Consider the following 72089-nt stretch of genomic DNA (forward strand, 5'->3'; position numbering starts at 1 on the left):
GCCCAGGCAGAGAAAGAAGTTTGAGGGGCAAGATCTTCAATTAAACAGCATAATGCCAAGTGGGAGGCATGCATTAAGTACTGGAATGTCAGCCATGAGCAAGAAAGCAAAGCAAGAGCTTGAGGTCCCATTACACATCTCTCTCTCTCTCTCTCTCTCTCTCTCTCTCTCTCTCTCTCTCTCTCTCTCTCTCTCTCTCTCTCTCTCTCTAACACACACACACACACACACAAACACACACACACTGGGCTGAAAATAAGAACTTAATGTTCATACTTTATTGTTACTATAAAATTTTGCATGTGCACAATGAAGTACATATAATCTTTATTCCTGTGTTCACTGGCACTTCATTCATTGGCATAGGAAATGTAGAAATGACAGAGGACAAGGCAGAGGAGACATCAGAGATGTGAGTGCCACTTTTGAGCAGCTCTAGGCTCAGCCCACAGGGAACCCTGGAGCATGAGCCACACCTCACAAAGATCTAACTTTGTGGTCATCAGACCTATTTCTTTGGATATTATTGCTTTTTTACAATTTTCTTGTCAAGTTGATGTTCAGAGAGGTTACAGTTACATAAAGTAAGGTAGTGTGTACATTTCTTGTTAAACTTATCTCCTCCCTCATTTTTCTCCCACTTTCTTTCCCCCCAACCCCCCCCCCCCCAACTCAAGTTGTACAGACCATTTCCCACATATTGCTTTGTGAGTACCGCTGTTGAATTGGTTAAGTCATTATAAGATTCAGTTTCTGACCAGGAGCCACATGTAGCATAGTAACATTCACTCCCAGGTATTTCTAGTCAATCCTGTTCATTCAGCTAGGAGAAATTCTCCATTTTGTCTGTGAAAGTTATCAGCTTTCAAAGAAGCTGGACAATGTGTTTCTTTCTTGGGTAGACAAATCCAGGAAAGGCTCTAACAGTTCTGCATAGTTTGAAAAAGTCCTAATTCATTATTATTATTTTTTGGGGGGGTCCGGTCATGGGGCCTGAACTCTGGGCCTGGGCGCTGTCCCTCAGCTCTTCAGCTCAAAGCTAGTGCTCTACCACTTGAGCCACAGCGCCACTTCCGGCTTTTTATTTTTTGCTTATGTGGTGCTGAGGAATCGAACCCAGGGCCTCCAGCATGCAAGTCAAGCGCTCTACCACTGAGCCACCTTCCCAGCCCCCTAATTCATTATTATACATACACAATTACCTAGTCATTTATGTTGTGCTCATTGGAAAGGTATCTGTAGTGCTCCTCCCAATAGACTTCCTTCTTAATGATACTGCTTTTGTTTCTTGTTGTTACAATGGCTTCTTAAATGAGGTGTCATTTGTTCTGAATGGACAAGATTTTGGATAGATGGAATCAACAAAAAGCTGGAAGAACTGTGACTCAAGTGGTAGAATACCAGCCTTGAGTAAAAAAGCTCAGGGACAGTGTTCAGGCCTGAGTTCAAGCCCTAGTACTGGCACACATGCACACACACACACACACACACACACACACACACACACACAACCATGCATGCACATGCACATGTACACACACACACAGAAGAGCTGAATTTAGTTGGCTCATTTAAAGAAAGCAGATACTGGAGATACAATTTGATAGAAAGCTAGGTGAAAGATTGTGTAGGTGGTGAAAAGTTGGTGGGTCAAATGGAAGAGAAATCAACGAGGGGCTACTTGAGGTTATTACAGATGGAGCCACTGGGAATTTGAATAAAAGTTGAGCTCACTGCTTTTCAATAGGGCCATCTACAGCAGGAGCTTGGGTTTACTTTCTTCCTATTCTTTTTTTCTTTTTCCAGGCAATTGCTTCTCCTGATGCTCCATTCCCTTATCCTATAGATGGGATAGGCAGTACATCTGAGAGCCTTTACATATTTTTAAAATTTTATTTAATTTAAAATTTTTATTTCATTGTGAAGATGCTGTACAGAGGGGTTGCATTTACATGAGTAAGGTACATTTTTTGTTGAACATTGTTACCCACTCCGTTGTTGTTTTTTCACTATCCATTCCCTCCCCTCAGTCCTCCTCCCACCCCCAATGAAGTTGTAAAGCTCATTTCTGGCATAGTGTCCTGTGCATATCATTGTTGCAATGGGGCATCTTTTGTACTTCTTTTAGCATTTTGTTATTTCGTTTCCCTTCCCCAATCAGATAAATGCATATACAAGATGGAGGGTACCAGAACCAAAGACAGAGAATGCCAGGAATAAAACAGTGGAAAAAGATAAATGACATAAAATAAAAAGAAAGAACTTGATATAGTACATTGGTGACAACAAGGTTGACAACTAAAAAAAAACCTGTTGTTTCCATATCTTGGAGTTCATGTCAATTAGCATCATTTTGTATGGTCATATGTTCATAGCTCTTGAGCTATTATGATTCTCTGTCAGGACTGACTTAGGCTTATTCTAATTATTACAAATGAGGGAAACCTGTTTCTTTGGGTCTGCCTTACTTCACTTTATATGATTTTTTTCCCAAGTTTTCCCATTTCCTTATGAAAGGGGCTATGTCATTCTTTCTGATAGAAGCATAAAATTCCATTGTGTAAATATACCACATTTTCTTGATCCATTCATCTATTGAGGGGCATCTGGTTGGTTCCATATCTTATCTATGGTAAATAATGTTGCAATGAACATAGCTGTGCTGGTAGATTTAGTGTGGCCTAGTTTGAGATCATTTGAATAAATGCACAGGCGTGGGATTGCTGGATCATAGGGGAGATCTACGTGTAGTCTTTTGTGGAACCTCCATACTGCCTTTAAGAGTGGTTGAACCAGCTTACATTCCCACCAACAGTGTAGTAGTGTTTCCTTTTGTCCACATTCCCACCAGCATCTGTTATTATTTGTTTTCTTGATAATAGCCATTCTAACGGGGCGGGGGCAGGGGAGGTGGAATCTCAATGTGGTTTTGATTTGCATTTCTTTTTTTGGCCAGAAAAGTTGAGCATTTCTTCATGTGTCTATTGGCCATTCTTATTTCCTCTCCAGAGGAGTCTCTTTTTAATTCTTTAGCCCACTTATTAATGGGTAGCTGTTTCTCTGGGGATTTGTCATTGGGTGGTTTAAATTTTTTATTTTTTGCCAGTTATGGGAGCTGAACTCTGGGCCTGGGCACTGTCCCTCAGCTCTTCAGCTCAAGGCTAGTGCCCTACCACTTGAACTACAGCACTACTTCTGGCTTTTTTCTGCTTATGTGGTGCTGAGGACTCGAATCCAGGGCCTCATGCATGCAAGGCAAGCACTCTACCACTGAGCCACCTTCCCAGCCCCTGGGTGGTTTAATTTTTTGAATTCTAGGTATATTTTTGATATGAGACCCTTTTCTATTGTATAGCTACTGATGATCTTCTAATCTGTGGGCTTTCTATTTATCTTGCTAGCTATATCCTCTGCCATGCAGAAGCTCTACAGTTTAATGTGATCCCATTTATCCAGACTTTCTTTGATTTGTTGTATTTCTGGATCTTTATTTAGGGAGTTTCAACCTGTGCCAAGGAGCCCTAGGAATAAACTTAACCAAAGAGATTAAAGGTCTCTATGATGAAAACTATAAAAACTTAAAAAGGAAATTAAAGCATATTTAAAGACATGGATAAACGTCCCATGCTCCTGGATTGGGAGAATTAACGTCGTGAAAATGGCAATATAGTCCAAAGCTATCTACAAATTCAATGCAATGTCTATCAATATCCCAACGTTCTTTAATGAAATAGAAGAAGCAACACAAAAATTCATATGGAAAAATAGAAGACCCCAAATAGCAAAAACAATCCTTAGCAGAAAGAACAGTCCTGGAAGAATATCAATACCAAACGTCAAACTCTATTATAAAGCTGTAGTTATAAAAACAGCTTGGTACTGGCACATGAACAGGCAAGAGGACCAATGGAATAGAATTGAAGACCTAGACATTGAAGACCTATGGCCACCTAATCTTTGATAAGGGAGCCCAATTTATCAGATGGAAGAAAGAAAATGGTGGTGGCAGAATTGGCTACACACATATAGAAAATTGAAATTAGATCCTTATATATCACCTTGCACCAAAATCAACTCCAAATGGATCCAAGACCTGGAGGTAAAAGCAGAGACACTGAAAATATTACAGGAAGGGATAGGGGAAGTGCCTAGAGAGCCTCGGCACAGGTCAAAACTTCGTTTTTTATTTTATTTTTATTTTTATTTTGGTCCAGTCATGGGGCCTGAACTCTGGGCCTGACCGCTGTCCTTCAGCTCTTCAGCTCAACGCTAGCGCTCTACCATTTGAGCCACAGCGCCACTTCTGGCTTTTTTCTTTTTGCTTATGTGGTGCTGAGGAATTGAACCCAGGGCCCCAGGCATGCAAAGCAAGCACTCTACTACTGAGCTACTTCCCAGCACAGGTCAAAACTTTCTAAATAAAGATTCAGAAACATATTTTTTTAGATTTGTAAAATAAATGATATTGCATATGTTTTAAAACATGCTTGTGGGAATCGTCTGCTTTTCAAGATATATTTTAATAAGTTGAATTCCAATCATTTCTATTGTTATTCAAATGAACAAACAGCTCTGAAAAGTCCACATGGTAATGAAGATTAAAAGAAATTTTTTTTTGGTATATCAGATTTTGTGATGCAGAGCTAAACACTCTTTGTTTCTATAAAAAAGAATCTCAAGATTATGGTCCCCAGTGATCCCAGGACTCATTATAATAGTTCATGGTCCTGAGCGCTCTCTACCAGAAATGTTTTAAGAGACTGAATTCATAAGGGACTCACAGCAGACATTTAACAGGAAAAATTACTTCTTATATATGATCCTATCCTGAATGAAGAGATATATGTAGTCACAGAAAAGGCTACAGAAAGACACATATGAGTAAGGAGCCTAAATTCTTACTGGAATTTTTAAGAGACTGATGATTTTGGGGGGAGGAATTTTGGAGTGATTTTGCTCTTCACAATGAACTTCATTCTATAGCTTTGGATAAACAAGCACTGCTGGGTATTTGCATTCTGTTCAAAGTTATCAAAAATATGGATGAAGATAAGCTGGAAAATAATAATGTTGTCCACCAATCTCTTATTTTTGATGGAAAGGGAACCCAGGGTGGAAGTTTTGCAGGTATGTACACAGAGAGCAGAATGCCAAAATCAAGGCAAAAAGCAGACATTACAAGAGGACGAGGTTTGGTCTAAGCATGTAGAAGATTTCATCTAATGTTTCCAGGCCTCTTGTTTTCCAGAGCCTGCCTGGATGATCTGGAAAAATCATATGTCACACTGATGTATCTTCTATGGTGGCTGTTCTGAATTGTATGAGGAAATCATAATTTACCATTGACATACATGAAAATTGTCATAACCAAACTCATCAACTGAGAGTATGAACACAAAACACAGAAAGATTTTCAAAATCCGCATATCCTGAGTTGAAAGAGAACAATTTTGGCAAAATCTTGTGGTAGGTAGAGGGGTACGAAGTGTTGTTTTATTTGAGAACAGCCCTTCAGCATTTCTGGAATTTCTTTAAGTAGAAGAATTGGAGTATGAATTAGTATTGTAGTAAATAGCATAATCTCTAATATGTAAAATGGGTAGCTTCCTTCTCCCAGGCTTCATGAAAGATGTTCTTCCAGAGAATAGACAGGGAAGCCTTCAGGGAAGTAGTCTGTGAAGGGGTCTCAAAGGAGCCATAAAGAAGATTGGTTGAGTAGGTTTACTGCCTAGCTTAAGGTCCCTGTACCAGACACATCCTTGCCTGTGATGTTTTCCTCCCTGATCATTAGCCATTGTTTGAAGAGTGTCAGTCTATTTTCTACTTAAGGATGTTACCTTCACACAGAGGGCTCCCCTGACTGCATGCACAGAGTCATATACTCCAACACCACAGCTCCTACAGACCTATTTTCACATTGCATTTACAATCCAATGACTTGTCTGGCACATCATGACATTCAGTCAGCATATATTGAATGAATTTGTGACCTCTCACAGTTGTTCAATGCCTCTGTGCTGAATATTATTCATCTTTTGTAAAGTTTGAATAATTCCTTCCACACAAGCTTAGAAAGGTTTTAACCTTTTTGAATCCTACAGAATAATTTCTATCCAGAATCTGTTTTTACATCTCCCCACATCTTCATTTTCCACTCCTGTTCTCTTACTAGTTTTCTTTCAATTCACAGTGACTGAATTGAAAAAAATAATAAAAATTCAAGCCCTAGTCCGAGGGGTTGAACTCAAGGCCTAGGCACTGTCTCTGAGCTTTTTTTGTTTGCTCACATTCTACTGCTTGAGCCACAGCTCCGCTTCTGGCTTTTTTTTTGATGGTTAATTGGAGATAAGAGTCTCATGAATTTTCCTGTCCAGGCTGACTTCAAACTGCTGTCTTCAGATCTCAGCCTCCTAAGTAGCTAGGAATATAGGGATGAGCCACTGGTACCTGGCTAAAAGTCAAAATGTTATGAAGAGCCTTCTTATCATTTTACTTCCTTATGTCATCTGTGGATTGTATGTTTCATGAACAATCAAAATGGAAGTATAACTTGTAAGATTGGCATGAGTTACTGAAGTCATTTTTTTTAGGTCTGTACTGCAAAACAAACGACTAAGTATATCAGCTAGAAAACATCTTGGAGGTTCTATTAAAAACTCAAAGGTGGATCAGAACATCATGATGAAAATTTGCTATTCTGAAATGAAATGGTATCTTCAAGGGTTACAATTACATGGGAAAGGTGATGAGTACATTTCTTATCAAGCATTGTTGCCTCCTTCTTTGTTTCCCCGTCCCATCCCCCCCTTCCGACCCCCCAAACCCCTGCCCAAAATTGTAAAGTTTGTTTTTTGACATAACGACTTGTACATCTCATTGTTGCAATGGGTCCACCTGTATCCCTATTTAAACAATTGTTTTTTTCCCTTCCCCTCTACAAATTATACCAACATCAAATACAGTGAAAACAGGGGTTATACTGTGGGGGAGAGACATACAAAGCAACAAAGAAATCATCTTATAAATATGTTAGAAACAATTGCAAGAAAGAAAAACCATTTGAGTCCTTATCTTGGGGTTCATTTCACATAACATCAACTTATCTGACCGTATCTGCTTGTCTCAGACATATATTAGTAATTGCAAATAGGGGAAACCATGGGACCTATGTTCCTATGTTTCTTTGGGCCTGGTTTACTTCACTTAAATTAATAAAATTATATTAAGTGGATTCTATTAATTTAAATCTGATTTGATTTTAATTTTGATTTTAATTATTTGTTTCTGTATCCTGGATTGAGGATTGGCTTGTTGCTCTTTTCTCAAGGAACTTTAGGTGCATCATTAAATTGTTAGCTTGAGATCGCTCCAATTTGTTGATGTAACAACTCAGAGCTATGACTGTTCCTCTGAGTACTGCCTTTGCTGTGTCCAAGAGGAGCTGGTAATTTGTATGTTCATTTTTGTTAAATATCATGAACATTTGAATTTCCTTTCTAATCTTTTCCATGACCCATTTGTGGTTCAACAGTGTGTTGTTCAGCCTCCATGTGTTATAGGATTTTCTTTGGTGTCATTTTTATTGAGTTCTGATTTTATTCTTTTGTGGTCTGAGAGAATGCAGGGCATAATTTCAATTTTTCTGAATTTGGACAGATTTGCTTTGTGACATAAGATGTCTATTTTGGAGAATGTTCCATATGCTGCTGAGAGGAATGTGTAATCTGTTGCTGTTGGGTGAAATATTCTAGAGTTCTGTTAAGTCTAGTTGGTTTATGTAGTTGTTTAGATTTGCTATTTCTCTATTGAGTTTTTACTGAGTTGATTTATCCAGTGGGTAAGGTGTGTGTAAATGTCACCAACAATTAATGTCTTTGGATCTATGTGTGATTTTGTGGAAAGTAGTATTTATTGGATAAATTTGGGTGCTCCTGTATTCAGCAAATAGATATTTAGAATTGTTAGATCCTTCTGTATAACATATTAGTATGTAGTGTCCATCTTTATCTCTTCTCACTACTTTTAATTTGAAGTCTATTTTATCTGATATTAGAATTTCTACTCCAGCCTGTTTGTAGGGGCTGTGTGCTTGGTAGATTTTAGTACAGCCTTTCACTTTCAGAATGTTTGTTTTTGTGGTGAAGGTGCATCTCTTTAAGACAGCAGATAGACAGGTCCTGTTTTTTGATTCAACTAGAGATTCTATGTCATTTGACTGGATAGTTAAGTCCATTAATATTGAGAATTAGGATTGAGAGGTATTTGGAAGTTCCTGTCATGTTATCTACCTTCTTAGGGGCTGTGTCACCTAGGTTCTGAATCTTTTCCTTTGTTTTAGGGCTGTTTCTCTGCCTTCATCATGTTCTAGTTGGTTCTTTATGTGTAGGACATCTTTAGTATCTTTTGTAGTGCTAGTTTGGGGGAGATATATTGTTTCAGTTTTTCTTTGCTGTGGAAAGTTTTTATTTTTCCCTCAGTTATGAAGGAGAGTTTAGCAGGGTACACTATTCTTGTTTGATAATTGTTTATCTTTAGAGCTTGGCATACTTCATTCCTGGCTCTTCTTGCTTTCACAGTCTCTGCTGAGAAACCTGTAGTTAACCTGATTGGTTTTCCTTTATAGGTGATTGATCTTTTCTCCCTGACAGCTTTAAGGATCCTTTCCTTGGTTTCTATTGATCCTGTGCAGATTACAATGTGGTGGTATGATATCCTGTTCTGGTCTGGTCTATTTGGTGCTCTAAAGGCTTCTTGTATCTAAATAGGCCTATCTTTTTGCATGTTTGGGAAATTCTCTGCTAAGTTTCTGTTAAATAAATTTCCTAGACCTTTGGCTTCTGTTTCTAGGCCCTCTTCTACACCCATTAGCCTTAAATTAGGCCTTCTGATGGTATCTTCTATATGCTGAATAGATCTATCATATTTTTTGGATTTGTTTTGTATCCTTGTCTGTTTTTTCTCTATAATGTCTAGGCTGTCTTCTATCCCAGAGATAGTCTTCTGCATGGTCCAGGCTTCTACTTTGTTTTTTATTTCCCTTCCTTCTAATTGCTCAGTTTTAATGGCTTCAATTTCTTTGCTGAACCTTTGTTTTAGATCTTGTATGGATTTCTTTGCCTTCTTGATTTGGTTTTCCATGTTCACTCTCAAATCCCTTATGAGTGGTTATAATTTCACTGGATTCCCTTTCCTTTTGTTGAAAACCATTCAGCTTTCTGTTGTGGATTCCATGAATTCCTCTATTAATATTTTGCTTGCCTCATCACACTCGCTCATATAGGCTCACTTATGTAGGCTTTGAATTTTTTCATTCACATGTTTACCAGTTATGCTTGTAAAGCATTTTGAGATGTATACTCTGGATTTTTTAACTGCTCTGTTTCTTATTTATCCTGTGTGAGAGTTGAAATTCCTTGACTTGCCATTTTTCTTGTGTTTTTGTGGCTTGTTCTGCCCATGTGGGAGTGAAAGCAAATCCAATTCCTCACTAAAACACAAGTACCAACCCAGAGTCCTGTAGTTGCACAGATTTTGGAGGTTTATAATTAATTATGGGTATTTTCACTCTATCTCACCTTTGTTTGTGAGTGAGTGTATATTCAATTACATACCAGAGCACAATTCTAAGACAAGCTCCAACCCAGAACCCTGTAGTTGCAAAGACTTTGGGAGTTTACAATCAATGATGGGTATTTTCTCTCTATGTCATCTTTTTAGGAGTGGGGTCATATTCTATTACACACCAGAACACACAACTAAGACTAGCACTTACCCAAAGCATGGTAGTAGCACAGACAATCAACAATGGGAGTTTTCACAGTATCTCACCTTTTTGGAGAGTGAGATTATATCAATTATATACTAAATCACAATTCTAAGACAAATCCCCACACAGAGCTCTGTAGTTATGCAGGAATTGGAGGTTGACACTCAAAATGGGTATTTTTACTCTATTTCTCCTTTGTGGAATTGTAAATATCTCTACTTCCTCACCAGAACACAATTTTATGGCGAGCCTGAACCCAAAGCACTTCAGTTACACAGACTTTGGAGGTTCTCATTCAAAGATAGGTGCTTACCCTATATCTCTCCTTTTTGGGAGATGAAAGTATATCCAGTCCCTCACCAGCACACAATTTCAAGATAAGCACCAACTCAGAGCCCTGTGGTTGGGAAGATTTTGGAGGTACACAATCCAAATAGGTATTTCACTCTATCTCTCCTCTATTAGATATGCATCTAATAGAGGAGGCCCAATACCACCACTGAGCACAATTTCACACTGGGCACTTTGCACTGATTTTAGAGGCTCCCACTTGTAGATAGGTATTCCCTTATTAATATCTGCTTATCTTTGTCAGGGAAGGGGTATTGTGTTTTAGAAGTGGGGATTATAAACAGTTGTAATCAGTGAGTAGCTTTGTTCTGAGGTGTTAGATGGTTTGGGCCGAAGGGGTAACACCCTGAGCCACTTTGACACAGAAGGGGTAACACCCTGAGCCACTTTGACACAATCTCACTGACTACAGATATAGTCTAGCTCAATATTTCATACTTGGAGAGCAATAAAGAAATCAAACGAATGAAGGAGTAGAAGTATTTGTAAATGTGTGAGGTGTAATTAGGGGAGAGGTTAAGATATACAATGAAATACAGGAGGAGAAAAATCATATTAGAGGGATGTAGCAAAGGAAAGGAACAGAAGGAGGAAAGCTATGACCTAACTTCTAAGTAAGAAAGAGAAGAAAAATCAAAATAGAACAAGAAAAAAACCCAAAAAACAAAAAGAACAAAAAAGCAACAAAAAACCAAAATGAAAAGAAAAAGGAGAGAAGAAAAGAATATATAGAAAATAAAAAATTAGAACAATTATGTACATTAGAAATAATAATACTAAAATTAAGAATATTAATATTGTCATGTAGGGAATTGGGTAATCAATTTATACTCTGATGAAGTCTATACATAGCTTTGGAGGAAGCCTAGTCATCACCACAGGCTGTGTATCCAGTTGTGAACAGAATAGCAATGAGGAAGGGAAAAACAACAACAGGACTGTTGCTAAAAGAAAAAACAAGAAAACAAAACTAAAAACAAAAACATATAAAAAACTGACCAAAAAAAGGTAACAGAGAGTTAAACTAGTTGCAAAAAATAAAAAGTAGAGGAGCAAAAACTTTTTTTAAGAAGTAAAAAAATTAAAAAAAAATATAATTGGGGAAATAGGCAAAAGAGAAAAAAGTATTTTCTATTTATTTGGGGGCTCTTATGTCTCCCTAAGTCTTCATTCCAGTCCCTTGGTGGCATCTTTGATTTGCTTATAGTACTCCTTTTCTTGGTTGCTTGGTTGGTTTCTCAAATCAACTTGTTTGGGTGCACAGAAAAAAGTTCTTCTGTACAGGCTTTATAGCTTTGTGACCTTCTTCCCAGGCTAAAAAGCAAGATCTGCGTTTTTTTTTCTTTGAGCTGCCAGGAGGAGGTGGCTGGGACTGAGTTTGTTGCTGCTGGGACTGAGTTTGGGCATGGTTGAGGTTTTGGCTTGTCTGGAGTCAGTGGCTTTTCCCAAGTTGGAGATCCCCCTTTGGGCCACTAACCTGTATCCTCTCAGGGTTTTGTAGCCTGTCCAGTTTTTATTTATTATCCTCGCTGGAGGAGGTGGGTAAAGAGATGTGGCCTTCCGTCTCTGACCATTTGCCTCAGCTTGTCTGGCCAGTCCCATCACAGCCTCTGGTGGCTGTGGCAACTGCTTGTGCTCAAATCTGTCTTCTGGTACAAACTGCCTGAATTTTTTCTCACTAGGCAAAATCTCTGTACTTTTAGGGCTCACTTGGTGTGATTTTCCCATAGCGAATTATTCCCTGAACTGCGAAAGCTGGTTTCTAGGAGAGAGCTCACATGTAGTCCAGCTATATCTCCGCCATCTTACTCTGGCCTCTGAATATTAATTTTAAAGCAAGTGATTAAAATATTTTATTTATTTCCTCAATGGTTTGCTGAGCACTCCCTGAGTGTCAGGGTAACATTAGACCAAAAATATTTGAATAATGCAAAAGGTAAGACTTCTATTTGTAATACTCTTCTTTCTTACAGACTCAGAAGAGAAAATAGAGATCAAAAGTGTTTTTGTGAGTAGAATCCAAGAAGATAACTAGACCCATTTAGAGCATTTATGCAAAATTTCGTCCTGGAATCATTTTCTTCATCATACTTTGTTCTGCATTTTCAAGCTATATTCTGGAGTTCTCTTACAATAGCTCAGATGCTCTGGATTAAAGTCTTGAAGACATCAGTGAGGAACAAGCTATTTGCAATCCTTTCAGAGTGTTGGTCACAAACACATCTGTGTGGTACATTGATTCCACCAGAATGGGCAATCACACCACAGTGAGCACATTCCTCCTCTGGGGATTTTCTAGTTTTCCAGAAGTGCAAGATCTACTCTTTGTTGTGATTTTCATCTCCCATCTGACCATCCTACTGGCAAACGTGTCCATAATGGTAGCCATCAAGCTCAACCACAGCCTTCACACTCCCATGTATTTTTTCCTCTTTGGTCTGTCCTTGTCAGAAACCTGCACCACGATGGTAATCCTGCCTCGTACACTAGTGGACTTGTTGTCAGAAAGCAAGACCATTTCTCTCACTGAGTGTGCCACACAGATGTTTTTCTTCTCTGGCTTAGCAGCTAACAACTGCTTTATCATGGCCGTCATGTCCTATGACCGTTACACTGCCATCCACAGCCCCCTTCAGTACCCCATCTTCATGACAAGAAAGATCTGCTTCCAGCTCATGGTGGCCTCTTGTGTGGTTGGGTTTCTGATTTCTCTGTCCATTGTCTTTACAGTGTTCAATATGTCTTTTTGTCACTCCACCACTATCCAACACTTCTTCTGTGACATCTCACCTGTAGTTCACCTTGCTTGTGATTACACATCTTATCATGCCATGGCTATTTTTGTACTGTCTGCCTTTGTGCTGGTGGGTAGCTTTGTTTTAATTATGATTTCCTACATCTTCATTGTGACTGTGGTTGTGAAGATGCCTTCTGCAAAGGGGCGGTACAAGACCTTCTCAACTTGTTCTTCTCACCTCACAGTTGTGTCTATGCACTATGGATTTGCTGGCTTTGTCTATTTGAGGCCCAAGAGCAGTGATGCCTTCTTTGAAGATATGCTCATGGCTGTAACCTATACCATGCTGACACCTTTGCTTAACCCCATTGTGTATAGTCTACGGAACAAAGAAATGCAGACGGCACTCAGGAAAGTCCTGGGTAGTGCAATTAAAAATTTTCCTCAGTTAACAAGTAAAAAAGCTCTGAGCATTTAAACAGCACTTAAATTAGTGACAAACAAAATGGAAAAAGTATAATACTTTCATTAAATACTTCATGTATACCTCAGTCTCATTGCCTGATATATTTGTGACATGATTTTCCTCCTATCAGTAGAATGTAGTTTTAAAACATTTAAAAAATGTTATATACAAGCAATAAATGTATTTAAATGGTTTGGAACATTGCTACTTTAATGATATTAGTTGCTTTTGGGGTGTGGGGAAAGAAAATTGTTAGAGAAGGAAGGAAGGAAAAGAAAGGAGACAGAAAGAGACTGAATGAGAAAAAGAAACAAACAGAAGATGTTGCCAGACCTCATAGTGTCCTTGCTCATGGTACAGTTTCCCCAGGTTATATAGACAGCTGGTCACTGAGCTCTTGTGTGCATGAGGGTCCTTTAAATTCTCATCTGGGATCTCTGAACACTTGAGGAAGGTCCGCCGGGCCTCTTCTGTCTTTCCTTGGTTCATCAGAATAATGCCAGTGTTTAAATACACAGCTGAGGAGGGAAAAGTAGAAAGAAATAGAAGGATGAGATGATGATAGACACTCTAGAGAAACTATAGCGCCCTTTGCTTTGCTTTAGTAACTCTGCTGATTTAAATAATGAAATAAGAAATAAATATGTATGGAACAAATACTTATGAGATTCACAATGGCAGAAGGGAACCAATTATCCCTGCAAATGCCAATAAAATATTCTCTGCTTCCACCGAACTCCAAATACTTTTCAGCTTAAAATCTAGTTGAGTCAAAGTTACAGCTATTGGAAAATAGTACTTTTTTTTTAAGGAAAAGGAGATGGAATCAAAATGTGGAATTGAAATATAATGGTTAAGAAATTCATCAGTAAAACTGGGCACTGGTGGATCATGCTTGTAATCCTAGTTACTCAGGAGGCTGAGATCTAAGGATTGCTGTTTGAAGCCAGCCCAGGCAGAAAAGTCCCTGTGAGACTATTTTCTCCAATAAAATACTCAAAACAGACAAAAACAATAATGGAAGTGGTGCTGTGGCTCAAGAGCACTAGTTTGGGCACAAAGAGGCTCAGAGAAAGAGCCTCAATTTTTAAAAAAACAAAAACAGAAACAAAAAAAGGAAAAAGAAAAAAAAAGTAACATAACATTTTTTCTGTGAGGCCCCATGTCCCAAAGGTAAGCTTCACAAGTGGAAAAAAAATTATTTTTAAACAAATTGTTTAAATAGGGATACAGGTGGACCCATCGCAACAATGAGATATACAAGTCGTTATGTCGAAAAACGAACTTTACAACTTTGGGGGGGAGATGGGAAGAGGAAACAAAGGAGGAGGTAACAATGCTTGATAAGAAATGTACTCATTACCTTGCTCATGTAATTGTAACCCCTCTATACCATATTTTCACAATAAAAACATTTTAAATATTCAAAAAAAAAAAGAAAGGAGACAGAAAAAGAGAAGAGAGGAGAGTGAGGCAAATTGGTGACTCAGAACTGACTGTTGAGAACTACAGGGAATATTCTTAAGCTGTTGTTACATGATGGCCAGTCTAATGCATTGGCCATTATATAGTGATCATACATAGAAGATTGTCATATATTACTTCACATAAATTTCCATTAATCTGCATAGAGTAAAATGTGTAGACAAAATGAACTCTTGTTTTTTATTTTGTGTGCAGAGGTGATTATAATAGCTGGGCACACAATCAAGAAAACTAATAATGACAGATGCTAGTGGGGATGTGGCCAAAAGGGACACTATTACACTGTTTGTGGGAATGTAAACCATTCTGGAAAGCATTCTCGAGGTTCCTCAAAAGATTAAACATAGAGCTTCCTTATGATCCAGCAATCCCACTCCTAGGCATTTATCCAAATGACCAGAAACCAGGCTGCACTAAAGCCACTAGCACAACTATGTTCACTGCAGCATTATTTACTTTCAGCTAATGTATGGAATCAACCTAGATGCCCTCCAGTGGAAGAATGGATCAAGAAAACGTGGGTATATATACACAGTGGAATTCTATGCTTCCTTCAGAAAGAATGACATTGCCCCATTCATAAGGAAATGGAAAGACTAGGGAAAAATTACATTAAGCCAAGTAAGCCAGACTCAAAGAAATACAGGCACCATGGTTTCCCTCATTTTTAATAACTAGAATATGTCCAGGATATTGTTAGGAGAGGATCACAATGGCTCAATAGGTAAGTGCATGTCACCATATAAAATGATGCTTCTCATAATGAACTCCAAGAAATGGAAATGAGTTGCAGTTATTTCTTCTTTCTTTTTTCCCCCTTTGGTTTATTCCATGATGTCACTGTTTTAGATTTTGGTACCCTTTGTCTTTTGTATAAGTTTATCTGATTTGGGTAGCAGAAGGGGAAGCACAGAAACATTGAGATTAGTTCAACAGTGATACTCACTAGACACCATGTTGGAAATGAACCATACAACTTGAGGGAGAAAGACGTAGGGAAAGGGTCAGTGGGAGAAAATCAGGGAGAGGGTCACACTGTTGAAAAAGGAATGTACTCACTACCTGATTTGTTTAACTGTAATTCCTGTGTATATCACCTTTACCATAAAAAAGAACTACTTAAATATAATAAATATATAAAATACATAGGCAAAATTTAACCAACAATGGACTTAATGGATATAAAAATAACCAATAAGTGGTAATGTAAACAAAACCCAAAATTGATGCTTTCCCAACATGTTGGCATAATAACATAAAAAATATATTGAGGACTGGGAAGGTGGCTCAGTGGTAGAGCGCTTGCCTTGCATGCTTGAGGCCCTGGGTTTGATTCCTCAGCACCACATAAACAGAAAAAAAAAGCTGGAAGTGGCACTGTGGTTTAAGTGGTAGAGTGCTAGCCTTGAACTGAAGAGCTGAGGGACAGCGCCCAGGCCCAGAGTTCAGGCCCCACGACCGGACCTCCCCCCCCCAAAAAAAATGTATTGAGACAGTTACAGGTGCCTCATGACTGTAATCTTAGCTACTCTGGAGGCTGAGATCTGAGGATCACAGTTTGAAGTCTGCCTGGGCTAGAAGTACCCATGAGACTCTTATCTCCAATCAACAACCAGAAAATCAGAAGTGGCACTATGGCTGTAAGTGGTAGAGTGCACCTTGAGCAAAACGGCCCTGAGTTCAAGCCCCATGACTGACAAAACAAAAATATTGATATGCATTTCCCTACTCTAGAGCCTGGGCAGCTTTAAGGCTGCCTAAATGGGAAAAAATAAAGTGCAAACAGGTAAGACGAATGGGATACAGCCAGTACTTGACTTTAATGATGTTTGCCCATTCAGTTACTATGTCCACATAGAAAAGTGAAATCTCCATTTCAGGTTTCAGAGAACATCAACAACCAGACATGAGAGTCAACAGAATGGTCATTCCTTCTGAGCACCATATTTATGAATAAAATTGTTTAAGGTCCTAAGTTTTGGAGTAGTTCAATATGCTATTGTACTCAGAATATTTAGGAATTTACAGTAAAATCAAGTCAGCATGGGTTTGCTTTAAATTATTCACGGCAAAATATTGTAAAACTTTTCTGAGCAGCCATGAAGTATTGGAGGATTTTGGTTGTGACAATAGTTTTTTTTGTTTGTTTCAGCAAGAACTTCCACATAATAATTATCATATGAGAAAGCAATTATAACATTTTTATGAGCTGATTTTCTTTCTCAACTTTGTTCTGGCTAACTTTCTGGGATCCAACTTCATAAGAAAGGTTCTGAGTTGTTTTTTTTAAGTTCTGTATACAGCATATCAGGCTCATGATTTTTTTTTGCAACTTTGAGAAATATAACATGAATGATATTGAATGCGCCATCCTTTTTCTAAACATACTGCAACTAGATCTCAATGTATGCTCCACTAAAATCAGTGACTTTTGAACATTACAAAGAGTTCTACGTCCACAGAGGACAATTCTCTTGCTGAGGAGGAAGAAACCCTAAGTAATGTCAAGGGGTAATGGTCTCTGGTGGCCTTGAAACTCTCATTGGGAGTGTATCAAACTCAGCTTCAGACACAAGAATAGACAACATACTTCCCTATTGTCATAAGAGAATTGGTGTCTTCAGACATCCATAGGAATAAATGACTTTAAACTGTATCTCTAAATGTTATCAACAGAAACTACTGCAGGAAACTGTTTTTTTGTAAGCTCTTTCTGCCAACTTTATTTTTTCTTATTTTACAAGTTGGAATTTGATTCCTCTTTGATATAAAATGAGATTTTTATCTTATATTTTTATTTACATAAGTATTTTTCTATATCCATTAATAGCCAATTTCTTATAGGTATTCACAGAGTTAATATACCGAGGATGCTAAAGGCACCATTGAAATGAAGATATGTTCTTTGTGATTTTCTTATTTCTTGGATGACTGTCATACAGGCAGCAATGAGAGGGAGGTAGAGAAATGCTCCAAACAAAAAGAAAAGACTTCAAACTTCAGGCTAAAGTGAAGTATTCCAATAGGGATCAGCTTGGGCATCAGTCAGAATCTGTTACAATACTGCAGATATTTTGTGGACAGTCAAGTAAGTATTGATAAGTTGTCTTTACACCATGTTGTGTTTTAACAAGTAGGAATGGAATTAGTAACTACTGAACACTTGTTATCTGTCAGGTGTGTATGCACAACATCTTAACCCTGTCTGTGCTAAAAGTTTATCTAGTTACAAGGAGGAAAATAGTTGTAAGGGAGAAGAAATGGCTTGCACATTTACTCTCCCTTACAACAATAGAAGTAGAATTAATATTTGAATGTATTCTTGAGTTCCATGTATAAGTAAGTCTAGTTAGGAGATTTAATAATATCAAAGAATTTAGCAAGGTTGACCATGGTGGTGCATACTTGTAACTACCTGAGAGTACACAGGAGGTAGAAATGGGAGGATAATGGTTCAAGACTTGTCTAGACAAAAACAACACCATACATCAACAAGGCCTTATTTCAAAACACAAGTCAGGTATGGTGGCACATGGAGGCTGAGTTAAGAGGATCATGATCAAAGGTCAGTATTGAGCATACCCTTTTATCTCCCAGACAATTAAAATATCAACGATTCCAAATACTCTTAAATAACATCTGATTAAAAACACTGTTAAAAACCCATCTGAACCATCTGATTAAGTTGATAGAAAGTTAAGTACACTTTACCAAAGACTTGTCAATGAATAGTTACCATTTTTCTAACAGAAAACTTCATCCAGTGAGCAGGGAAGTTGCCAGAAAACTTCTCTAGCTCAGTGTCACAGAGACTATGGACCCAAGATGACCATGTTTTTTATGGTCTCTTGGTGGTAGATTCATAATCAATACCATGACTTTTCATATAGAGAGGATAAGAAAGTCTGTGAAGTGATTAACCAAGAAGTAGCCTCAATTATATTTCCTCTTCTCTCTCTCCCGCCCCACCCCCTAGCCTGAATTGTAAAGTTTATTTTTTGACATAGTGTCTTGTATATCTCATTGTTGCAATGGGTCAACCTGTATCCATATTTAAACAATTTATTTTTTCCCTTCCACTTCCCAAATTATACAAGCATCAAATACAGTGAAAACTGGGGTTATGCGGAAGGGATGGTAAGGGAAAACAAAGGAGGAGGCTACAATGCTTGATAAGAAATGTACTCATTACCTTGCTCATGTGATTGTAACCCCCTCTGTACAGTATTTTCACAATAAAAACAATTTTTTTAGAAAAGAAGTAGCCTCAAAGTCCTGCAGGTTTTGTTGCTATCTCAAAGAATGTGTCACATTCAATCTGTTAGAACTCACTGAAGGGGAGACTAGGGAAGTCTGAAATATGAGCTTTCCAGGAAAATTAATTCAATTCTTTTTGGTGTATAGAACTGATATAGCCCAAAGAGGCTGAACAGCTCACCTGTGTCTCATTCTATGTCATAATTCCTATATGTAGAAGTGCCTGACATGTCACAAATATTGAGTAAATATTAGTAGAATTCATGCATCAGTCTTTACCTTTATTTACGAAATTTGTGTAACTTAGTTTTAATTTTGTAGTATCAGAATTGAAGCACCACATAGAATTGTTAGAAGAAATTATGTGAAAACTCTTATCGGAGGCACAGCACACTTGCCAGCACATTTTAGAGGTTGAGTACATTATTGGTGGCATAGCTTATTTTATTTTACATTCTATTTCCAGAAATTTAATAGTTAAAAAGACAATTATTCAATTAAAGGTATATATTCTTTTATTCCTTCTTCCTTTTCTCCTTTCTTTCCTTGCTCTCTTTCTTGCTCCTTTCTTTTTCTGTCCTTTCTTCCTTCTTTCACTTCTCTTTTTCTTTTCTCTCTCATTCCTCCCTCCTTACCTCCCTCCCTTCCTCCCTCCCTCCCTCCCTTCCTTCCTTCCTTTCTTCCTTCCTTCCTTCCTTCCTTCCTTCCTTCCTTCCTTCCTTCCTTCCTTCCTCCCTTCCTTCCTTCCTTCTTTCCTTCCTTCCTTTCTTCCTACAGAGTCTTCCAATGATGCTTGAGCTTGAACTACATATTGTATGCAAAATATTCTAGTTATTTTTGTGCTATCTCACAAAGTAAGTACATTAGGACTTGATGGAAATATAAATATGACTTAAGTTAATTCTTATCACAGCTCTGCTTCAAAGCACCCTTTACCACTAGTAACATTAATTAGTAAATAGTCTGAAAGTTTTCCTGAACACTCAAGAATTAATAAGGACATCAAGACACAAGTCTATAATCTGAGACTAGATTAATCTCTCCATGAACCTCAGAATTAGGCTACATTTAGACAGGAAAGATTTCTGTGGTTGTTTTGTATAAATTTTACTTACAAGATCTGATAATTGATACAACATTCAGTCATACAATTGTTACATTCAACCACATAGCATGATATTTTGTTGTTATTTATTTGATTTCTGTGTGTGTGCTAGTATTGAGGAATGAACTCAGGGCCTAAGTGCTGTCCTTTAGCTTTTTTGTTCAAGGCTGGTACACTGTCACTTGAGCCACAACTCTAATTCAATCTTTTTGGTGGTTAATTGGAAATAAAATTCTCATATACTTTCCCGCCTGGGATGGTAAGAGTAGCTAGGATTACAGGTGTGAGTCACCTGCATCTACCACTTGTTTGATTTTTATAAAATGACTTTGAAAGAGTGTTTAGAAATTATATGAAAACTTTCCCAGATCTCTTTCAATTGTTAAAGAGTCAGTCAACATTGTAAAGCCCTTCTGTATGCCAGATTTTGTTGGTTGTTAGTTATATTCCCATGGGTCAGAAGCCACGTACTTTTGCCACATTTCTCTCTCTCATAAGGCAGATAGAGGAGATAAAAGGGTACCAAGTAAAAGGTTTCCAAAAGATATTTGAATCTCCATGTGTCATTTACAAATTCATCTACTAGAATCTTTCTCCTTGTCATTCGTTCTGACAGTGACTACAGAAACACATTTGACTTTCCCTTTGCAGGATTCTCTTTAAGACTTGTCTTGTCCTGGCCCAGGAGCCCTTCATTACACTGTGTCTGATGTCACACAACTTTGCAATCATTTCAGCATAACCTCAAATACATCTACACCTGTGTGGTAAATTTGTTCCACCAGGAGAATGGACAATCTTACCACAGTGAGCACATTCCTTCTCTGGGGATTTTCCAGCTTCCCAGAACTGCAGGATCTACTCTTTGTTGTGATTTTCATCTCCCATCTGACCATCTTAGTGGCAAATGTGTCCATAATGGTAGCCATCAAGCTCAGCCACAACCTTCACACCCCCATGTACTTTTTCTTGTTTGGCCTGTCCTTGTCAGAAACCTGCACCACAATGGTAATTCTGCCTCGCACATTAGTGGACTTGTTGTCAGAGAGCAAGACCATTTCTCTCCCTGAGTGTGCCACACAGATGTTTTTCTTCTTTGGCTTTGCGGGAAACAACTGCTTCATCCTGTCTGCCATGTCCTATGACCGTTACACTGCCATCCACAATCCCCTGAAGTACCCCATCCTGATGTCAAAGAAGATCTGCTCCCAGCTCATGGCAGCTTCTTGTGTGGTTGGGTTCTTTGTTTCTTTTTGCATCGTCCTCATTGTATTCAATTTGTCTTTTTGTAATTCCAACATCATTCAGCACTTTTTCTGTGATATCGCACCTGTGGTCATCCTGGCCTGTAATAATACCTCTTTTCAGAAGATTATTCTCCTTGCCTTTACTGTCTTTGTGTTAGTGGGAAGCTTCATTGTCATTATGACTTCTTATGTCTTCATTGTGGCCATTGTCATGAAGATGCCATCTACCAAGGGAAGGTATAAGACATTCTCAACTTGTTCTTCTCATTTGACCGTGGTGTTCATCCATTATGGATTTGCTTGCTTTATCTATCTAAGGCCCAAGAATAGTAACTCATTCAGGGGAGATACACTAATGGCTGTCACATATACCGTGCTGACGCCTCTGCTTAACCCCATTGTTTATAGTCTACGAAACAAAGAAATGCAGACAGCACTCAGGAAAGTCCTGGGCAATGTAAATAGGTTTCCTCCCCTCAGGTGGTAAATAAAAGAGCCTAGATCATTTTTTTCAAAAAAAATTCACAGTGTTGTTAAATAAATGTAGAAAAATTAAGGACTTTCAATAAAAATCATGACTTGGCGTTCAATTAGTGCTTTCCCATTGCCTTATACATCCTAATCCCACTCTTTTCCTGTCACAAACCCAGATGAAATGTCACTATGAATCCATTTGCATATCTACATGTATATGCATGTACATCAGTACAGAAGCTCACATATAAATGTATATAATAAACATATCAAAACATGATTTTGAAACATTATTTTTTATTAATTTTTTTGGGTCCGGTCATGGGGCCTGAACTCTGGGCCTGGGTGCTGTCCCTCAGCTCTTCAGCTCAAGGCTAGCGCTCTACCACTTGAGCCACAGAGCCACTTCCAGCTTTTTTTCTTTTTGCTTATGGGGTGCGGAGGAATCGAACCCAGGGCCTCTTGCATGAATGGCAAGCACTCTACCACTGAGCCACCTTTCCCAGCCCTGATTTTGAAACATTATATTGTCATAACATCAGTTCCTTTCTCAAAAGAAAAACATATTCTGAAAAAGAAGAAAGGATGAAAGAAAAAAATAGTAGAGGGGGGAAGATTGTTGCAATTAAGAAAAGGACAAAGCACACACACAAATCTAACTTTAGATTTATACATTTTTGTTGGTCATCTCAAAGAAACACCTTCAGGTTTATTAAAATTCTTTGCTGATTTTTTTCATTCATCTCTATTCTAATGCCAGCTTTGCTTTTAGTCACAAAATAAATTTTCATTCATCAAAGGATGGCAACACACTCAGGTTATATTCACAGAATGAAATACAATTCAGCTACAAAAGGTACTAAGTTATCGAAGCATACCACAATTTGTACTGATTTCAAAATCCCGGACCAGAGAGATGAAGTATACATGTTTCCCTTATATGTAGAAGCTAAATTTAGCTTATAAATTAATAAGTAAATATGTTGGGTGGTTTGCATGTACATACAAATATATTAACTGAAATACAATAGGTTCAAAGGAGAACTCAAATAGTGTACTTCCTTAGAAAAGCAAAGTCAACATTCAGCTAAATAAAACACCGAGAAGTGGGTACTTGAAGGGGGGGGTGGAACCAAGGGATAAAGGGTAGGCACATGAAGAAGAAAAGAAGAGGAGAATATAGTTCAGTCCAATATATATCCTAAAAAATTAGGAAGAGTGAGGGAAGGGGTGGGTAGAAAAGAGCAGGAAGAGAATAATGAAAGAGTGGCATTTGATCAAGATGCATTGTATTCATAAACTGATTGCTAAATGGCAACTCCTATGTATAAGTACTTAAAGAAAATGAAAATATAAATTTTAAAAATATGTCAGCTGAGAGAAGTGCTACCATAAAAAAGACACACTGACTGACTCATAGTGGAAAATTGAATTAATGCCTGTCTCTGTAGGATGTGATTGAGCAAATAGAACTAGAAAAATTTTAGGGAAATTTCTCAGTGGATAGTAATATTCTTCATCACGGTAGATGCCTGACAAACATAGGTGTCTACAGTTTTTTTAGGAGTTAAAACTTATGCACTTAAGATTTGTGCATTTTATGTTGAATAAATTTTAAGTAAAATGCATAACTATTGCTTACCTTTAATTACTAATAAGTGGCAGAAATAAATAGAAAAAATCACAATCTCTAGAAGGTAAAACGTCCTGCCAGGCATGACTTGGATCACACCTATCATCTTAGCTACTCAGCAGACTGAGTTGTGAAGTTGCGAGTTGAAGCCAGCCGGGGGTAGGAAAGGCCATGAAACTCTTATCTCCAATTAGCCACTGAGAATCCAGAAGTCAAGCTGTGGCTCAAGTGGTAGAGCCACAAAGGTCAGGGACAGTGTCCAGACCCTGAGTTAAAGCACCCAGGATTGGTATGATGAATGCACACGCACACTCACGCGCACGCACACACACACACACACATAAAATGTCCTTTAGTGAAATTGATAATCATAATTACAACTCTCTCCAAAGATTTCCAAATATGTCCATTAACTGAAAAACATGCTACTTTACTAGGAGACAGGGATTAAGTTTACAGATGAGATTATGATTTCCATTCAACTGAAAAAATATATATTATCTACATGGACTGAATATAATCATAGTGCTCTTAAAAGTGGAAGAGGCTGGTGGAAAGTGTCAATCAAGAGAAGATGACTTTTCTGGCTTTGAAAATAAAGAAAAACTCAAACCAATCAACATTGTTGGCTTAGTTAAGTCTTGAAAAAGCAAGGGAAGTTCTTCTCTCCTAAAGTCCCCAGAAGGAACCCACCTTGCCAATGCCTTGATTTTATCCTAGTAAGATCTATTGAATTTTGTATCTCCAGAACAATAAGGTAATATGTTACTATTATTACAAGTCATTGAATTATACTAGACTATTAAAGCACCAATAGAAAATCACTATATTTTATTATTTAGTTTTAAACAATCCACTCCTTCCTCTACCCTTTGGAACCTGAAACCATGAACTTTGGTTGAGCTTTGTTCAAGATATATTTATAATTCTGTAGAACAACAACCCATACAACATGCAACTGTCATCTCTCAGTTGATGTCATAACCAAGCAATCAACAGGCTGGATCAACCTGTTATCAGATGACTACTTGGACCTATGGAGAATGGAATCATGGTAGGATCTCACTGAAATATTCTGCTGATAGTTTGGACATTCTGCCATGGTGGTATACACATCAATTTTGGTGAGGGGCAGTCTAAAGAAGAATTAACCTAGAGATGCAAGTGGAAAATACCCAACTCAAGACCTCTACAGAATGCTTGGAGTCTGCTAATAGGATTGCTTTTCAGACAAGATCATTCATCATTAGTGCCTCCATAGTATTGTCTGGATAGCTACATTTCAGTGCTTATATTTTTTCCCACTCATACTTTTATGTCATCCCTTTGAACACCAGGTTATAGTCAATCTCTTCCCTAACATCTGTCCCTTGATGTCATTGTTTATGCTTAGTTCATGTATATTAGATAATGGATGGATGGATGAATAATGAGCCTTCATTCTCCATCTCAGTGTTCATCTGTCTCTCAGATATCAAAGGAACCTAAGGTTCAGTCAAGCATAGAATGAGAGTACTAAAAACAAATTAGAATGGAGTGAGTACCTAATACCACACTTAATTTGGGACATCTGTAAGAAACTGAATTCAGTTAGGTAAAATGAACCCCAAGATAAATATTCAAATGATTTTTCTTTCTTGCGATTGTTTCTAATGCATTTATAAGATGATTTCTTTGTTGCTTTGTATGTCCCTCTCCTATGGTATAATCCCTGCTTTCATTGTATTTGATGTTGGTATAATTTGTGGAGGGAAAGGAAAAAACAAATTGTTTAGGGATACAGGTTGACCCATTGCAACAATGAGATATACAAGGCATTATATTGAAAAACAAACTTTACAACTTTGGCAATGGGGGTTGGGAGTGAGGGGGTGGCATGGGGATGGAGGGATGGGGAAGGGGGTGGGAGATGGGAAGGGATGGGAAGGGGAAATAAAGGAGGAGGCAACAATGCTTGATAGGAAATGTACTCATTACCTTGCCCATGTAATTGTAACACCTCTGTATGGTATTTTCACAATAATAAATAAATAAATAAAAGAAACTGAATTCATAGCTTTAGTGACCCCAGTTAAAAATTATTATTTAATCACATACAGAAATATATTGATCCCACTGTCTACTTACCATTCTTTTTATGTTTCTACATTCCTATGTGTAAGACTAAATTTCACACTCAATCATAATGATCATTCCCATATACTTCCAAACCCCTTATTCTTTCCTTTTATCTGCACCCTCTGGCAGAACCCTTTCTTTTCCCTTTTCTTGAACTCAAGGCCTGGGCAGTCTTCCTTAGTTCAAGTACTGGTGCTTTATAACTTAGGACAAAGCTCTACTTCTGGCTTTTTGATAGGTCATTGTATATAAGATTTTCACAGACTTTTCCTTCCCCAGGCTGGCTTCAAATAACAACCCTCATATCTCAGCCTCCTGAGAGACTAGCAATACAGGCATGGGCCATTGGTGCCTAACACCTGGCAGATCTTAATCCCAGTTAAATCCAACTCTTCGGTTTCTCTGTAACTATGCAAATGGATAAATTCATGTAGAGGGCAAGACACAAGCATGATGAACTTTGATGATAAATTTTATGCAATTTTAATATCCTGAGAAATAAATGAAAGGTTGATGGTGTTTGGGAATCAGAATAGGTCATAGGAAACCTATGGCAAAAAACTCAGGTCAAGATTTCACATGAGTCAAATACTTATTATATTCAGCTTATGATTAAAGTGAGGCATTTCAGAACTACCAATGAGCTTTAGCCAATAATTTTTTCATGGCATCTTTAACATCCTTGTTCCTCAGGCTGTAGATGAGGGGATTCAGCATGGGAATCACCACTGTATAGATCACAGATATCACCTTGTTCTGGTCAGTGGAGTAGCTGGACTTGGGCATCACATAGATGAATGTAATGGTCCCAAAGAACAAGGTGACAGCAGTGAGGTGGGAGGTGCAGGTGGAGAAGGCCTTGTGGCGTCCTTCCGTGGAGCGCATCTTCAGGATCGACACAAGGATGTAGACATAAGACAGGGCAATGATGAACACAGTGACGGCAATGATGGAGCCTGAAGACATGGCAGGAACTATTTCAGAAGCATAGTCATGAGCACAGGAAAGCTTCAGAAGAGGAGAATAATCACAGAAAAAGTGATTGACTTTATTTGGTCCACAGAAGGATAGATTTAACAAACAGCCAGTAAACATCCAAGCATTCACACATCCTCCCAGATAGGAAGCCCCCACTAGGAGAATGCAGACAGTGGGGGACATGAGGCTGGAGTAGAGCAAAGGTGAGCAGATGGCCACATAACGATCATAAGCCATGGAAGCTAACAGGAAGCACTCAGTTGTGCCAAATGTCACCACTGAGGAGAGCTGGGCTACACAGCCAGCCACAGGGATGGAAGTCCTTTTGCTAAGGAAGCCCATGAGCATGACAGGGGTGACTGAGGAGGAGTACCCAATGTCTACAAAGGCCAAGTGACAGAGGAACAGGTACATTGGAGTATGAAGCTGAGGGCTGCTTCTGATTAATGTGATTATGCTGATGTTGCCCAGTAAAGTGATGACATAAACTCCCAAAAACACAATAAATAGAATAGCACAAGCTGTAGTGTCCTCTGTCAATCCCAAAAGAACAAAAACTGTCACAGACGTATAGTTTTCAGTCCCCATCGCTAATGAAGATTACATCTACTGAAAGAAAAACAGGTGTTAGAATAAAATAATAGGCAACAATGCTTGTTAAGAAAAATACTCATTACCTTGCCCATGTAATTGTAACTCCTCTGTATGGTATTTTCACAATAAAAAATGTACACAGTCATAAAAAAGAATGAAATAATGTACTATTGCTTGCACACTTATTTTCTACAGTAACTCTATAATATAAATTACAGAAACATAGGCACATATTTGGACATGTGGGGGGATTTTTTAATATAATAGTCCATGTCATGTCTTGATATAAATGTTTATTGATACATGGCTAGAAGTATGGAAAAAAAGAAAAATATTTTTTAAGCTTAACACACTCAAATCCTGTGTTCACTACAGTGATGGTTTATGTGTTTCATGAAAAATCAAGATTAACCAAGACAAGAGAACAACTTACAAGCATTCAGTGTCAAGCAAACTATACTCAATTACATATACATAACATACACACGCACAATCAAAAATACATCACATTCACACATATACACACAAGAACACACTATACCATACCCACACACTGATACTGACTCATCCAGACACATTGTTAGACTTTTAATAATTAACAGAAATAAATGTTGTTATATATAAATTAGCTGAACAATAGCAAGCCACTATTCTGAACAGCCTACATTTATTGTGCCTGACCTCAAAAGTTCTACTTTTCTTACCTTGGCACAGCACAGAAATAATAACTTATCAGACTCAAAATTGAATTTAAACGAATATAAACATACCATTTAATGAATATAAATGCATATGAAACAAAACCACACACTCCCCTATAATAGGAAGGTCATTATGGTGTAGAAGCAACATGTTGAGCACAAATACTATAACTTCTGAAGCCAAAGAGGCCTATGGTCAAGTTCCAGAGTCTCACTGACCATCTATGGAATCTTGCCCAATTTATGTGATCTATTAAATACCCATCATGTTTTGTTTCACAGAAAAAGAATTTACAAGATGCTTATGCTGAACAAGTACCATGACTAATCAAGAAAAACACGGGATAGGAAACAAACTATTAATACCTTAAAATAACAAAACCTTAATTTCTGGGGATAGGAAGGTGGCTCAGTGGTAGAGCGTTTGCCTTGCATGCATGAGGCCCTGGGTTCGATTCCTCAGCACCACATACACAAAAAGAAAAAAAGCCAGATGTGTTGTTGTGGCTCAAGTGGTAGAACGCTAGCCTTGAGCTGAAGAGCTGAGGGACAGCACCCAGGCCCAGAGTTCAGGCCCCACGACCAAAACCCCACCCCCCAAAAAAATCCTTAACTTCTAATAAAAATGAAAAACAGAATCCTTATATTAAAAGAAAAGAAAGAAAACATTACCTGTACATCTATGTATGTCAATGATAAAAACATATGCCAAGGAGCTGTATAGGAAAAGCATGACTGTATTTATGAGAATAGAATCTTTGGGGATATAGTCCCTTGAGGGAATTACTTATTTGTGCAAATTTCACTGAAAATCCATTAGGAGGGTGCACATTACAGATACATAAGTCATAGAAATATGTTTGTCTCATGACACCTATGAATTCACTGCAACAAAGCTTCATGGATTGCTAAAATCATTTTATTGAAACTCATGAGAGTAAACCAGGGTACACTGTAAAAAAACAATTTTAATTAAAAAAGGGGGTTGTTGTTTTAATTAAGCTTTAGATTTTTAAATAGATGTAGATCCACATGCAGTTCAAAGAAACAATAACAAGACAGATAAACTCTATGGTACTTATCCAATTTCCCCTAATAGTGACATTTTACCAAATAGTGGTACAACATCCCAGCTAGTATGTAGATGCAGTACAGTGATATGGTCAAGATACAACATGCTTGTGTCACAAAGATTGCTCCTGTGACCCATCTATAACCATCAATAAAAGAAAAGCACAAGAACTTCCCTCTTCTGCTAATTTTCTTCTTATCTCAAGAGAGATCATTGAATATGTTCTCTAGTTATTTGGTTTCATCATTTCAAGAATTGGATCACTGGTGAGCATTGGCAGCTTATACCTGTAAGCCTAGCTACTCAGGAGGCTGAGATCTGAGAACTGAGGTTCAAGACCAGAAAAGTGTGTGAAACTATTTTCTCCAATTACCACCCAAAAGCTACAAGTAGAGGTATGGCAGAATTGGTAGAAAACCAGCCTTGAGTGAAGAAAGTTAAGGTTCAGTGCCAAGGCCCTGAGTACTGGCACATATATAAAAATAATTCTGATTATTGTATGGCATCCTTCCATGTCTCTGGTAATTTCTTTCTCTTAAGTCTAATATATACTTAGAGCTCAAAAAATTAGATCCCCCAAAAATAAGTCCTGAAAGGAATAACTGTCCCATTAACAAGTGGACTAAAGACTTACAGAGAGACTTTTCTGAAGAAGAAATAAGAATGGCCAATAGATAAATGAAGAAATGTTCAACATCTCTGGCTATAAAAGAAATGCAATGCAAATCAAAACAACATTGAGATTCCACCTCACCCCAGTTAGAATGGCCATTATCTAGAAAACTAGTAATAACAGTTGCTGATGGGGATGTGGCCTAAAGGGAACTCTACTATACTGTCTATACTGTTGATGAGAGTACAAACTTGTTCAACCACTCTGGAAAGCACTATGGATGTTCCTCAAAAGACTAAACATAGTGCTCCCCTATGACCCATCAATCTCACTCCTGGGCATTTACCCAAATGACCACAAACTAGACCATACTAAAGCTACCAACACAACAATGTTCATTGCAGTATTATTTAACCATATCTAAGATATGGAACCAACCCAGATGCCCCTCACTAGATGGATGGTTCAAGAAAATGTGGTATATACAAAATGGAGTTCTATGATTCTATCAGAAAGAATGGCATCATCACATTTGTAAAGAAATGGAGACTTGGAAAAAATCATATTAAGTGATGTACGCTAAACCCAAAGAAACATAGACTCCATGATTTACCTCATCTGTAATGATTAGTGTACGTCTAGGACAGTCCTAGAAGAGGATCACAATAGCTCTATACCTATGTATGTATGACTATATAAGATGATATTAAGCTAAATGAACTCCAAGATATGGAAAGAAGAGATTTTTCTTTATTGTTGTTTTTTAATTTTTATTTTATTGTTAAGATGCTGTACAGAGAGGTTACAGTTACATGAGTAAGGCAATGAATACATTACTTGTTGATTATTGCTATCCTTTCCCTTCCTTGTTGTTGTCTATCTCTTCCCTCTCCCACCTCCCCCACTCCTACTCTCCCCCTCCCATTCCACCCCCCTACCCTGGTCCGAGATTGTAGAGTTTGTTTTCAATATACTGTCCTGTTGTTGTTTTTGATGTACTGAGTGAAGATTTTTTCTTTTTCTTTCATTTTTACTCCTTTGGTTTATCCCCTGTTGTCACTGATTTTGGTACCCTCAGTATTGTATATATGTTTACCTGAATTGGGGAAGGGTAGGGCAACAACAAAATGGTGAGACAGAGGAACAGAGGACAAAGGGTGAACCAATGCAACAGAGATGCTGACAAGACAATATGTGGCAAATGAACTTTACAACTTGGGGAGTGGATTGGAGGGGTGAAAAGTGAGAGAAAAACAAGGGAGGGGGTAACAATATTTGACAAGATGTTTATTCACTGCCTTACATATGTAACTGTAACCCCTCTGAATATCACCTTGACAAAAAATTTAAAATTTTAAAAAGGAACCTGACTATCCACTGAAGGAGTGCCCTGCCATGAGGCACAGTTCAAGGACTGTGAAGTCAGTTACAATCATGAGAACTTGACAGTCAATATGGCACCTTGAATGGTAAAGTCACAACCTAAATGAGCCTTACCTCCTTTGTTATATGAAAAATATACATATTAATGACTAGCTTAGCCAATGTGTAGATAATATATGTGTAAAGATGTGTGTATGTGTGTGTGTGTGTGTGTGTGTGTAGTATCCATGCACTATATACACACAGATGTGTGCACAAAAAATATAGTTTATGTTTCAAATATCCTAGAACAAGTTTATAAGACATAGAAATTTATGATTTAATTGAAATTATTGAAAATAATATATTAACTCTATTGGGTTCATATTTATAAATAAACTCTTCTGGTCAACTCAATTTACTTATAAGCATACGTGACATGAAAACCTGGATACTAAATTTAATTTTATTTTAGGTGTGCTCAAAACTGCTGTAGCCATATGATTCATAACAAAATTCAACTTACATTATAGCAAAATGTCCTTATTTCTGTTTCCAAATCATTTAAATATAGATACATTGAATCTTGAAAAGGTAAGGGAATGGCTTCTATGCTGAAGTCCCCAGAAGAAACCCACTCTGCCAACTCTTTGATTTTAGCCTGGTAACATCTGTACTGAATTTTGGATCTCCAGAACAATAACAAGACGCTATGTTGAAAAATGAACTTTACAATTTGGTTGGAGTGGGGAGTGTGTAGTTGAAGAGGTGGGAGGGAAGGGATGGTAGGGGAAAAACAAAGGATGAGGCAACAATGCTTGATAAGAAATGTGCTCATTACCTTGCTCATGTAACTGTAACCCCTCTGTACAGTATTTTCACAATAAAAAAACTTATTTTAAAAAATCATTAAATTATAGTAGTTTATTAAAGCACAAATTAAAAATTACTATATTATATTATTTTGTTTGAAACAACCCACTCCTTTCACCACCCTTTGAACACTGAAAACATGACTTCTGCTTTACTGTTTTGTTTAAGTTTTATTTCTAATTCTGTAGGACAACAGCCCATACACATTCAACTGTTATCTCTTTGTTGACACCATAATCAAGCAGTGAACAGGCTGGATCAACCCAGATGAAGAGCTGAACCTGTGGGGAATGGAGTCATGGTAGATTCTGATTAAAATACTCTGTTCACAGTTTGGATACTCTGCCATGGTTGTATGCACATCAATTTTGGTAAGGGGACGTCTAAAGAAGAGTTAACCTAGAGATGTAAGTGGAAAATATCCATCCAAAGCTCCTACAGAAATCTTGCGCTCAGTTACTATGGTTGCTTTTCTTGACAAGATCATTCATCATGTGCCTCCATAACATCATTTTATTTTTTTTCTATTATATCACTATGTCATCCTTTTGAACAGCAGGACACAGCCACTATCTTTCCTAACATCTATCCCCTGATATCATTGTTTATGCTTAGTTCGTGTATGTGGGATGGATGAATTAATAAAGAACCTTTATTCTCCATCTCAGTGTTCATTTGCCTCTCAGATATTCAAGGGGCCTAAGGTTCAGTCAAGCATCATACAAGGGTTGAATGGAGTGCATATCTTATAACAAATTTAATTTGGGGCTTTTCTAAGAACACAAATTCATAGCCTTAGTTCAATAAATAGTTGTTTAATCACACACAGAAATCTATTGATCCCACTGTCTACTTACCATTCACTTTCCATTTTTATATTTCTATGTGTAAGTCTAAATTTCACACTCCATAACATACACTGCCAAACACTTTTCTCTTTCCTTTTATTCATCCTCTGGTAGAAACCTTTCTATTTTTTTTTGCTTTTCTTGAACTCAGGGCCTGGGCACTGTTCCATAGGGTTTTTCAATTAAAAATAGTGTTGTACAAATTAACTGACAACTTTACTTCTTGCGTTTTGTGGTTGATTGGAGCTAAGAGTTTCATGGACATTCTTTCCGCAGGCTGGCTTCAAACCGTGACCTCAGATACGAGGCTCTTGAATAGCTAGCATTACAGACATGTGCCGCTGGCACCCAGCACCTGGCAGAATTTTAATCCCAGTTAAATCCAACTTTTAGACTATTCTATAACTATAGAAGCAGCAAAATTTATGTAGAGAAGAAGTCATTAAGAAGATGGATGGTCTTACCCAAATTTAATATCCTGAGAAATAAATGAAAAGTTGATGGGAATACAAATCAAAATAGGTCACAGAAGACCTATGGTGAACAACTCGAGTCAACATTTCACATGAGTCAAATACTTCAGATATTCAGCTTATGATTTAAGTGAGGCATTTCAGAACTACCAATGAGCTCTAGCCAATAATTTTTTCATGGCATCTTTAACATCCTTGTTCCTCAGGCTGTAGATGAGGGGATTCAGCATGGGAATCACTACTGTATAGATCACAGATATCACCTTGTTCTGGTCAGTGGAGTAGCTGGACGTGGGCATCACATAGATGAATGTAATGGTCCCAAAGAACAGGGTGACAGCAGTGAGGTGGGAGGTGCAGGTGGAGAAGGCCTTGTGGCGTCCTTCCGTGGAGCGCATCTTCAGGATCGACACAAGGATGTAGACATAAGACAGGGCAATGATGAACACAGTGACGGCAATGATGGAGCCTGAAGACATGGCTGGAACTATTTCAGAAGCATAGTCATGAGCACAGGAAAGCTTCAGAAGAGGAGAATAATCACAGAAAAAATGATTGACTTTATTTGGTCCACAGAAAGATAGATTTAAGAAACAGCCAGCAAAAGTCCAACCATTCATACTGCCGCCCAGATAGGAAGCCCCCACTAGGAGAATGCAGACAGTGGGGGACATGAGGCTGGAGTAGAGCAGGGGTGAGCAGATGGCCACATAACGATCATAAGCCATGGAAGCCAGCAAGAAGGACTCAGTTGTGCCAAATGTCACCACTGAGGAGAGCTGGGCTACACAGACAGCCACAGGGATGGAAGTCCTTTTGCTAAGGAAGCCCATGAGCATGACAGGGGTGACTGAGGAGGAGTACCCAATGTCTACAAAGGCCAAGTGACAGAGGAACAGGTACATTGGAGTATGAAGCTGAGGGCTGCTTCTGATTAATGTGATTATGCTGATGTTGCCCAGTAAAGTGATGACATAAACTCCCAAAAACACAATAAATAGAATAGCACAAGCTGTAGTGTCCTCTGTCAATCCCAAAAGAACAAATGCTGTCACAGATGTATAGTTTTCAGTCCCCATCACTAATGAAGATAGTATCCACTGAAAGAAAAACAGGCGTTTGAATAAAGTAACCTGCTATTGCTTTCACACTAATTTTTACAAAAGCAAGGTAATATAAATTTCAGAAACATAGGTGCTCATTTAGCAATTTGGAGGTAATTTTTATATAATACTTCATGTAATGTCATGTTATAAATATTCATTGATGCATAGCCAGAAATAAAGATAAAAACATTTTTTATAAGGATAACATGCTCAAATGTTGGTGGTTTATGTGTTTCATGAAGAATCAAGATTTACTTAGACAAGAGGATAACTTATATTTCTATAAATAATTCAATGTTAAGCAGCGTGTACTTAATCACATTCACAAATGTACACACACACACACATTCACACACATACTGGCAGTGACTAAAACAGACACATGGTTAATCTTTTAAATATTAGTGTTATGTTTTCTATAAAGTAACTGAAAAGTAACATGCCATTATTATGAATATCCTACATTTATGTATCCAAACTCAATAGTTTTTGCTTTTCTTACCTTTGTAAACCACAGAAATGATAACTTACCAAGACTCAAAATGAAATGAAAATTTACCCTTTAAAAGAGCATAAATGCACATGTCACAAAACCGTATGCCATAAGAGCATCATTATGGTATAGAAGCAACATGTTGAACATAAATGCTGAACATAGGCTCTGAAGCCAAAGAGGCTGATGGTCAGGTTCTAGAGTCTCACTGACAATGTATTGAATCTTGCCCAATGTATGTGATCTATTAGATACCCATCATGTTTTGTTTCACAAACATAGAAGTCACAAGATTCTTGTGCTGAACAAGTGATGAATGTAATAGTACCACCATGACAAATCAAAGAAAAAAAACAGGATAGGAAGCCAATATTAATATCTTAAAATAACCAAACTTTAACTCCTAATAAAAATAAAAAACAAAAACCTTATATTTAAAGAAAAGAAAAACTATCACCTGTACATAAGAACATATGCCAAGGAGCTGTAGAGGCAAAGCAAGGCTGTATTTATAAGAATAGACTCTTTGGGGATAATGCCCCCTTGGGGGAATTACTTATTTGTTAAAATTTCACTAAAATCCCTTCGGAGGGTGCATGACATACATGCATATGTCATAGAAATGTGTTTGCCTCATGACATCTATGAATACATTATTGTGTACATTATATCATGACAGGAAAGCTTCACAGATTGCTAAAATCATTCTATTAAAACTCCTGAGAGCAACCAGGGTATAGTATAGTAGAAACAATTTTAATTCAAAATAGGTATCTTTCTGAAACAAGAAGAGGGAGCTTATTGTTTTTACTGTGATACTAAAGAGTACCATTTTTTTTTTTGGTCCGGTAGTGGGGCCTGAACTCTGGGCCTGGGCGCTATCCCTCAGCTCTTCAGCTCAAGGCTAGCGCTCTACCACTTGAGCCACAGCGCCACTTCCGGTATTTTTCTTTTTGCTTATGTGGTGCTGAGTAATCAAACCCAGGGCCTCAGGCATGCAAGGCAAGCGCTCTGCCACTGAGCCACCTTCCCAGCCCAAGAGTACCATTTTTCTTTAATTAAGCTTTTTAATTTTAAAATAGATGTAGATCCACATGCACTTCAAAGAAACAATAACAAGACAGATAAACTCTATGACATTTATCGAATTTCCCCTACTACTGACATTTTGCCAAACATTGGTACAACGTCACAACCAGTATGTTGATGCAGTATAGTGATGTAGTCAAGGTACAGCATGGTTTTGTCACAAGGATTGCTCATGTGACCTATCAATAACCATCAATAAAAGAAAAGCACAAGAACTTCCCTCTTCTGCTAATTCTCTCCTTACCTAGAAAGAGAACATTGGGCATGTTCTCTAGTTATCTGTTTTCATCATTTCAAGAATTGGATCATTGGTGGGCATTGGTAGCTTATACCTGTCATCCTAGCTACTCAGGAGCCTGAGATCTGAGAACTGCGGTTCAAAGCCAAGAAAGTCTGTGAAACTATTTTCTCCATTTACCACCCAAATGCTACAAGTAGAACTGTGGCTCAATTAATAGAGAGCCATCCTTGAATGAAGAAAGTTAAGGTTCAGTGCCAAGGCCCTGAGTACTAGCACACACATAAAAATAATTCTGACTATTATATGTCTCTGGTAATTTATTTCTTTGGTCTATTATGAAAAGATATTAATATAGAAACTTTTGCTTTTCTCTGATTTTTAAATGGTTGTCTTTTTCTTGCTGGTGCTTTGGTCTTGGGCTTTCTTGTCATGAACTGTGAGAAAATAAGTTTCTGTTCATTATAAATTACCCAGACTAAACATTTTGTTACAAAACACAGAATGGATCAAAGTCATGGAGTCTTTGGTTTTTGAGTCAATACTTGGGGTCATATAATATATAACCTGGTCATATAATATATAAGCATGTTCATTCTGCCTTTAGTGGACCTTGTAGAGTACCATGAAGCTGAATTTATATGCTAGCTAAAAGTCTATACATGAATTGGGCATTTTGAAGAAATTCCCAATCTACTAGATGGACACTACCTCAACATAATTAGGTCACATGTAATGAACTCACACTTATCATTACATTCAGTAGGACAAAATGGAAAATTTTCCCTAGAAAACCGAGATACCAGCCAGGATATCCACTTTTCCACTTACATTCAAAATAGTTCTTAAAGTCTTGGCCTAAGTATTAGGCACCAATAAGGTAATAAATATAGAGAAGCAAAATTATATTTGTATATCTATAACATGATCTTATAAGTATAAAACTATCTATAAAGATTTGTCCAAAAATCCTGTCAGAAATAATAAATGTATTTAGCCAAATTACAGGGTGCAAAGCAAGGAAACAAAAATCAATCTGTATATAAATACTATCCATGAACTCTTTACAAAGGAAAATTAAGAAAATAATTCCATCTGCAAAAGCATTAAGAGTTAATATCATAGTTTAAACTTAACCAAAGAAAGACTACTGACACCTGCAAAACACCAAAAATAAAATTGTAGAAGGCATAAATAAATGAAAAAAAATCTTGTGTTCACAGATTGGAAAATTTAATATTGTTAGAATGTTTACTTAATATTGTTAATGTTTAATATTGTTAGAATGTTTAACCAAAGTGATTTCTAGATTCTATCAATTCCTATCAATATGTCATAGACTGTTAAAAAGACTCTAAAATATCCAGTCTTGAGAATGAACAAAAATTACTGATACAGAAGTATATTTTAAGTACATGGTAATTCAAATAGTATGGAACTGGCATAAGGACAGACATAGAAATCAAATGAATAGGGGTTGAGGTGAGGGCCTGGTGCTTGTTAAGCAAGCACTCTTCTATTGGAGCTATATCCAAGACTTTTCTTAGTTCATTATTTTTCAAGTAGTTCCCAACCTATCTGTCTACTTATTTACATTTTCTGCATAGCTGTGATGATATGTGCATTTCACCATGCCCAACGTCAGATAGGAATCTCATTAACTGTTGCCTTGTTTGACCTCAAACATAACCCTCTTCTTTTCAGCTTTCTCAGTTGCTAGGACTTTGGGGATAAGCCATCACATCTCCTACTGGTATGTGCACACAGTCTGCTGTGTTGTAAGAAAAATGGGCAGAAGTAGGCAAGTGAAGTTCTTCCCTAGCAGTACTTGTAAGACACCAGCCAAGAAATATATTCAGCAGTTATTTGTACCCATGCCTGTACAATTAAAAGTATGACCAATGCAAGACATATTTCAGGATTCTCTGAAACTATTTGCTATAAAACTAGGACATTTCAAGATGTTCAGAGAAGCTTCAGTAATCAATTATATTTAAGCCTGGAGCAAAATATAGCTAGAAGTTCATCCTCCATGAGAAGCCTCTTGGTCAGGTGTCCAGTGAAAGAATATGAAGTGATTCTAATCTCAGAATAAAAGGATCCTGACTTTCCACTGAGGGAATGTCTTGCTATGTGGCCACAGTTCAAGGATGCCATCAAGTCAGTGTAGTCATAACTACTTGGCAGGCAAAGTAGCAGCTTTAATGGCACAGTCATAACCTACCTCCTTTGTTCTATGAGAAAATATACAAGTTAGTGACTAGATTGGGCAATGGGTAGATAATGTGTACTTAACCAAGTGTATATTTCATACATCCTAGGACAAATCTATAAGACATAAAAATTTGTTTTTAAAGTTAATGAAAATAATAGGCTAGAAATGTGGCTTAGTTGTAGAGTGCTTGCCTATCATGTATGAGGCCCTGAGTTCAATTCCTCAGTACCACATAAATAACATTAAATTAAGTAAACGCTTCCAATTGACTCAAATTATTTCTAAACATATGTGACATGAAAATCTGAGCTACTATATTTAGCTTTATTTTAGTAGTGTCCAAAGCTGCTGTAGCCATATTATGCATACCCAAATTTAACTTACATCATAGCAAAATGTTATTTCTTTTTCCAAATCATTTCATTATAACAAATTAAACCTTTGTGTATACAGGAAATATTTTACTCATGCACTTTTACGTAATTATGTGCACATTTTTTTTCTGTCCCAATAGATGAGTCAATGTAAACTCTCTGTCCCACTGGATTGTTAGTGTAATTTTCCAACAAACAAGTCAAAATAATTAAACTCCAGTTTTAAGTGATATAAGTAATTTGGGACCCATATCCCAGATGACTAAAAACACACTTAAATGTGACTCTTATGCTCAGTAACAATTCCTTGGAGCCTAACCTCAGGATATCAGTAGATGTAGTATAACTTTATACTTTAAATTTTTAAGGATCCAGAAATCCTTGATTCTCCTATCTGTTCTAGAAACAGCAAATTATTTAGTTGGAGGAAACTGTTAGGGATTGAGAGCTTACTTTTCATTTCTTTACTTCGTAAACAATCTTGGTATTTTTATCCACTACATATAAATTAACATAAGAATCCTATGAGGTATGTATCATATTCTTTTCACAGGTAAGGGAGGGAAGATCTTGTAATGTTTCCTAGATTCTGTACACTGAGAGGCTGGAAACTAATGATGCCAGGTTGGCATGGCTCTCTCCATCCTATTATTGCTGAACATATAGTTTTCAGTGCTAATAGCTATATCCTACTTTGAAAACACTTAAGTATTTTATCAATCTGTTTTCTTTAAATATGCAAAATTTAAGGAAACTATATCTGGGTTGGGTCTTTATTTGGATTAAAAAAACACAGAATCTTGGAATTCTGACATATAAGCTTAGTTCTAGTCATATCATGGCATACTCTTGTCAATATTCACGAATAGCTCTGGTTAAATACAATTTGAGAGGATGTTCACATAAAAGCATAGGTAGTTTATTTATGTATATTTACTCTTCAAATAGGGGTTCTGGAAGGAAAATTAAATCAGTCTAAAAAGTACATTGGTAGAAGCATGCAAAGGGATAAACATGCTATCAATTCCCTGTCCTTGATCATATGCTATCTTTTAAACAAAAGGACTGTGATTTGAAATGCTAGTTGATCTGATCTTGCTTTCAACAATTTCTAGCTTTCCTAGCTTTCTACTTTCACCCTGACCTCCTTAATCCTTTTACCCTGTGTCAGATACTCTGGCTTCTTATTTACCTATCATTGCTGTTTGACTAGATCTGATAGAACCAAACTTACCTATTGCAATTCCTGACATGTTTCAGTTTACTTAATGCTAGTTCTTAGTGCTAGAGTCCTCTGTAGCTTCACATGATCCATATTCTCTAGTATGCAACGACAGATAGCATCAAGCTCTCAGTATTAACCATTATAATCAAACATGTGAATTCTTTATTGAAAGAAATGAGCAAGTCAGATGTCCAAATCAGCTATCCTCATTAACTAATAAGCTACACAAATGAAGACAGAACTTTCTAAGATAGGAGCAGCTTTGGGATTTCAGTTACTTTACTATTCTAAATGATTTATAGTTGTTCATTATATTATATGTGACTATAAACTTACATTTATGAACTCATGCAGAAAGACATCAGACTTGCTCAGGGGTGTTTTATTAAGAACCACAAGGATGATTACTAAGACCATTGAGGCTGTTTTTAATATCTCATGAAATTTGAAAAAGACAATGTGTGTGCACCAAGTATTTTTATAAGCAAGGTAAAATTTACCATATTTAAAATTTTAATGACAAGATTATGTTAGGTGTATACATTAACTGTGGGCTCATTCCAGCCAATTTTATTTCCTCTCTTTCTGATTTCAGTAAGCACCATTGCATGAATACATGGAGACTGAAAATGATACATCAGTGACAGAATTCATTATTTTGGGATTAACAGATAACCCTACACTATGTGCCATTTTCTTTGTGATTTTTCTAGCCGTTTATGTAGTGACAGTAGTGGGAAATATCAGTATAATAGTCTTAATCCGAAGCAGCCCACAGCTTCACACCCCCATGTACTTGTTCCTCAGCCATCTGGCCTTTGTGGATATTGGATATTCCACATCTGTCACACCAGTCATGCTCATCAGTTTCTTAAGAGAAAAAACGACTATTCCCCTCACTGGCTGTGTAGCCCAGCTTGCCTCCGATGTTGCTTTTGGGACTTCAGAGTGCTTCCTGCTGGCCACCATGGCCTATGATCGCTACGTGGCCATCTGCTCACCCCTACTTTATTCCACCCAGATGTCCCCCACAGTCTGTTTCCTCCTCCTAGGGGCTTCCTACCTGGGGGGATGCCTGAATGCATCATCCTTCACGGGCTGTTTCGTGAACCTGTCTTTCTGTGGCCCAAATAAAATCAACCATTTTTTCTGTGACCTCTTCCCACTCCTGAAGCTCTCTTGTGGCCATGTTTATATTGCAGAAATCTCTCCTTCTATTTCTTCTGCTTCTGTCCTTGTGAGCACATTGTTTACTATCATGGTGACCTACGTCTATATCCTGCATTCAATCATGAAGATGCGCTCTACCGAGGGAAGGAACAAGGCTTTCTCTACTTGCACCTCCCACCTCACTGCAGTCACCTTGTTCTATGGTACTGTTCTGTTTGTGTACGTGATGCCCAAGTCGAGCTATTCTGCTGATCAGGTCAAGGTGGCATCTGTTATCTATACCGTGGTGATCCCCATGTTAAACCCTCTCATCTACAGTCTGAGGAACAAGGAAGTAAAAGAAGCCATGAAGAAATTAATAGCAAAAACTCATTGTTTCTCCTAAATTTATATCCAGCACAAATCATCAGTAACAAAATCTAGTTGGTCAGGTGGTAAGGGAAGAAAGAACTTTTGTTTGATGTTGTCTTGATATTTATTGTGAAGTTAATCACATACACAATGAAGAGTGCCTATAAATACAGTAAGCCATTGTTTTCTTCCATTTTTAAAGTTAAATGTGTCATTTACATAGGTATCTGCTGGATCCTAATAAAGTGTGGATGTTTCAAGGTAAGAACACTTTACAACATAACTTCTAACAAAATATTCCAAATGTACATGGAATTTCATTTTAATTGGGATGTATTACAGAGATCAAATTTCTTTAAATTTCATCATGTAAAATCACATTTTGGAAAGAAATTTCCAATAGATGCTAACAAATGATAAGGTTGACCATCCAGATACTTGAATTGACTTCCTTTAAAGAAATTTCCCCACTGTGGTCAGTGAATATTTAAAGATTTGGTAGCAGTGATGGTAGTACCCCTTTTAGTTAAGTCAGAGTCAAACCATCGTTCATATATTTGGTAATTATGAGATTCAATCCAGGTAACACAGAAGAAACTGAACAAATCTCAGCTGAGACTGGTTAGTAGCTGAAATCTTTATATATAGGAATTAGAGCCAGGCATCAGGGGCTCACTCCTGTAATCTTATCTACTCAGGAGGCTGAGATCTTAGGATCACAGTTCAAAGCCAGTTCAGATAGAAAAGTCCTTGAGACACTTATCCCCAATTAAGTACCAGAGCTGGAGTTGTGGCTCAAGTGGTAGAGCACTATCCTTGAGGAAAAGAGCTCAGGGATAGTATGCAGATCCTGAGTTCAAGCCTCAGGACCACACGTGTGTGTGTGTTTGTGTGTGTGTGTGTGTGTGTGTGTGTGTGCGTGCACACACACAGAGTAGAATTTTGAAAGCAGACATTCTATGAGGTAGGAGAGTGTAACAATGAGGTGGTCTTTGAATAAATAGCTTATATATGGGAAATTATGGTCCAATCAAAGACTAGATTTGCAGCACACTCCTGAAATCTCTCAAGGTTTTCAGTTCATGATCTGCCTTTTATGAAAAAATTCTCTAGATTGTTTCTCTGCTTCCTGTGATTCTTCTACAATGATTTCTGATTAACACTTCAATTTATGTATCTGCAATGATTGGCATAGCAATAGTGTTGGAAAAATCTTGAGACAATATGAAAGAATCACGGCCTCCCATTCTTAGATTCTCTGCTGGACAGATTAAGGGAATCTTCTCTGCTGCTGCTGGAACCCACATTAGAGTTTCTCTAACTGTTTCTTCATTTAGACCTCTTCAGTAATTCTGGTGTGGAAGTTAGTAGAGATACAACCCTTGGCAAAGGACTCCTGGGAAAGGGTTATTTCAGCATCAGAGTGGGAAACTGCACTCTTGCTGGTTGAGGTTTCTCATTGGCTCTTTCTGGCAGTTCTCTTCATCTTGTCCTTTGCACATGGCTCTTCAGTAGGGTTCATCATCAGCTGTCTGCCCCCTCCATACCTCACCACGGTCCCCTTGGGTTGGCCTCATCTTATCCCAAAGAGGCTAGCTACCATCCAGATGATGATCATGGCAGTATGCTGATCTCCCATTAGAATCTTCCATGGAAGGCAGATGAGCTTCTCTATTAGACTTTTCTCTGAAACTCTCAAAATAGTGCACCACACTTGAATTCATCCCATTTCTTCTAAAGCTCTTCTTTCCCCTTCTTTTCCTCTTTCAGCAAATGGCATCTTGTGAGTCCTGGTACTTCAACAGACTTGGGGTGGACTTCACTCTCTACCCATCTATGTAGTCAGCTTCCTGCTTCTCTCAAAAGGGAGCTATGTCACGTGTTGATCTCATCTTTATCAAAATCCCTTTAGTTTAGAAGCTTAAATGTTCCCCCATTGGTTGTGATAATTCTGTACAGAAGTTTGTTTCTGCATCTTTTATTGGATACAAATCATTCATATATGAGAGATGTGGTTGTATCTGGTATTGTTGTACTTTTTTTGTTTTAAGTGAAGATTTAGATTTTATTATGCTCATTTTCTTCTCCTGAGTTCTGAATCAACTAAATGGTAACCAATAAAGAAAGAATGTGGCAGAGTAAACTATCTGCTGTAGAAACATTAAGAGCAGATATTAACAAATGTGATTTATATATGTAGACACATTTTTTATATTGTATATATAAAATTTGCGTGTGATGTTAAGGTTGGAACCACAAAAAGCATGGCTTGTTCATGCACCACTGTGTTAAACCTGCAGCCCCTTTTTCATGGTCTGAATCCGAGAATTTGACACTCTCTCCTTCTTGGTCACTGGTAGACATTCAGCTCTGTAGGATGCAACAATGCCTTTACCTATCCACTTATAGTATGGTCAAAAGTGGCCAAGAGCACTGATGGCAGGCCTGCTCCAAAGAGAAAGTAGGAAGAAGGGGTAGACTGATGTTTGGGGGCAAATTTTGCCCTTCCAAAATTAAATTCCCATTACCTCATAACCTTAATTTCCCATTACCTCAGAAAATGAATTTAATTGGGAATAGGTAATCATTCTGGAATGGGCTAGGCTTCTGATGCAGTGTGACTAGTATCCTTGCTAAAAGGAGAATTTTGGATGCATGCACACACACAAGGAGAATGCCATATAAAAATAAATGCGGAAATGTTGATGATTTTTCCATGTGCCAAATAATGCCCAGATGCTAGGGGATAGATGTGGAACAGACTCTCATAAACCTCAGAACAATCCTTTGATATTGGATTTAACTGCAAAATAATGAATCTGTATTATTTAAGACATTCAGTTTATGGCACATTATTATAGCATCCCTGAAAACAACTACTAAAACTGGATATCTAGTCTTCCCCCAAAATTGACATTAGCTAATTTAGTCTGGGAAGAAGTGAAGGTTTGTAAATATGCCAGGTGTACATATTAGTAGCTGTCTCTAAGGAAAGAAAAAAGGAAAGGAAACATTAGGATGATAAAATTTTTTTTCCAAACCAGAATGAGTCAATAAAAATACAAGATAATGATATTGCCATTAAAAACAGCAGAAAAAATTCTCATACATTTTTATATAATTTCTTTTTAAATTTTATTTTATTGTAAAGATGCTGTACAGAGGGGTTACAGTTACACATGTAAGGCAATGAGTACATTACTTGCTGATCATTGTTACCCCTTCCCTTGTTGTTGTCCTGCTATCCCTTCCCTCCCCCACTTCCCACACTCTTCCGCACCCTACCCCATCCCCACCCCCACCTCCCACACCCCGCCTGAAGTTGTAAAGTTCATTTCCAATATACTGTTCTGTGGCTATCCTTACTGTGATGGGTCATCCTGTTTCCTTATTTCAGCGTTTTGTTGTTCCCCTTCCCTTCTCCAGATTAGACATACGTATATACAAGATGCAGGGTACCAAAATCAAGTACAGTGACAACAAGGGATATGCCATAGGGGAAAGAAAATACAAAGGAAACAACAACAACCACCAAAAGTAAAATCACATGGTACATTTAAAACAATAACAATAAAGACCTAATTTCTCCATCTCTTAGGGTTCATTTCACATAGCATCATCTTATATGGTCATATGTACATGGCTTTTGAGCTTTTCAGCTCATCGGATAACATTATCCTATATGTATATTAATTATTGCAAATAAGGGAAACAGTGGCACCTAAATTTCTTTAGGACTGGGTTACCTCACTTAATATGATTTTTCCCCAAATCTTAACATTTCTTAACAAATAGGGTGGTGTCATTATAATTTCTTAAAGGTTTGTATATACTGTAGATTTTAGGTAACTACTTAGAAGACTAAAAGGAATTTTGAAATATCCTGATTTGATGTGTTGTTCAAAGGTGCTTAGTGTATACAAATTTCAGAAAAACTTTGCTCTTCTGAAATGCATTAGGACTTAGGCTGTCAATAACCATGTCTCAAGATTTTGTAAAACACTTATCTGCAGTAGAGCATGGGAGATGTTTAAAAACAAAGAGGCAAGAGATAGCTTATTGGGGGTGATTAAATAATTGTCTGTTACAATCAGGGTGGTGGATGTATGGATGTACACATATGTGAAAACTCACCAACTATGTATTTAAATTTTGTGTATGTAAATTATACTCCAATAAAGTTCTTTCTAAAAAAATTACATAAGACAGCTTTGTTTACCTTTTTAATCTGAGGCTACATATTTAGTGACAATGGTATCACAATCCTATTGCTTAATTAGTTCTCCAAACTGCTGCTTCTTTATCTCTTGTACCTCTTCTAGTGTCTTGTATGTTTATTCTGTTAGATAGTCTTCATTCTTTTATACTATCCCTGCACTTATTTCCTTCTTAAAGTATTGTATCTCCTGTTAATACAAGTCTAGTAGTGATATTTTTGTAATGTTCTTGTTTGAAGAGGTTTTTTGCATCTTCATTTTAAGAGATATGTTATTTTGAGTGGGGTTCTAAACATTAATAAATGTCATTGTTTAGTGGTATCTATCATTTCTTTTGAAATTATCAATCTTCTTTTCTTTCCCTTTACTTCTTTTCTCTTTCCTTTCCTTTCCTTTCTTTTCCTTTCCTTTCCTTTCCTGTCCTGTCCTTTAAGGAATATGTGTCTTATCTTGTTCTACCTGCAAGTTTTTCAGTTTTTTGATTGATTGATAGATGACCAATCAATAACTTGATTTGCAGAACTAAGAATTAAACCAGGACTTCTGTCACCTATGCAAGGTAAATGCTCTGCTACTGCCCCACAATTTCATTTCTGTTTTGGGCTTCCTAAGATCTTTCTGTGATTTACATAAGAATAACTGTTCTTAAAAAAAAGAATAACTGTTCTTAAACTTATCCTGTCTGGAATTATCCAAGTTCGTTGAATTTGTAGTTTATTTTTCTTCATCCGTTTGAACATTTATCAGTGATCTATCTTCAAACATTTTTTTCTACCTCATTTTTTCATTGCCTTTCTTTTTGTTTGGATTTCATTTTATTTTATGTTGGAGCTTTCTTAATTTATTATATGTATCTCATTTATTCTTTATATTTTTATCCTGTAATATGAATGCTTTAATTGACCTTTCATTTGCTAATCCCCCTTTCATTCAGTGTTCAATTAACTATTAAACAATTTCACTTAATTCCTCATTCCTTTTATGTAGTAGTTATAAGATTTCAACTTGTTTCTTTTTCTTTCATTGCTGGCATAGATAACTTTTTTTTGTTTTTTGTTTTTTTTAATTTTTATTTATTTTTTATTGTGAAAATACTGTACAGAGGGGTTACAATTACATGGGCAAGATAATGCGTACATTTCTTATCAAGCATTGTAGCCTCCTCCTTTGTTTCCCTTTCCCATCCCTTCCCATCCTCACCCCCCACCCAATCCTCCCTGCCCCCCCCACCAAAGTTGTAAAGTTCGTTTTCGACATAACAATTTGTACTTCTTATTGTTGCAACAGATCCACCTACCCTACACAAAGCTAAAATTTCTGCTCAGCTCAGGTTTTCAACCTCCCTGACATTTTGATGTCCTGCCAGCCCTTGTGCAGCTTAGGAGTCATAAAATTTCTGTGGGAAGCTACATATTGAATCTCATGCCCACTTCTCTAGTTTTTTCCACTCTAGGATCGTTCCATCATAAGTCTTGTCTGCCCTGGCCTCTTTGATTCCAAACTCTAAGTACTCATTCTGTCATATTGCGCAAAGCCCTAGACTCCACTTTTCTTCTAAGTTTCTATTCCTTGAAGATCAAAAAGGGTTCATTTGTGAAATGACGCTTAAGTTGAGACATGAAAGAAAATCCGAGTTAACTGATCATTGAGAATGGTAACCCAGTGGCTGAAACTTTGGGAAGTGGGTGAGAACAGTGATGTGGGAAGTTCACTTCATTATCCTCAGTTAGAAGTATTGCGGCCCTGGAACAGGGAAGGTACTTATCAAATAGTTACATAGGAACTCAACTTCAACAAATATATATTTAGTGACTCATTTTCTTTCTTTTTTTTTTTAAAGACACATTTATTCAGTGTCATGATCAGACTATTACATTTAGCAATCAACAGCATGGGTGCAAAAAGAAAAAAGAAAAAAAAGTCTACATTAAAACCCTTTTGTTGGAATGCTTTACACTTTCCACAGAACAGAAACTAAAATAACCTGTTATACAATTAGGCACAAATACAGTCCTCGAGTTTTTTGCCCCTACACATGAGTATTGTCTAAAACATGCCTTCTTTGTAGCAGCTACGCCCTGCCACCACTGTGCTTGGCTGAGTTCACAAATCTCTTGTAACCTGTAACTTCCCTGTCACTTCTCTGGCTCTCCTCTCCTGCTAAGCTTTGTTTCCTGGCAGTAATTAAAACCTCCTTCCACTGCCATAGCTACTGCTGCTGCTGGAACCGCCATAGCCACCTTGGTTTCGTGGTTTGGCGAAGTATTGGCCTCCATCACCATAGGGGCCAGAGCTTCTGTCCCCAAAATTTCCTCCCTTCATGGGTCCAAAATTTGAAGACTGTTTGTTGTAATTGCCAAAATCATTGCAGCTTCCACCACCTCCAAAATTGCTACCATCATTACCAAATCCATTGTAGCCATCCCCATTACCGCCATATCCTCCACCACCACAGCTGCCACCAAAGCCACCTGGACCACTGAAGCTTCCTCCACGACCAAAATTGTCATTGCCCCCCAAACCACCTCCACGACCGCCACCAAAGTTTCCAGAACCACTTCGACCTCTTTGGCTGAACGAAGCACTAGCCATCTCTTGCTTTGATAGGGCTTTCCTTACTTCACAGTTGTGGCCATTCACAGTATGGTATTTCTGAATGACAATCTTGTCCACAGAGTTATGGTCATCAAAAGTTACAAAAGCAAAGCCTCTTTTCTTTCCACTACCTCGGTCAGTCATGATTTCAATCACTTCAATTTTGCCATATTGTTCAAAGTAATCTCATAAATGGTGTTCTTCAGTGTCTTCTTTAATGCCACCAACAAAAATCTTCTTTCACAGTTACGTGGGCACCTGGTCTCTGAGAATCTTCTCTTGAGACGGCTCTTTTTGGTTCCACGACTCTTCCATCCACTTTGTGTGGCCTTGCATTCATAGCTGCATCTGCTTCCTCCACAGTGGCATAAGTTACAAACCCAAAGCCCCTGGAGCGCTTGGTGTTGGGATCTCTCATTACCACACAGTCTGTGAGGGTTCCCCATTGCTCAAAATGGCTCCTCAGACTCTCATCGGTCATTTCAAAGCTCAGCTCTCCGATGAAGAGCTTCTGCAGCTGTTCGGGCTCCTTAGGAAACTCGGACTTAGACTTGATGGCAAGAGAGGGGTGGGAAGAGACACTTGAGCGATGCTTCCTCGGTCGCGTCCACGAAGAGAAAGCCAGTGTCTCATTTTCTTAACACTAGCTTCTGAACCAAGGATACCATGTTGAATGCTTATACTTTCCTTCTAGTTTCACAGTTGTCAAGAGAATGCTTTGGTGTTATTTTTTTAAGGTTAGCAAAGGCTAATTTTTTAAGAAAAAATGATTTTGTTTTTGTTTTTTTGGGGAGGTCCAGTTGTGGGGCCTGAAATCTGGGCCTGGGCACTGTCCCTCAGCTCTTCAGCTCAAGGCTAGCGTTCTACCATTTGAGCCACAGTGCCACTTGCAGCTTTTTTCTTTTTGCTTATGTGGTGCTGAGGAATCGAACCCAAGGCCTCAGGCATGCAAGGCAAGCAGTCTACCACTGAGCCACCTTCCCAGCCCCAAGAGAACTGTTTTTAAAGTAGAGTGACTCTCATTCAAATGGAATGAACGAGTTCTAACTGTCAGGCTTCTTTTTATTATTATTTGAATGTTATTGTAAAGGTGATGTACAGAGGTATTTCAGTCACACGAGTCAGGTAATGAATACATTTGTGATGGAAAGACAAAGGTTTTTGACCAAGTGTACTGACATTGAAGTAAACAGAATCAATAATTGAGACCCTACAACTTATTAAAGAATGTTTCATTTTTCTTCGTGCATTTTATTGTTATTATAAAGGTGATGCATAGTAGTTACAGTAACATAAGTGAGATAAAGAGTACATTTATTTTTTAACATCACCCATTCTCTTACTCTCTCCCAGTTTCCCCCCCCACCCCCACACATTTGTATAGTTCATTTTCAATACAGGGTCTAATGAGTGCTACTGCTGCATTTGTTCACTCTTTGTCCCATTATTCCTGTGTCCTCCTTTACCCTTCCAAAGACAGATAAAAGAACAAACAAGACAAAAGGAAAAGAAAACAAAAGTATCAATGAAGGAAAAACCTCTTACTTCCATTTCATGGAATTTCAATAAATATTATTTTATACGATCAGATGCACATAAGTATTATGCCTTTGTGTTCCTCTCCTAAGAATATCTTCCTTTGGTCTCACTGTCTGTGAATGCCCAGAGACCTGTATATCATGTACCAGTATATTTTTTTAACCATCCAGTGTATACTTGTAGATTTTTAAGCACATTAAAAAATACATATTTGTTAAAAATGTTTGAATTACTCTAGTAACAGATAGTTTACTGCCTACCATGTTAGCTCTACCATAAAAAATCTGTTTGGGTACTGGTGAGTTTGATTGTATAAAGGTCTACTTTCTATATAAAGAAGAATTTAAATAGAGCTATTAAGCTCCCTTGACCACTTTTCTAAAATTAAGCATCTTTACTTTTTTTAATCTGCCTCTTGAGATCTTTCTTTTTATACAGAAAGTACACTGATGTAAGGAATGAGGAGGCCAACTACTGGGCAGCTGTGTGTTCTCTGTGGTTTTATCTGTGCATTGAAGGAAAAGATTGTTGAGTGGTCAGCATGGCTGACGCAGGTTAAGGAACAATGGTAAATGCTAGTCCTACAGAACTCTAGACCTTCAGTGTACAATGGGAGAGGAAAGGAATGTAAAAGAATCAGTTATCTTATTTCTATGGGTGGCAAAGGGCAGAGTGAAGGTGTTTGATACTGTACTCCATATCCTACTTTGGATTTGTAGGGTGATTCTACTGACTCCACTAACCCACTGACCCACTGAAACTGTACTTTTCATGAACAAGGTAAATCACTAAAATCTCACCCCTTTTTTTTGCTTAATTTTTTTAAGGTTATTTCTTTACTTCTGCCTATCTAACTACAGATTAGGAATCAACATTTCTTCTTCCCACACAGCCTGCCCTCCAATAACTCACATTCTATTTGTATGGTCAATGAGATAAACTTTATTAGATACCACATATGGAACTGCTGTCAGGAAAGTTAGAGCATTCTTATATGTTATTTGTGTCTTTTCTCTTGCTGCTTTGGTATCTTCTTTGTGTTCAAAGTTTAAAATTTGCCTATATCTTAGAGTAGATTTGGTTGAGTTGCATCTGACTGGTGACCTTTGATCTTCTCTGTTTGTACATGTGTATCCTTCTCCAGGTTAGGAGACATTTCTGTTATTATTTCCTTGAATGGCTGTCTCTCCATTACCTTTTCATACTGTATAAAACTATAACGTATGGCACAGAACAATTTTTTAGAACACATGAAAATGACTTTAAAAGTATGTTCACAATATTTTGTTACTATCAACCAATTTGTTCTCTTAATTACAAATGTAATATCATTTTATTTAATATAATTATGATTTTCAAATATACATGTGACCTAAAAATGAATTACTGTATTTACTGAAAAGTTCCACACTAGCTAATTATATATCATTGATGTACACTTTTTAAACTACAGATAGTCTGTTTCTTTCATTATTATTTGTGTGGGATATCATTATTATGTCATTTTACAATGTAGCAAACACTAATGAGAAAATATTTTCCTAGCAAGTACTCTCTTCAGTGCCCCCTTAATCTCATTATTCCGGACACTGTAAATGAGGGGGTTCAACATGGGGATCACCACCACATAAAACACCGATATTATCTTGTTCTGGTCAGTGGAGTAGTTGGACTTAGGCATCACATAAATAAATGTAACTGTCCCATAGAATAGAGTGACTGCAGTGAGGTGGGAGGTGCAGGTGGAAAAGGCTTTGCGGCGGCCCTCAGTGGAGCGCATCTTCAGGATGGTGATGAGGATGTAGATGTAGGAGATGGCTATGACAATCACTGTGACCACAAGGATGGAACCAGAAGTAAATGAGGGAACAACTGCAGGGACACTGACATCAGAACAGGAGAGCTCAACTAAAGGAGCAAAATCACAGAAAAAATGATTGACCCTATTTGGCCCACAGATGAATAAAGAAAAGAAGGAAAAAGTAAATGAGGAAGCATTCAGACAACCTCCTATATAAGTTATTACAAGTAACTGCAGGCAGACTTGTGTGGACATTTTGGTTGAATACAGCAGCGGGTCACAGATAGCCACAAAGCGATCATAGGCCATGGCGGCCAGAAGGAAACACTCTACTGTCCCAAAGAAAATGACTGTACCAAGCTGGATGGCACATCCAATGTAGGAGATCAAATTTCTCTCCACCAGGAAGTTAATCAACATGTTGGGAGTGACAGAAGATGAAATGACCATGTCAGCAAAAGCTAAATGGCTGAGGAAAAAGTACATGGGGTGGTGGAGCTGCGTGGAGACTCTGATGAGAAGGATTGTGCTGAGATTGCCAGGTAGATGCACAGGATGATGAGGAAGAGGATGACTCGAAGGACTGGATCATGTGTTAAGCCCAATAAAATGAACTCTGTCACTATGGTGTAATTCTCGTACATCAGGGAATCCATGAGATAATATTGTTGTAAAAACAAACCTCTGTTAAAGGGAATTTATGCTTTATTTTCATTATTATATAGGAAATGTCATTTAAAAAGATATTCAAATATAAGTATATATTGACAAACAATGATGGGTCTATCTATAATTTTAAAATTGGTTTCAGCCAAAATTCTTGAAATATACCCTCATGAAAAGTGTTGGTTTTTTAAAGCCTAATAATAAAAATGTAAGAAAGGTAAGTAAAACAATGTACTTTGTGTATTGGAAAACAAGAGTATTAAAACATTTTGCAAAAACATTTTCTATAATAACTAATATTCACTACATGCCTTTTAAATAATAAGCATGCTGCTAAAATTGTTTATGCATGCAAACAGATATATGAAGTTAATTATACATTCCTTAAAATACTTTCAGTCCTCCAGATAATTTTAACTAAACTGCAAATAGTGCTAATGTTAGGTATCATATGATGTCCACACTGCTGCTTAATAATTCAGAATATTTATTCACTGACAAACTAATGCTGTAGTCATTAGAATATCATGTATATGCATAAATATGAATTAAGTATGTTTCATAGAATACATACTTGAAATTGGATTAAATTAATAAATGTTAGAAGAAAAAATTAGTCATAATTTTAACATATGTTAATAGAATCAAATATATAACTTTCAGAAGGTAACATAACAAGTGGTAAAATCATAATAGAAACACTGGAACATCAGCTGATTTATCCCTTATGTAACTTTGTAATGATAATATTAAATAATAACTAATATGAAGTCTAATATAACCACCAATGAGTAGATAGTAGGTAGCTTTATGCCCTCTGACAGCTAATGTGTAAAAGATTCATCTAAGTTGTTCTGTTCTTCACAATATCTATTGGTTAAATATGATTGTTTTAAAGGTGAAGAAATAAAAGCATTTTTGATACTATATCAAAAGGAATTTCCAATATTTATTATAAATGAGGTCACTTACTGTGAATTCACTGGGTATCTTTATATATTTAAAACAGGAATCACTATTATGTAAAATGGTTTGAAATATTAATGTAATCACATTAGAAAATACATGCTGGATATGTGACTCATAATTATAGTACATTCATTCAAATCAGTCACTTCCTTCTGTAGAACTGGAATTTTATATCATGAAATAATGGTATTTTCAGCATTATATGCATCTTATAGAGTATACATAAAAATTTTTAAGTGGTGTCTTAGTTGAACCAGACTTATTCTCATCTCTAAATTTTCTGAGAATACATACAAATATTTTCAATATACGAATCATGTTACATTATAATTACTAAGAACTTTTGAGATCTGTCTGATAATTTGCTAGCTGACTGGCATTTCTTGCAGACATACATTTGTTCACAACTTCTTACTACCAGCACTAGAAATCGGCAAATTGATTTACACAACTGGAAAGTAACCAGTCATATATGATCAATTTAAGTAATAATTGCATTCATAGTTATTTTTATTTAGGCAGTAACTCAAAAGAAGTGTGCTCTGTTTGCTAAGGTAACTTTATCCCTCTGACTTGCCATAATGAAAATACTAAACCAAATTGCTCCATTCATTGATTTGTTGATTTCTTGGCTATCTTTTAATTAAACATGTTAATGCTTCCAACATGTTTGCCACTGTTTTTGTGAAAAAGCCAAAGTCCCTGTGTTCTGAAGCAGTCCAAAGCAGGCAGAAGTAATGACAAAATTAAATCATCATTATTTAGGAAAGAAATAAAAACGGTTCAGCAGCCATAATAAATTTTAGTGAAAATAAAAAAAGAAATGTAAATATATCAATATGATAAAAAGACTGCAAATAATTTTTTTTTGTTCTGGAAGCTTTATTGGCAATATGAATTTAAGATCGTAACCCTATGACCCAGCAATCCCACTCTTGGAAATTTACCCAAATGTTTACAAACAAGACCACACTACAGCTACCAGCACGACTATGTTTATTGCAGCACTATTTACTATAGCTAAGATATGGAACCAACCCAGATGCCCCTCAGTAGATGAATGGATCAAGAAAATGTGGTATTTATACACAATGGAATTCTATGCCTCCATCAGAAAGAATGACATTGTCCCATTTGTTAGGAAATGGAAAGACTTGGAAAAAATATGTATTAAGTGAAGTAAGCCAGGCCCAAAGAAACATAGGTCCCATGGTTTCCCTTATTTGCAATATCTAGTATATGTCTGAGTCAAGCAGAAAAGGTCAGATAAGTTGATGTTAGGGAAATGAACCCTAAGATATGTATTTAAATGTTTTTTTTTCTTTCATGCGATTGTTCTAACACATTCATAAGATGATTTCTTTGTTGCTTTGTATGTCCCTCCCCCACAGTATAACCCCTGCTTTCACTGTATTTGATGTTGGCATAATTTGTGGATGGGAAGGGGAAAAACAAATCTTTTAAATAGGGATACAGGTGGACCCATTGCAACAATGAGATGTACAAGTCGTTATGTCGAAAATGAACTTTACAACTTTGGTGTGGGGGAGGGGGGGGGGGAGGGGGAACGGGGAGGATTGGGGGGGGGCAGGGGGAGGATGGGAAGGGATGGGAAGGGGAAACAAAGGAGGAGGCTACAATGCTTGATAAGAAATGTACTCATTATCTTGCCCATGTAGTTGTAACCCCTCTGTACAATGTTTTCACAATAAATAAAAAGATCATAAAATGTTAATATATCCCAGTTTAGTAATCTAATGTTTAGAAAAACACTAAATAAGTACAGATTAACATGTGATGACTTAAGGACATTTATTTATTTTATTTTATTTTTATTGTGAAAATACTGTACAGAGGGGTTACAATTACATGGGCAAGATAATGAGTACATTTCTTATCAAGCATTGTAGCCTCCTCCTTTGTTTCCCCTTCCCATACCATCCTCCCCCCCCCACCTAACCCTCCTCCCCGCCCCACCAAAGTTGTAAAGCTTGTTTTCGACATAACGACTGTATGTCTCATTGTTGCAATGGGTCTACTTGTATCCCTATTTAAACGATTTGTTTTTTCCCTTCCCTTCCACAAGTTATAACAACATCAAATACAGTGAAAGCAGGGGTTATACTGTGGGGGAGGGACATACAAAGCAACAAAGAAATCATCTTATAAATGTGTTAGAAACAATCACATGAAAGAAAAAAACATTTGAATATATATCTTAGGGTTCATTTCCCTAACATCAACTTATCTAATCTTTTCTGCTTGACTCAGACATATACCAGTTATTGCAAATAAGGGAAACCATGGGACCTATGTTTCTTTGGGCCTGGCTTACTTCACTTAATATAATGTTTCCAAGTCTTTCCATTTCCTAACAAATGGGGCAATGCCATTCTTTCTGATGGAGACATAGAATTCCATTGTGTATATATACCAAATTTTCTTGATCCATTCATCTACTGAGGGGCATCTGGGTTGGTTCCATATCTTAGCTATGGTAAATAATGCTGCAATAAACATAAAGACTGAAAATAATTTTAAAGCATTCCTGTCGAATATTATTTTAAAAATATGTTCACTAGAATCTAAGAATCTGAAATTTTCACTTGTGTACATCTTTGCTTGTCTTTAAGTTCAGCCAATGGCAATCCCTTTAGGTAATGTCTAGTTTGATTAATCTTTTTTGTACGTGTTTTCTTCTATTATTTTGCCTATCATCTACTGACTAAAGAAAATCTCTAATGAATCTTTAATAATAACTCACAATCCATTCTGGTTTATTTTCATTTGAAGGTGTAAATGATAGTTTTTTTTAAATGTTTATTTGCATATTCCATTTGTTTGGGAGCTACTGGTGTTTGAACTCAGGGCTTCACACTTGCTGTGTAGCTGCTCTACCACTTAAGCCATGACTTTAGCCCTTTTTGCTCTGCTCATTTTTTGAGGGAGGATCTTGTTTTAATGTTTGCACTGATGTGGACTGTATTTTTTTATGCTTATGCATCCTGCGTGGATGCTACTGTACTCAGTTTTTATTAATGGGTTCTCATGGTTTCTACTTGGGCTGATCTGGAACCAACATCTTCCCAATCTCAGCCTTCTGTATAGCTGGCATAAGCCACCACACTCAGCAATTGATTGAAATGGGGTTTCATAATCCTTTCCATGAGCTATCCTTGAATTATAATCCTCCCAATGCCTACCTCCTGAGTACCTAAGATTAAAGGCATGAGTCAGCAGTTCCCAGCTGTATATTCAATTATTACTTTACATTTTACTTAGTATTATCAATAAGCTAGCTTCCATATACCAGATTATTCTTCATAACTGAAATGCTGTGTGAAATGTAACTGAACTCTTTAGCATTGTACTCATTGGGGCTTCATAGTCATATTCAATGGCTTTTCCAAATGTATCTCCTTATAGATTGGCTTCTTAGTAATTTTGTACTTATTCAATAGCCATGTTGAATAATGGTCCAATTTTCCACACGAGGCAACTAGTCAGAATAGACATAGAAACACAATTGTCTATTAGCATCTTTTAAATTGTAAACATACTCAGCTCTGAGCAGGGAGGGCCAGCACTGAGCAGATTTTGTGCTCTTTCTCTTCTCACTAAAGCAGAGGTCAGTGTGGATAACTGTGCTTTCATTGTGACACCACATGGGCCAATCCATGCTGATGGCAGACTTGTGGAGACTGGAGTTAGCAAGGGTATCCTGGGCCTGCCACTAGCCAGTTATCTTCATTTACATATGATAGTTGATTGCTTTGACTCTCAGTATTGGCATTTGTAAAACTGGAAGCCTTGTCCTTATACACAAGTTTTATGAGGAAATTGAACATATACGATGCCCAGACTTTTTTGGTCATATATCAGAGATTACTTAAAAATTAAATTAAAATGCATTGGTAGATTGCTAGTTACTTGATCTTTTTATGAGAAAATAATTTTTAATTTAAAAAGTCAGGGTGTTTTTATTTTTAACCACAAATCCAAGTAAGTAAATACTGGACTTCATGCTTGGTTTTGACCTGTTCTTCCTCTCCAATGGACACTTAAGGTCAAGTACTCTCCGCTTAGGCATTTGTGAGTGTTTACCTGGGCCAGGGATTCTGAGCAGTTAAGTGCCTTTTCCTTCCTAGCAACCTAAGGGCATCAGACTGTAAACCTTATGGAATCTTAAGTATGAAACAGTTCCTTCTGATTTCCTTTTCATATCCTCACCTTCTCAAATTACAAGTTTTTGGTTGCCACAACCGTCCATATTTCTTTGGGTCTCCTGGGCAGGCTGACCTGTGGGTAGCAGAATGACCATTGCACAGAGCCTCTCCTGCTGAATGCATAGTTTCCACAGAGGTCAAGATCTAAAATTGGTGAAAGCAATTCATTTATTTTTCAGTATCTTCTTGAACGAATGAAAATGCATCTTAACCAAACCCATGTTCCTACACTTACCTTTTAGAATTAGAATCATTGATGCTGAATTCCAAACAGGGTTTTTTGTGTTATAAAACAGATGTTTTCCACTTAGTTTTATGGGCAATGAAGACCAAATACTCAGCAATATGAGCCACTGGATGCATTTACTCCTCCAGGAACATTATTACATATATGCAATGAAGAGGTAGATGACTGTGTTTATGTGCATTGGGGAAGAAAGAAGTGTCCAGTCAGACATGACAAACCCTCTTACAACTATTGCTGCTTGTCCTGAGAAAAACGTCTTTGGGTTTGTTGTACAGAAATGACTTATGGAGCCAAGTGATTCATTAAAAGTTAGCTGGCCTTTCCCAAAGGGCCATCCAAAAGCCATATTGACCTTCAGAATTGCTTTCTTTTTTTTAATGACAGTGAAGCACTGTTCTTGGTTTCCCAGAAGTAAATCTTACATTTAGAACAAATAACTTATCTGCTAATTAGAGTTAGTAAAACGATGGCAGAATGCTTTCCAATTAAGAGCACGTCTCACTTCATCCACATACCTGGCCTTCCTCTACATGTCCTAAAGGTTAACACTAGGACTCTCATTTCTTTTTTATTTTATTTTAAATTTTATTTTTTTATTGTGAAAATACCATACAGAGGGCAAGATAATGAGTACATTTCTTATCAAGCATTGTTGCCTCCTCCTTTGTTTCCCCTTCCCATCCCTTCCCATACCACCCCCCTCATCCCCTTCTCACTCCTCCCCCCCCACACACCAAAGTTGTAAATTTTGTTTTTTCACATAAAGACTTGTACATCTCATTGTTGCAATGGATCCACCTGTATCCCTATTTAAATGATTTGTTTTTTCCATTCCCTTCCACAAATTATACCAACATCAAATACAGTGAAAGCAGGGGTTATACCGTGGGGGGAGGGACATACAAAGCAACATAGAAATCATCTTATAAATATGTTAGAAACAATTGCAAAAAACATTTGAATACTTATCTTGTGGTTCATTTCCCTAACATCAACTTATCTGACCTTTTCTGCTTGACTCAGACATATACTAGTTATTGCAAATAAGGGAAACCATGGGACCTATGTTTCTTTGGGCCTGGCTTAGTTCACTTAATATAATTTTTTCCAAGTCTTTCCATTTCCTAACAAATGGGGCAATGTCATTCTTTCTGATGGAGGCATAGAATTCCATTGCGTATATATACCACATTTTCTTGATCCATTCATTTATTGAGGGGCATCTGGGTTGGTTCCATATCTTAGCTATGGTAAATAATGCTGCAATAAACATAGTTGTACTGGTAGCTTTAGTGTGGTCTTGTTTGTGATCATTTGGGTAAATGCCAAAAAGAGGGATTGCTGGGTCATAAGGGAGCTCTATGTGAAGTCTTTTGAGGAACCTCCATACTGCTTTCCAAAGTGGTTAAACAAGTTTACACTCCCAACAACAATGTAGTAAGTAAGGTTCCCTTCTGTCCACATCTCTTCCAGCATCTGTTGTTATTAGAGTTCTTGATCATAGCCATTCTAATTGGGGTGAGGTGGTATTTCAGTGTTGTTTTGATTTGCATTTCTTTATGGCCAGGTAGGTTGAGCATTTCTTCATGTGTCTATTGGACATCCTTCTTTCCTCTTCAGAGAAGTTTCTCTCTAAGTCTTTAGCCGGCTAATTAATCGGGCGATTGTTTCTTTGAGAATTTGTTGTTTGGGGATTTAATTTTTTGAGTTCCAGGTATATTTTAGATATGAGACCCTTGTCCGTTGTATGGCTAGTGAAGATCTCCCAATCCATAGGCTTTCTATTGATCTTGCTAGCTATGTCTTTGCCATGCAGAAGCTTTGCAATTTCATGCAGTCCTATATGCCCAATTGACTTCTTGTGTTTCTGGGTCTTTATTAAGAAAATTCTGGCTTGTGCCAAGGAGCCCTAGAGTTTCTCCTATCCTTTTCTGTAATGTTTTCAGGGTGTCTGCTTTGACTTTGAGGTCTTTGATCCATTTGGAGTTGATTCTGGTGCAGGGTGATATATAAGGATCTAACTTTAGTTTTCAACCAATTTTGCCAGCACCCTTTACTGAAGAGGCTCTTTCTTTCATTCTATTTTTTTAACTCCCTCATTGAAGATGAGGTGGCTATAGTTCTGGGTCTTCAGTTCTATTCCATTGGTCTTGAGGTCTCTTCTTGTGCCAGTATCAAGCTGTTTTGATTACTATGCTTTGTAGTAGAGTTTGAAATTTGGTATTGATATTTCTCCAGTGCTCTTCTTTCTGCTAAGGATTGTTTTTGCTATTCAGGGTCTTTTATTGTTCCACATGAGCTTTTGTGCTGTCTCTTCTATTGCATTGAAGAACAAGGTTGGGATATTGAAATGTATCATATTGAATTTGTAGATAGCCTTTGGCAGTATTACCATTTTCAGGATGTTAATCCTTCCTATCCAGGAGCATGGGAGGTTTTTCCATGTCCTTAGTTCTGCCTTAATTTCCTTTTTCAGGTTTTTAAAGTTTTTTTTAATTTAATTTTATTTTATTTGTGAATATACTGTACAGAGGGGTTACAATTACATGGGCAGAATAATGCGTACATTTCTTACCAAGCATTGCAGCCTCCTCCTTTGGTTTAACCTTCACATCCCTTCCCAGCCTCCCCCCTCCCCCCATCCCAATCCTTCTCCTTTCCCCCCTTCCTCCCCCCCCCCCGCACAGACGTTGTAAAGCTTGTTTTGGACATGACAACTTGTACTTCTCATTGTTGCAACAGGTCCGCCTGTATCCTTAAACAACTGGTTTTTCCCCATCTCCTCCACAAGTTATACTGACATCAAATATAGTGAAAGCAGGGGTTATACTGTGGGGGAGGGACATACAAAGCAACAAAGAGATAATCTTATAAATGCGTTAGAAACACATGCATGAAAGAAAAAAAAACATTAAAATACATATCTAAGAGTTCATTTTCCTGACATCACATTATCTGACCTTTTCCGCTTGACTCATACATATACTAGATATTGCAAATAAGGGAAACCATGGGACCTATGTTTCTTTGGGCCTGGCTTACTTCACTTAATATAATTTTTTCCAAGTTTTTCCATTTCCTAACAAATGGGACAATGTCATTCTTTCTGATGGAGGCATAGAATTCCACATTTTCTTGATCCATTCATCTACTGAGGGGCATCTGGGTTGGTTCCATATCTTAGCTATGGTAAATAATGCTGCAATAAACATTGTTGTACTGGTAGCTTTAGTGTGGTCTTGTTTGGAAACATTTGGGTAAATGCCCAAAAGTGTGACTGCTGGGTCATAAGGGAGTTCTATGTGAAGTCTTTTGAGGAACCTCCATACTGCTTTCCAAAGTGGTTGAACAAGTTTACAATGAAGTAAGGTTCCTTTCTGTCCACATCCCCTCCAGCATCTGTTGTTGAGTGGGTGAAAGACTTAAAGAGAAACTTCTCTGAAGAAGAAAGAAGGATGGCTAATAGACACATGAAGAAATGTTCAACATCCCTAGCCATAAAAGAAATGCAAATCAAAACAACATTGAGATATCACCTCACCCCAGTTAGAACGGCAAAAATCAAGGTTTTTAAAGTTTTTAGCACAGAGGCCCTTCACTTCTTTAGTTAACTCCTAAGTATTTTATTTTTTGTTGGGCTATTACAAAAGGAATTGCTTTCCTGATTTCAGCTACACTTTTCTTGTTGTTGGCATACAGAAAAGCCATTGATTTTTGAGGGTTAATTTTATACCCTGCTTCTTTGCCAATGTTTCAAGTCAGCTCAAGTACCTAAGGAGTGGAGTCTATGAGATCATGTCTGCAAAGAGGGAAAGTTTTACTTCATCTTTGCCTATTTGGATCCCCTTTATGTTTGCATCTTATCTTATTGCTGTAACAAGGCATTCTAATACTAAATTGAAGAGAAGTTGAGAGAGTGGACATCCTTGTTTCATTCCTAAATTTAGAGGAAATGGCTTTAGCCTTTAGCCAATAAGTATAATGCTAGATGTAGGTTTATTATACACACCCTTTATTATATTGAGGAATGTTCCATGGATTTCTAGTTTTTCCAGAGCTTTCATCATAAATTTGTGCTGGATGTTGCCAAATGCTTTTTCTGCGTCTATTGAGATAATCATGTGATTTTTATCCTTGCTCTTGTTGATGTGATAAATTATATTGTGATAAATTATATTAATTGATTGGGTATATTGAACCAGCTTTGCATCACTGAAATGAGTCCTGTTTGATCCAAGTGGATGATTTTTTGATGAGTTGTTGTAGTCAATTGGCCAAAATTATGTTGAGAAGTTTTGCACTGTTGTTCATCAAAGAAATAGGTCTATAGTTTTCTTTCTTTGAAGAGTCCCTGCCTGGTTTTGGGATGAAGATTATGATGGCTTCATAGAAAGAGTTTGGTAGTGAACTTTCACTTTCAATTTCATTGAAGATTTGGAGGAGTATTGGTGTGACTTCTGCTTTGAAGGCCTGGTAGAATTCAGCCGCAAATCCATCTGCTTCTGGGCTTTTCTTGGATGGGAGGTCTCTTATTGCTGCTTCTATTTTGATGCTTGATAGGGGTCTGGTAAGCTAGTTTAACTTATCTTGGTTTAGTTTCAGCATGTTGATATTTGCTAGGAAATCGTCCATTTCTTCCAAATTCTCAAACTTATTGGCATAAATGTTTGAGAAGTATTCCCTCATATTGTTCTGAATCTTAGTTGTTTCTATGGTGACGTTTCCATTCTCATCTCTGAGTTTGTTTATTTGGGTGTGTTCTCTTCTTTTTCTGGTAAGATTTGGTAAGGGTTTGTCAATTTTTTAAATTTTGTCTAAGGACCAGCTCTTTGTTTTGTTGATTCTTTCTATTTTTTTGGACTCTAATTCATTTAATTTGGATTGAATTTTAATTATTTCTTTCCATCTACTGGAATGGGGTTTAGTTTTTGCTCTTTTTCAAGGAGCATTAGGTACCTCATTAAATTGTTGGTTTCAGATCTCTCCAATTTATTGATGTAGGAACTCAGAGCTATAAACTTCCTTCTAAGTTCTGCCTTGTTTTGGCACAGAGGAGGTGGTGGTTTGTGTGCTCATTTTTGTTAAATATCATGAACATTTGAATTTTCTTTCCAATCTTTTCCATGAACAAATTAAAAAATTAGGCATAAAAACGGGTTCTTTGATTTTTTTGGAGGGGGGACCTTGTGTCTTCTCTGTGTCCATAACCAGACTCTTGGTGGAGTCTCTGGCTTGCTTGTGGTGTTTTGTTTTCCTGTGGCTTGCTTGGTTTCTTAAATCAGTTTGAGCAGGCAGAATGAAGCTCTGCCTTAGGACTTTATTACCCCCTTCTTAGGCTAGTTCAGTTGGTGGGCAATATGCTTTTTGTATCACAAGAGTGAGATGGTGTTTTATCTAGCTTGGAGTTGCTATGATGGAGCTAGGTTGTGGGTAGGGTTGAGGCCTATCAACAATCTGTAGCTCTTCCCTATTGGGCTAGTCCCTGAGACACACAGCCCAGCCTGGAGCCATTCTCAGGATTTATGTTTATTGAGTTTCAATTATTTTTCTTTTACCCCTCCTGCAGCTGGGTCTAATGCCTATGCTGTAGTGGGGTGGAGCAGCCTCTGGCTCTGTTTACCCAGGGAAGAAAGTCACTCTTCCATTGGCGGAGCTTCTTCTGCCTGGAAAGGGCAACTTTCTCCAGAGGTGGAGGTGAGCCCTGCAGTTCAGTTTTCTTTGACCTGTTGAATGCTCCTATTATCTTTTTCCAAGGCCTGAGTTGCATGTTCGCTACTCTGGCCCAGTCTTAGTATCAAAGATGGAGTTCTTCCCCGGTAGTAGGGCTACCTTTCCACTGTTGCTCCTTAAGAAGGAGTGAAATGTCTTGGGGGTATTCACATCTTTCTCTTGGATTCTGGGCCATCCATTGTCAGCAACTGTCTGTGGTCAGCAAGATAAAGATTTCTGTTTCTTGTCAGTTCTTGCTGGCAGTGAGTAGAATTGGCTTTCACACTCTCTCTGGTGCTTTTGTCCCAGGCTATCTGTTGATATGGCAGCCAAGGCAGTAGCCACCACCGCCACCTCCACAGACAGCAGGAATTGCTTGAATCTGTCTCCTTAACCAAGTTGCCTGAAATTTTCCTCTCTGGCCAAACTGTCTGTGCTATGATGGCACACTTGGTGTGACTCTCTAGCCTTGGACTTTTCACTGGAACACTAAAACTGGTTTCTAAATGAGAACTTGTTTAGCCCCCAACTTCTCTTCCACCTTCCTCCAGACTCTCTGAGAGAATAATTCTTAACTGGAAGTTATCTAAATCATATTTCACCCACAGTTCCCTATATAATGTTTAAATTGTTATTTTATTTTATACCTTTGGCTATAAAAATCAGGTGTACATCTTAAATAATTTTTAAATGTCATCCTTCTCATATTCTTCAAAGTATGTAAAAGAGTGTCTGACATATAACCTTGTAAAGTACTGACTAAATGAACAGATATAGAGAAGAAGCAAACATATTCCAGTTTATCTTAGTACCTTAGTATCTTTATGATGAAATATCAAAGTTAACTTAGAACAACTATTTAGCCATGAGATCATTGTTAGAGGGTATGCCAAATAATTACCAAATGAAAGTGATTAACACTTGAGGACTGACAGAGTCCTTGAAGATTATACTACATCCTTTGTTTAACCTTAAATAGGTCACTTAACATTTTCAAACTCAGTTTCCTCGTGTATACAATGGAGATAATATATGTAATTAAATATTATGGAAGTTAAGTAGAATAATATGCAAAACTTTAAATCCTGTGATAGTAAGCATTCAATAAATCTTAGCTGTTTCTTATATGACCTTTACATAAATTTAGCTAATACATTTCAAACATTTGTGCTACAATGATTATTCTTTCCTGTTATGGTTGCCTGTCTTTTTTGTTGTTGGTGGTGGTGGTTGTGGGGCCTGAACTCTGGGCCTGGGCACTGTCCCTCAGCTCTTCAGCTCAAGGCTAGCACTCTACCACTTGAGCCTCAGCCCCACTTCCAGCTTTTTCTGTTTATGTGATGCTGAGGAATCAAACGTAGGGCCTCATACATGCGAGGCAAACACCTTATCACTGAGCCACCTTCCCAGCCCCAACTTGTCTTACATTTAAAGATTAAGCTTTAAACATATGCAGGTATATTTCATATTATATATGCAAGAAAAAGGGAAACATTATTAGAAGAAAATATCCAATGTTTCCACAAGATTTGCCTTAAGTAGAAGCATTGCACATAAATGCATAAATTCTGAAAGTCTAAAGTAGAAACGCAATTACTTCTCTAATTTTTGTATGATGTACTTGCTTAAAAGTCTTATGTATATATTAATGACAATAAATGCATCCTAATTGCAAATCCTTCATGCTATATTTTTAATCACAGGTTTCTTTAGTTATAGCTCCACTTTCTGATGGGTTGGAACCACACTGCACTGACAGAGTTCATTCTGATGGGCTTAACACATGATCCAGTCCTTCGAGTCATTCTCTTCATCATCATCCTGTGCATCTACGTGGTGACTGTATCTGGGAATCTCTTGACAATCCTTCTTATCAGAGTCTCCACTCAGCTCCATCATCTCATGTATTTTTTCTCAGCCAGTTAGCTTTTGTTGACTTGGGCTACTCATCTTCTGTCACACTCAACATGTTGGTTAACTTTTTGGTAGAGAAAAATGCAAACTCCTATCTTGGATGTGCCATCCAGTGTGGTTCATTTGTTTTCTTTGGATCATCTGAATTCTTCCTTCTGGCTGCCATGGCCTAAGATCATTTTGTGTCCATCTGTGACCCACTGCTGTGTTCAACCAAAATGTCCACACAAGTGGCTTATATTGATGTTTTTCTCAATTGTTGTTCTTTCGTTATTTGCTTCTATAATTTAGTCTTCTGTGGACCAAACAGCGTCAATGATTTTTTTTCTATTTTTTTGCTCCTTTACTTAACTGTCTGGTTCTGACATCAGTGTCCCTGCCGTTGTTCCTTCATTTACTGCTGATTTTTTCATTTTGTCCACAGTGGTTGTCATAGTTATCTCCTACATCTACCTCCTCATCATTGTCCTCAAGATGCGCTCCACGGAGGGCCACCACAAGGCCTTCTCCACCTGCACCTCCCACCTCACTGTGGTCTCTCTCTACTATGGGACCATTACCTTTATTTATGTATTGCCAAAATCTATGTACTCTACTGGCCAGAACAAGGTGATGTCTGTGTTCTACATGGTGGTGATTCCCATGTTGAATCCCCTCATCTACAGTCTCAGGAACAAGGATATGAAGGAGGCACAGAAAAGACAACTTGGTAGGAAAATATTTTCTTAGTATGCTACTTAACAATACTTTATATAGTAAAAAAAAATCTCATTCAAATGATAATAAAAGGTAATTATTTATGGCCAATATCTCCTAATGAAATTCTTAGTGGTGATCCTTTTAGTAAATGTAGAGGGTGGGGGGATTTTCAGATATTAACTAGTATGTCACAGATGAGTAATGAGTTTCTTTTAATAAACACAATTTAGAATTTAAAAAGGATAATTTTATCAGATGGCAGAAAAGCTCAAAAGCTATATGCATAAAAGATGATGCTAATTGAAATTAACCCCAAGATATGGACACCTGTTTTATTGTTGTTTTTAATGTACTATGTGTGTTTTTTTGTTTCCTTTGTATGGACACCTGTTTTATTATTATTTTTTTTTTACATTGTTACCCCCTCCATTGTTTTCTCCCTACCATCCCCTCCCTCCCTCCCTTCCCCAAGGTTCTTTTTTTTTTTTTTTTGATTGTGATTAAGTGATTACTTAATTTCCGGAAATTCACAGTATTGTGGAATAATGATGCTCATTTAAAGTCACACGTTCATTCTAACTTTCCTGGAGCAAATTGTCTATCACAGTCTGTAATATATAACGGTGTTCATATGTTATATACCATACACGTGATCAGCAGCATGGGGATATTTAGTAGTGGTTCAACCAGATGAGTGGGAGTTCTTTGTTTCTTAAGTCCTGTTAGTTTTTAATGTACTATGTGTATTTTTTTGTTTCCTTTGTATGTTCTTCCCCTTATGGTATATCCCATGCTGTCATTGTACTTGATTTCGGTACCCTGCATCTTGTATATACATTTGTCTAATTTGGGGAAGGAAGAGGTATAACAAAACGCTGAAACAAGGACACAGATTGACCCATTGCAACAATGATACCCTAAAACACTATATTGGATATGAACTTTACAACTTTATGGTCCGGGGAGGAGTTAGGGAGGTAAGGGAGGAAAGAGATAGGGGGAGAACAACAAAGGATGGGGTAACAATGCTCGACAAGAAGTGTACTCATTACCTTACTCATCTAACTAACCCCTCTGTATGGCATCTTTACAATAAAATAAATATTTACTTATTTATTTTTATTGTGAAAATACCGTAGAGAGGGGTTACAATTATATAGGCAAGATAATGAGTACATTTCTTATCAAGCATTGTTGCCTCCTCCTTTGTTTCCCCTTCTCATCTCTTCCCATCTCCCTCCTCCACCCCCCACCCCCTGCAACCACCCCTCAGACCCCCCCAAAGTTGTAAAGTTCATTTTTTGACATAACGACTTGTACATCTCATTGTTGCAATGGGTCCACCTGCATCCCTATTTAAATGATTTGTTTATATTTTAAAACACCACATTGCTCTTTATGTTTCAAGTTATTTTATTCCTATATATCCTTAAAGTACTTTTGCTATAAATTGAGGTTGCCATCCCTATAAATCATTAAGAGTGTGTGGTTTTTCAACAGTACCTCATCTTAAAAAATCATTGAAAGCTCCAGTGATGATGGGCTATGCATTCTGGTAGTAAATGACAAAGCAGGACACAAAAAACATTGCACATATTTTATTGTAATAAGATTACCTGCTGCAGGAGACACAACAGATTGGGTTGGGTTATCTCACTGCCATATCAAACTATCCCTTTGTTGTATCTGCAACCTACTGCTATATTCAAATAAAATATTAATAAGGGCTTGCTTCTAGTAGCTCCTATTTCCTTCTAAAGGTTGTTTTTTTCAGTAGTTGAACTTCCTCTATGTGCTTTTGTACTTCACTTTTCTGGGTACTAAATGGAGGCAATTACTTTTCCTGTGATTTTTTTTGGAGGAAGTGCTTAATAAGCATATTTTATTTAAATAAATCCTCCAGTAAGAAATGGAGAATTCACGGTCTTTACTTAGAAGGCTGTGTAAATACCATCTGCCCAATCTATATGTGCCAACATTCCATTACTGGAAACACCAGTATTTCCACATCACAGTCTCAAGAGGATTTAAAAGTCTCAAAGTTCTGGGTCTCCTTTGGCTTGCGTCTCTCTTGATTCCATCCAGGCTTTATTAATGGTGCGTTTCATATCATCATCTCCATCTTCATAAATTTTCTTTTTTTATTTTTCATTTTGCAATGTAATTTTTTATTGTGAACATACTGTACAGAGGGGTTACAATTACATGGGCAAGATAATGAGTACATTTCTTATCAAGCATTGTAGCCTCCTCCTTTGTTTCCCCTTCCCATCCACTTTCATTAATCCCTCACTAGGATCTGCTTCACTGTCATAAGAAGGCTTTTCCTTCTCGTTGCACTCCTTTTCAACTTGAGTCAGGTAATCCCATCGTACATTTTCTGCTTTCTTTTTGCATAAGATAAGAACTATATCCGTTTTGACTTTTCTTGAATTGCCTTCTACAGAGATGGGCTTCAAGAGGTTGTTCACAAACATGGAGTAACTCTTCCCGTTCAGATTCTTTACCAAAAGATCAAAGGCCCTGTCTGTGAAATGCACTTGCACATTCTCAGTGGGAACCTGATGAACTCCAGTTAAGGTAATGTAGATTTTCACAAACTTATCTGACTGATCCCATCCGTAATTACTGCATATCCAGTTGTAATGGGAGCAGCCTCAGCAGCTGGCTTTTCATTGTCAACTTGTGGTTTCTTCTGTGACTTCTGTTGCATATTGTTCTTTATCTCTGTCTCAATCTTAGATTTTTCCGTTGTAAGGGCATCACGTACTCTTTTCCTAGTGGATTTTTCCAGTAATGACTTTACTTCTTCTAGTTCTTTCTGCAGCTCCTTCAAAGCCAAAGCCATGATCTGGGCGGGTCAGGCCGAAGGTGAAAACTGCGGCGGTGCACAGGATCAAATGGGAAACGCCGCCCAGCGCGCAACCACCGCGAGAGGAGATCCCCCCACCCGGACCACCGCCAGACCCAGCGCTCCTATGCCCTTCCCGTGGCGCTTGTGACTCCTGTGATTTTATTTTTTAGTTTCTTTTTTTTTTTTTTATTATTGTGAACATACCGTACAGCGGGGTTACTATTACACTGGCAAAATAATGAGTACATTTCTTCTTCTTTTTTTTTTTTTTTACAGTGAAAGCAGGGGTTATACTGTGGGGGAGGGACATACAAAGCAACAAAGAAATAATCTTATAATTGCGTTAGAAACAAATGCATGAAAGAAAAAAATATTTAAAATACATATCTTAGGGTTCATTTTCCTAACATCACCTTATCTGACCTTTTCTGCTTGACTCATACATATACTAGATATTGCAAATAAGGGAAATCATGGTACCAATTTTCTTTGGGCTTGGCTTACTTCACTTAATTTTTTCCAAGTCTTTCCATTTCCTAACAAATGGGGCAATGTCATTCTTTCAGATGGAGTTATAGAATTCCATTGTGTATATATACCACATTTTCTTGATCCATTCATCTACTGAGGGGCATCTGGGTTGGTTCCAGATCTTAGCTATGGTAAATAATGCTGCAATAAACATAGTTGTGCTGGTAGCTTTAGTATGGTCTTGTTTGTTTGGATAAATGCCCAAAAGTGGGATTGCTGGGTCATAGGGGAGCTCTATGTGGAGTCTTTTGAGGAACCTCCATACTACTTTCCAAAGTGGTTGAACAAGTTTACACTCCCACCAACAATGAAGTAAGGTTCCCTTCTGTCCACATCCCCTCCAGCATCTGTTGTTTAGAGTTCTTGATTTTTGCCATTCTAACTGGGGTGAGGTGGTATCTCAATATTGTTTTGATTTGCATTTCTTTTATGGCTAGGGAGGTTGAGCATTTCTTCATATGTCTATTGGCCTTCAAATCCTCAAAGAAACAACTGCCCAATAAATAAGTGGGCTAATGATTTAAAGAGAAACTTCTCTGAGTACATTTCTTATCAAGCATTGTAGCCTCCTCCTTTGTTTCCCCTTCCCATCCCTTCCCATCTCCCTCCCCTCCACTCCCCCCTTAACCCCTGCCTCAATCCCCCCTTTCCCCCTACCTCAATCCCCCCTTTCCCCGCTTCCCCCTTTCTCCCTTCCCCCTCCCATCCCGGCCAAAGTTGTAAAGTTCGTTTTTCACATAATGTCTTGTACATCTCATTGTTGCAGTGGGTCCACTTGTATCCCTATTTAAATAATTTTTGCTTCTTGAGGTCTTTGGTTCTGATGGCAGTGTCCTTGCAGTTGTTTGCTTATCATTAATGCCTCATCCTTATGGATATAGTATTTTTATCTCCATCTCCTATATCCATATTCTAGTTAGTTTGTGTTGTCTCTGTGTGCCTATACAATTCTTGTCTGTGTTTTTATTTCCAGACTGGCTTTATTCTTGAGAATGCCACAACTATTCTGGGCTGTGTATTCAATCTGCTTACCTGCCTGTACATACAGACTTACAGCCCAACAAGTTCATAATGCACACCCATAAAATCTGTGTCTGTTTTCTGCTCATTCAATAGAAGAATGTATGTGTGTTGAACCCTTGTATCTACAGTGTCAGGATGAAGATATTAAGGAGACTCTGAAGAGACAGTTTAGTAGGACACCATCACCCTTTTCCTCATTCACTTTCAAGACAGTGTATAATGAGCACCACAGCTGCATTTGTCCAGACTTTGCCTCTCCATTTCTGTGCTCTCATCTTACCCTCCCAAAGACAAGTAAATGAACAAACAAGACAAAAAGAAAAGAAAAGAAAAACAACAACAAAGGGAAATCTCTTGTTTCCCTTTCCTGGGGTTCATTTTGATAAATATTATTTTAGATGACCAGATGCACATAGACTCACTATTGAGCCTTCGTGTTCTTCTCCTCTAGTGTCCTCCTTTAGTATTTTTATTGTAAACAAACTTATTTAACCTCACATAACATCCCCCAGCGTTACTGATACTGCTGGAAATGATAGAATTTCCTTCTATTCAAATCTGGCTAGTGTGACCCGTGTCCTAGGTAGTATGCGCGAATGTGCATGAGTGTGTGTGTATACATGTGTGTGTTTCCTTTTAAGTCTTTCAAATTCCAGCTGATGCTTTTAAAATGCATCTCTTTGAGGGACTCACATGTTTTGTAATCATATTTTGTAAATTTTGTAATCAACTTTCCATTGGGCACTGATTTTTGTTTTTACTTTCATGTTTATTTTTTTCTCTTCCTGGTGGGTTTCATCATCCCTGCAGTTCCTTTACATTTAAGTACTTCCAAATTTACAGTTGATCATCTCTTCCCATCTGACCCTTCAAATGATCAGTTTCATCTTTCTACTCCTATGAATTAGGACACAGGGAATAGTTACTGAATCATTAGACAGAGAGAAGAAGAGAATACATGCAAAGAGGAACCATAGTGTTTAGCCTATTACGCTCTGAGTGAAAATTAGTCAGTTCTATTGCTGATCCACCCCAGTTATCATGGGAACACAAGAAATGTGCAATAGAAGTTTATAAAATTATAATTTACAAATATTATATTGAAACTTCAGGTGACAGGAAATCATCATCCCTTCATCTTCCATCAAATCATACAAGACATAAATCTGTGTATAACACATTGAGAAGAGCAAGTCTCATTTGGAAGTCATCCAAACCACTTTTCTCTCACAATTCTGTATATAATTTCCAAATTATTACTTTATATCTTAGGCTATAAAGGTCATATGGACATCTTAAACAATGGCCTAAAATTCAACTTTACATATCACTTCTGCCACATTCCTCAAAGTAGCTAGTTGAGTTGTCTCACATCTATTACTGTAAAGTACTGATAAAACAAACAGATGTTGAGAGGAAGACATTCTGGCATTCCATTTTGTATCTCCATGAAATATCAAAGTAAACAAAGAACAATTATTTAGCCATGAGATCAGTTAATAGTGTACTACAAATAATCATAATGACTGGAAAAGAAATTACACTTGAGAATTGACAGAGTCCTTGTAGATTACTTTTGTTTATGTGAAATCAACTGCTCATTATTCACTTGAGAATGTGATAATGATCACTGCTATATTTGAATGCTCTTGTGAATCTCTACTCTTCTGATGCTTATCACCTAA

The 72089-nt window shown here is 37.4% G+C and overlaps 5 protein-coding genes and 4 pseudogenes across 5 annotated transcripts; 4 read left to right on the forward strand and 5 right to left on the reverse strand.

The window, feature by feature from the left end:
• The first annotated feature begins 12366 nt into the window (after positions 1 to 12366).
• On the forward strand, positions 12367 to 13332 carry LOC138836271 (olfactory receptor 10T2-like). The gene has a single exon (XM_070034763.1). The coding sequence runs from the start codon at positions 12367 to 12369 to the stop codon at positions 13330 to 13332; it is 966 nt and encodes a 321-aa protein (XP_069890864.1).
• A 7624-nt stretch (positions 13333 to 20956) lies between these two features.
• Positions 20957 to 21901, forward strand: LOC138836272 (olfactory receptor 10T2-like). The gene has a single exon (XM_070034764.1). It carries the CDS (start codon positions 20957 to 20959, stop codon positions 21899 to 21901), a length of 945 nt encoding a protein of 314 aa, XP_069890865.1.
• Positions 21902 to 26272: 4371 nt separating this feature from the next.
• On the reverse strand, positions 26273 to 27205 carry LOC138836273 (olfactory receptor 5P80-like). The gene has a single exon (XM_070034766.1). It carries the CDS (start codon positions 27203 to 27205, stop codon positions 26273 to 26275), a length of 933 nt encoding a protein of 310 aa, XP_069890867.1.
• Positions 27206 to 33299: 6094 nt separating this feature from the next.
• On the reverse strand, positions 33300 to 34232 carry LOC138836274 (olfactory receptor 5p57-like). The gene has a single exon (XM_070034767.1). It carries the CDS (start codon positions 34230 to 34232, stop codon positions 33300 to 33302), a length of 933 nt encoding a protein of 310 aa, XP_069890868.1.
• Positions 34233 to 40509: 6277 nt separating this feature from the next.
• On the forward strand, positions 40510 to 41448 carry LOC138836624 (olfactory receptor 5P4). Its single transcript, XM_070035395.1, has one exon. It carries the CDS (start codon positions 40510 to 40512, stop codon positions 41446 to 41448), a length of 939 nt encoding a protein of 312 aa, XP_069891496.1.
• Positions 41449 to 47536: 6088 nt separating this feature from the next.
• Positions 47537 to 50957, reverse strand: LOC138836625 (heterogeneous nuclear ribonucleoprotein A1-like; annotated as a pseudogene).
• Positions 50958 to 51287: 330 nt separating this feature from the next.
• On the reverse strand, positions 51288 to 52222 carry LOC138836275 (olfactory receptor 5P76-like; annotated as a pseudogene).
• A 12892-nt stretch (positions 52223 to 65114) lies between these two features.
• On the forward strand, positions 65115 to 66026 carry LOC138836626 (olfactory receptor 5P6-like; annotated as a pseudogene).
• Positions 66027 to 68032: 2006 nt separating this feature from the next.
• Positions 68033 to 68844, reverse strand: LOC138836627 (calcyclin-binding protein pseudogene; annotated as a pseudogene).
• Between the last annotated feature and the right edge of the window lie 3245 nt (positions 68845 to 72089).

The sequence above is a fragment of the Dipodomys merriami genome, unplaced genomic scaffold, assembly GCF_024711535.1.
Source record: "Dipodomys merriami isolate MVZ:Mamm:240054 unplaced genomic scaffold, mDipMer1.0.p SCAF_25, whole genome shotgun sequence".
Lineage (NCBI taxonomy): Eukaryota > Metazoa > Chordata > Mammalia > Rodentia > Heteromyidae > Dipodomys > Dipodomys merriami.

Excerpts from the sequence above, each read along its gene's own strand:
- LOC138836271 (XM_070034763.1), top strand. The coding sequence starts at position 12,367 with ATGGGCAATCACACCACAGTGAGCACATTCCTCCTCTGGGGATTTTCT.
- LOC138836272 (XM_070034764.1), top strand. The coding sequence starts at position 20,957 with ATGGACAATCTTACCACAGTGAGCACATTCCTTCTCTGGGGATTTTCC.
- LOC138836273 (XM_070034766.1), bottom strand. The coding sequence starts at position 27,205 with ATGGGGACTGAAAACTATACGTCTGTGACAGTTTTTGTTCTTTTGGGA.
- LOC138836274 (XM_070034767.1), bottom strand. The coding sequence starts at position 34,232 with ATGGGGACTGAAAACTATACATCTGTGACAGCATTTGTTCTTTTGGGA.
- LOC138836624 (XM_070035395.1), top strand. The coding sequence starts at position 40,510 with ATGGAGACTGAAAATGATACATCAGTGACAGAATTCATTATTTTGGGA.